The sequence below is a fragment of the Melanotaenia boesemani genome, chromosome 9, assembly GCF_017639745.1.
Source record: "Melanotaenia boesemani isolate fMelBoe1 chromosome 9, fMelBoe1.pri, whole genome shotgun sequence".
NCBI classification, from domain to species: domain Eukaryota; kingdom Metazoa; phylum Chordata; class Actinopteri; order Atheriniformes; family Melanotaeniidae; genus Melanotaenia; species Melanotaenia boesemani.
Window position 1 is genome coordinate 9674103 of NC_055690.1, and position 72089 is coordinate 9746191.

Here is a 72089-nt window from a genome sequence, read left to right on the forward strand (position 1 = left end):
TTTCGTTTAGCTGTAACATCGGCCACCATAACTCAACCCCTCTCATCTGATTTGACCCTTTTCTAACGTGTGTTTTGCCGTTGTGTCTTTATTGTGCGACCTGTGAATTCGTTCTTAGAAACTGTGAAACTGGACCCTGTGGTTGCATCGCAGGGAAATGTCAGGTGTGATTCCACTCTGGAGCAAAGCACAGAGCGAACCTCTCAACCAATCTGAAAATGCTTTATTTCATCATTCAACGTGCCTTTCTGCTTGATGCTCCGCTGAGGCTCAGTCTCCAACACCGCGACAATCAGCCACACACACATCCAGGCAAACACATGCTCTTTTACGTTTATTCGCAGACACTACATTTGAATGTCATTTGAATTTAAATCCAGTGGATTTGAGAAGGTATTCAATGAGTTGGAGAAAAGATATATTTGATTGGGATCACTAAATTTTTAAAAAGTATAAGACGAATCTTCTAAAGTTATCCCTTTTGTTTGTGCGATGATTTTCTTTATAGTTTTAAGAGAAAATGTTGATGTCATTTGAATGACATTCAAATGTTCCAGCTTAAGTTCATCAGACACACACACACACACATACACTCTGGTAATTGGCATGTTCAGTTCTCGGCCAGTGTTGGGAGCTGGTATGGTTTCACTCACCCATGTCACATGTGTTCATAGTTGCTTGATCAACTGTAAATAGTCTTTTGGAAGACAAGTCCTTGTTATCCAGAAGTTTTGATGGACTTTGAAAGTACTTTTCAGTGTGTTTAAGAGATGTTTTTGTATTTCTGAGCAGCCCTCAGCAACAGTAGAGCAAATCTGAATTTAAATCCAGTGGATTTGAGAAGGTATTCCATAAGTTAGAGAAAAGATATATTTAATTTGGATCATTAAATTGTTAAAAAAACAAAAAGTGTTAGAGGAATCTTGTAAAATGGCCCCATTTGTTTGTGTGATGATTTTCTTTGTAGTTTGAAGAGAAAATGTTGATTTGCTCACATTAAGAGTGTAATTTATTTTTGGGAAAGCATAGCCTATCTGTAGCTCCTTGAAGTTTTTTTTTCATTTATTATGTAAATTATTTATTTTTTTCTTACATTCCTAAACAAAACTATGATTTAAGCTGTACTTAAACTGAGTTGTAACTGTTAAAACAGAATTCGGATAAGATGGGAGCTAAAGCTGTTTTTGATTAAATCACTTTTAGATCTGGAAAGTGGCAGATCCGGTCTCACCCACTATAATAAAACTGGCTAAATCATTTATAATGGTACTGTGCTTTAAAGCAGTGGATTTATTGCCATCAAAAGCTTTAATCATATCACACCATCTACCATGTTTGGTGTCAAAGAACCTCTTGACAAACTAAAAGTGATATGTTTGATGCATAATATTAGATAATATGGAAAAGCACCAAAATTCTCTTTTAGGTCCTTTCAAGCACAAAACTCAGAAATCAGTATACTTGAAGTATAACAGCTCAAAATGACTGAACTAAAAACCTTCTGTAATATCAGGTTTTGTTGTACAACTCTCTGGGTTGTGAGACTTGGGATTATGGTGGAGTTGTTGGCGCTGAACATTCATGTACTGTAACATACTTCAGATTCACATATTTCAACATTTATTGCTGGAAATGTGACATCCATCAGGTGTTTGTTTTTTTTGCCATACATGACGCCACTCTCACTGCCTTAGTTACGCTGTTTGTTTTCTGTTTTCAACGTTTTATGTATAAAGTCATGACAATGTTGCAGCCTGTAGATGTTCAGCAGAGATCCAACAGCTAACATGGTACACACCCGTTTACTGCTTGAACTTGAACTGACAATTCTCAAGCAGTTTTGCCCTGTTTGGCATTATTCACTCTGCAGGTTGCTCTTTTCCTGGTTGTTTTCCTTATGAGAGGCACTTCCTGCTTCAGCGCTCGCCTCTTTCCTATCAGCGGAGCTCAGTGTCAGTCACATGCAGTGTGTATTTGCTGTTTCTCAGCTTTTTACTGTTGTAAAATTTCTACATGAATTTTGTATTTTTCTTTTTTATACAATAAAGATAAGAATAAATGTATTTATTTGTTTGGTTTTTCATTTTTAGGGTTCTGTAATGGTAATGGGTCAGATCAGGGTTCTGGGATGGGTCGGATTAGGGCTATGGGGTGGTATGGGGTCGGATCAGGTTTCTAGGATGGGTCGGATCAGGGCTATGGGGTGGTATGGGGTTGGATCAGGGTTCTGGGATGGGTCGGATCAGGGCTATGGGGTGGTATGGGATCGGATCAGGTTTCTGGGATGGGTCGGATCAGGGCTATGGGGTGGTATGGGGTCGCATCAGGGTTCTGGGATGGGTCGGATCAGGGCTATAGGGTGGTATGGGGTCAGATCAGGGTTCTGGGATGGGTCGGATCAGGGCTATGGGGTGGTATGGGGTCGCATCAGGGTTCTGGGATGGGTCGGATCAGGGCTATGGGGTGGTATGGGGTCAGATCAGGGTTCTGGGATGGGTCGGATCAGGGCTATAGGGTGGTATGGGGTCAGATCAGGGTTCTAGGATGGGTCGGATCAGGGCTATGGGGTGGAATGGGGTCGCATCAGGGTTCTGGGATGGGTCGGATCAGGGCTATGGGGTGGAATGGGGTCGCATCAGGGTTCTGGGATGGGTTGGATCAGGGCTATAGGGTGGTATGGGGTCAGATCAGGGTTCTGGGATGGGTCGGATTAGGGCTATGGGGTGGTATGGGGTCGGATCAGGTTTCTAGGATGGGTCGGATCAGGGCTATGGGGTGGTATGGGGTCGGATCAGGGTTCTGGGATGGGTCGGATCAGGGCTATGGGGTGGTATGGGATCGGATCAGGTTTCTGGGATGGGTCGGATCAGGGCTATGGGGTGGTATGGGGTCGCATCAGGGTTCTGGGATGGGTCGGATCAGGGCTATAGGGTGGTATGGGGTCAGATCAGGGTTCTGGGATGGGTCGGATCAGGGCTATGGGGTGGTATGGGGTCGCATCAGGGTTCTGGGATGGGTCGGATCAGGGCTATGGGGTGGAATGGGGTCGCATCAGGGTTCTGGGATGGGTTGGATCAGGGCTATAGGGTGGTATGGGGTCAGATCAGGGTTCTGGGATGGGTCGGATCAGGGCTATGGGGTGGTATGGGGTCGCATCAGGGTTCTGGGATGGGTTGGATCAGGGCTATAGGGTGGTATGGGGTCAGATCAGGGTTCTGGGATGGGTTGGATCAGGGCTATGGGGTGGTATGGGGTTGGATCAGTTTGGTTTCTTTTATGCAGAGTTTCACCTTTGTACCATGTCACATGCCAGCAACTGGATATCAACACACTGGCTGTTATGAATGCAAACTGTAGCTGATTCATCAAAGAAAGGGAAGAGGACATTATCAGAAGAAGAGCGGAAAAGTACAAAAGAAAGGGACGGAGGAAGAGCTAAGATAACTATCACACTGTATGAAGACATACAAACAAAGAAGCCATGATGTGAATATATTTTATTGTATTTTGAACATCATAGGAACACTGTCAAACTGTTGGAAGTGAAAATATGTTACCAATCATCACTGGAACAAGCATCTTTCTGCTCTGAAACAATCTCCTCCAAGTCTGTATCAGCCTCCCCATCATGCATGAAACCTTGTTGCCATGATGTCATTTATAAAAATACCAACTGAGGTTATGAACCCCACATCACTACCACCCATTCAATCAAAATTGATTCAAAATATCCATTTTTTTTACATTCCAGGTGCAGATCTTGTGTTCTCTGACCTCTGGATGGACATCATACATGAGGATAACTGTGTTGTTTTACTATTTCACTGTGTCAAGATTCCCCCATGAACCTTCATAGATCAGCAGGTGTCTGCTTATGTGGTGGGAACAGACAGTTCTGGTGACAGAGTCAGCGTCTCCCTTTTAACTCTGTCACCACAATCCCATAAAAAAGTATAAACAAATTTGTGTTTTTTCACAGGTTAAAGATTCCTTAAAACAGTCTTTTGGCCAAAATCCATCCAAATAGACATGGGTCAAATTTGACCCCTAAGTTTCAGTGTGTAAAAATTTATAGCACCTGAATGAAAGAGTAAATAAAAAAAATGTAATTATTGAGGACTTGGGCTTTTTTTAAGGCATAAAACTTCAAATTAAAACAATGTTGTCTGAGGTAGTTTTACTGCTGTTAAATGTCAAAACTGGTCCAATTTTCCCCTGACACTATGCAATAGTCACACACGCATACCAACACACCACAAGTGCTTATAATGATTATCAACACCGCAATCTGTCAAAATATGAGCTGGAAACTACTCACCTAAATACTTGTTTTGATGTTTTTTAAGAGGCCTTGTATAACTTGTGTGTTTTGGGAGTCGGCTTTCTTGAAGCTTCAGTTTGAGAACAGATTAAGAGCAAGTTTGATACCCATCAGATGTAACGCAGAAAGCCAACAAGGGAGCAGGAGACCTGGAATTCATATTTACTTTATTAACAATAGTTTCTTACCACTTACTGATGTAAGTCATCCTTATCTAACTGTCTCAGATCTGTGACATTAGAACAGTTTTGCTATTTACTTTCCATTTCAGTGGTTTTCTGTTTGGCTGCCATCCTGGACCATTACAGCACTTACACTGGCAGTCTTCTTTGCCATATCTGCTAAATATCATGTGAACCTCCCTTCTTTTTGTCATCTTCATTACTGCATTGTAAAGGAATTACATGTTTTAAATTAAAGCAAAGCAAAGCAGATCTTAAGATGTATGCTCCTGAATACTAAAACTGAAACAAAACCACTTCTACTTTGATCTACAATAATATAAGTTCATTTAAAAAAGCACCTGCTGGTAATTCCACACAGGTTTGTCTGTTACTGAGTCAACAGGCAGCATTGGGACCAGATATCCTCAAGTTAACTGCTCTGCAGAATGAACCAATCATATGTCCCTTAGAGCAAATTCAGGGATCTGATTGGCTGCAACATCAGGCACTTGTTTTTTGCTGCTAAGTGGAGGCAGAGAGAGTGACCACACAGCAGGGGCAGAGGTCTGAGATTAAACTGAAAGCAGGAGAAAGAAACTGAGAACAAGAAATAGCATGAAAGAAAGAGACTAAGAGGAAAAAGAGGGGGACAAAAAAGAGGCTTCAACAGGAAGTTTTGAAGAGTCAGCATGTTGTCATGAGTGTGTGAAGAGTGTGTGCTGACAGATAAGAGGTTAGGTTTAATTAAGGGGGCAGAAAGAGCTTAAAGGGCCACTCTGTAATTAATCTCTTTTCCTAATCCCAGGAAAAGAGCAGTACACCCCAAGCTGCCTAATCGCCCCACTGGTTTCATTTCAACACTGCACTTGTTTTGGTGCTCTGCAGTCCTCAACCAGCTGTAAACATGGCAACACCCAGATTACAGTTATAAGTACCATATTGCACTCTTTTTTGTTATATTATTCTTTCCTTTCTTAATCACTTGAGTGAATTAACCCAGTTACATCTCAAGTCATATTTACATTTCTGTTGCAGCAGCCCATTGTATGCACAATTCAATAATTTAAAGTGTATTTATTGAAGCATTATTTGGTTGCCCACATGTCCAAACAATTAGAAAACTCCGAGCTTTCTGTTTAAGATTTTCTACAATTAAAATATTTTTAGATATATGTGTTGTTTTTATATCCTTAGCTGACACTTAAATGACACTAAACATTATATTATACCATTTTGGTCATAACATCTGGTCATTTCAGTCTGAAAAACAAAAAATTCATGGAAAAGTTCAAATGAATTAGTTTACTTTCAAATTGGAAACAAACTCATGACCAACTCCAATTAACTCTAACTCTGCTGTATTTTAACATGTGCACAATCTACGATTTCAGGTTTGTTTTTCCTTCATTTATGATGAATCCCATTTGCTCTCAGTCTTCTCTGTCAGTCTTTCAGAATGAACAGAAATATCCAAAAATACATTTTTAAAGAAAATCTAAGAGCCGCCGGTCATGAGATGCAGCATAAAGTTCAGTCCAAACTTTGATGTGTGTACCTATAGGTCCACCTGGTGAGCTCTCCCATCAGTTTTGCCGGATGTCGTGGTTAAGAAGCCTCACAAGGTCAATGCTTCTCTGCTAGAAATATCTGTCTGGCCAATATTTTAATGTGTTATCCTCATGTTTATGTTTATGTCTTGCTCACACTGGTCCGTTACCCGTCAGTATTTGATATAAATTTCTGGTAAACAGCAGAATGACTCAGCACCAGCACAGATTTTACGTTAACATCAACATGCAGCTGTCAGCTCATGCTGCGGTTACCCAGCCTTGAAAGATGTAATTTTTTTTTCAAGATATAATAGGAAATACTTTTTGTGGCTAATTTCACAACCATGTCCTGTTTGAGGAGTCACATGCTGTGTGGAAAGAAGTTGTTACCAAATACAAATTCTTTACCTCACGTCATAACAGTCCAATGTTTTTTCTCTTTAGATTCAACATACTGGCATCTGCAATCTTCTTCAGACATTTATCCTTTTAACATACTTTATATGTATTAAAATACTTTAACTTATGTATGCAAGAATTAGTCAAGTTTCATCCAGATTTTTTGAGAAAACCATGCCAAAGCAGCACTACAAGCTAAAGTCCTCTTTTTTAAAGCACCATGTGAATTCATAATGATAATTTTGCTTCATGACTTTAACCATCAGATGGATGATTACTTGGATGAAACTTTCAGGCAGAAAACCAGACACAAAGAAAACTTTAATTGTATTAAACAATGTTTTAATAGCAAATGTAATAATAAAAAAAACATCCAACAATACTTGTGACATGTTTGATGGCATCGGATGACAGCTGAGTTTTATGATCAGTGGAGCAGGTACTGATATAACAAAAACCTAACGAGGCAATCAGACCAAAAGTTTGCTGAACTCGCGTTTGTGTATAAAATCGTCGTGAGCGGAGGCGCCGCCTGACATATGTTCAGTTTGGTCCAAAGTAGTCAACCACGCCGTTGCCTTTACGGCCGTCAAAGAAGAAGAAGTTGCGATGGGGAGCGTCTCTTTGGGAGAGCGCCTGAAAAGAAAGAAAACAGAGGACATAGAGAAAAGGATGATATTTTTAGTAACTTCTTGCTTATTGGCAGCTGTAGGCTTGGATGAATAGATTGTGTTTGGGGTTTTTTTTTTCCAGGGGTTGAGTGCTGTAAACATTAGATTGGAGGATGTTCCAGATGGTTGACATGGAAGGATTGATAAGTCAGAGGAAGGATTTTGTGTAAAAAAAAAAGACTTTTGGAGAACTTTGGAGAGCTTTTGACATACTGGGTTTAAAGGATGATTCAGTGCTGAGATAGAGCTGTGTGTTGTCGGCTTACAAATGAAAATTCAAATTATGCAGGAAAATAACAACTTCAAGTTCAGTCAGCTGAAGAAATTGTTTCATTCACTATTTCTACTAATTATAACTTTGATGAAGCTGGAATGTAACCAGAAAGACACAGAAAAGGGATTTTTAATGTTGTTGTTTTGTTAATTTTTCAGTCCAAAGTCTATTTTTCTGTGTGCAAGGAAAAGAAGTTAGGCTGAGGAAATTGCTGTGAGTTTCATCATCACGGAGTCGGCCCTGTGCAGACATGCTACCGTCTGATTCTCAACCATCAGTCGTCTCCCTCCTGCTGTCTCTCTCTCATGCAGACACACTCACCCCAATGTGAACTCCTCTGATTACCTCAGCCTGGGGTCGTCATACAAGCAGCTAAAAAATATTTCTAATCTCCTCTGTGAAGTTCAGGAAAATTTGTGTTGCTGACAGAAAAGCTTACTCCATGTTGTTAGACTTTGTGTGCAGAACTGAGCTGTCAATGATTTCAACATCAAGTGTGCAAATCATAATAAAACAAAACAAATTAAGCTACACATCAATTTGCATGTAAAAATCTGTGCTGAGTTTCTAAAGATCAGCTCATCTAAAGAACCTGAATGGGGGAAAACTGCGCTGCTTAGCCTGAGTCAGTTCAAAATGGACTGTTTCTCCTCTGACTATGACCTGAGGATTACTGTTACTGTTCAGTCATGTGTTTTCCATTCGATGCCGCCCATTGTGTTGTTTTAACTCGCTACGTTCATAAGTTTGCTATGTAGATCAGCTTGGGCAGCATAAATCATTTCTCCAATTGAGAGGCTGCTGCCAGAGTATCACACAGAGTCTCACTGTGGTCACAGTGAAAATCACTTCCACAGAGCAGAGCCACTGCTGTTTATCTGAATCTGTCCCAGAAACCAGCCGAGCAGCCACATGTCAGCTGATCGACTCCCTCACACAAGACCCACCATCTTCATCTCTCCGAATGCTGCACGATGTGCCAGCGTACAACCTGCATTTTTTCTGAATATTTCCTGAAGCGGTGATGGTGATATGCTCAAAAAAACGTTAATGGCCCCTAATGTTTACCTTAACAACTTCCTGTCCGAGAACTCCTCCCACGACTGCGCACACTGGCGACATCTCTGAGAAACAGTAGCTGAGGAAAAATACAGCAGAAAGGAAGCTGTTATACAATGAAATGAGAAAAGATGAATTTCAGCCATAAAAAAACTATTTGCATTTCCAGCTAACAACCAGCTCCCGATCGAGGCCGCCTCCTTGTTGAACTACTAAATGTTTTGTAAAATATTCAGGTTATTATTAAAGGTCGATGAGAGTAAATTCCTGTTAACGTGTTTTTTGTGATGCAGCTGGACAGAAATCTTGAAATCTACATAACCTTCAACAAGTGTTTGTTTCGTTTCCAATAAACAAGCTCTGAACAAAACTGTCAGAATAAGAAATTACTGAAGTTACAGAGAAGAACTGAGTAATCTACAACAGTGCAAGTTATATCTATCTAGTGATAACATTTTTTAAACTAATAAATTATTTTAACATCATTCTGTGATGTTATTAAATTGCGTTATGAGGCAGTGATGATTTGACAGCTCCTTATTTGTTATCATGTTCATCATATCACTCTTTTAAAGCACAGCAGCCTGTTTTGGTTACTGGGAACCACTTACAGCTCAAAAATATAGATTTTTTTCTAAGCATAAAAAGTCACATTTCAATGAAAGTAAAAAGACAAAAACACTACAAGTTAACATAGTTATATAAATATTTTGTTAAGTTGATCAGGATGAAGTACCATGCTGTAAAATGTTAACTATGGAGAAACAAATTCACAATGTTTGATTTGCTTATTTACTTCCAGTAAGTAGTTTTGACACACTTTCCCATTGGATATAGTAGGAAAGTGTGTCCAAACTTTTGACTGGTACTGTGTGTCATGTGTATTTTCTTTTTCTCCCCACTGGGGCTTCGTGGTCAGGTTATGTTTGCAAATGAGAATAGATTTTGAAACATTTTTATCTGGTAAAATAAAGGCCAAATAGAAAAAAAATAAAAGATGAAACTTAATAAATAAAAGATAGATTAACTGAGGTCCTGTAACAATAACATGTGAGGTCATTGAGAGAATTTCAGCTAAATTGTTGTTTGGTAAAACATACTGTCTACGGATGGAAGCAGCAGAAAATGTCACTTTTCTACACGTTTTAGCTGACTGAGCAGCTGGTGTTAAACTGAATTATATTGAGAAGTTTTCCTGGGAGCAGAGATCTCAAGAACGACAGTGACCTCAGTTTACCCGATGACACCGTCTTCACCATCATCTCTGTGCTGTGTGAGAGGAAAAAGGAGAAGCTGCAACAAAACCCAAAACTCTGAAGAAAACATTGAGTTGTTTTTTTTCCCCTGTTATTCACTCATGTACTGAGAAAACACTCAGACACAAGCAAATGGAAGTTAACACTACAGACAGGAACCATGTCCTTATTCTTTTATTCATTAACGATCAGTTTCATTATTCTTAAAAAGAAGATTATAACCAACATGGAGAGCTGCTGCTACTATGTCGAATGTTTCATGTGACTGCAGGAGTTCAGCTTGTGTTAAAAGTGATTTGTAAGTCACCTGATAAAGTCCTCATGAAGGAGGTCACTGCTCAGAGCCAAGGCTTCGAGAACGTCGTCACGGATCTGCTTTAACAGCAGACTGTCTTCTTCAAAGAACTGCGGGGCCGGGTCACGGCCTTTGTCTGTGCGAAACTTCAACAGAACTGTGGATTTGAAGGAAAGTCAGAGAAACAAAAACAAACAGAAGGAAAGAAATGACAGTTGAGGGGCTGGAAACACATTTAAACGATTTTACTAAAGATTTTCCAAATAATCTATTGCATTACTGCCATTTATAATTTCATCACGCTGTCAAGTGACTTCCACGTGAATTATCATCTCATGGAAAGACAACATCTTGAATGCTGATCCCTTTGAATCAGGATAAAAATCAGCATGTGGTTGCACCATCAACCATTTCATCCGATTAGTCCCACGTTTCGCCACATCAAATTAAGAGTGCGAACACACAGGTTGATGTTTGCAGAGACACACATGCACCTGCACATCTTCAGCAAGGAAATATTATTTTTCTTTTCTAAGAGTGGAAAAAAAAGTCTTTCCTGTGTTGGCTTTAGGACAGATTGAGAGAAAAAAAAATCAAAAGTGTTTACTTTATATGGTCATGAGCAATTTTTCAGAGAAGCTTCGTCAAGTACACCACACAAGCAAAAACATCAACACTTCGCCCCCATATTTCCTGCTGGTCTATTAACTCAAACCACATGAGGAAGTCAGGTCCTCCCACGGCCATTTCCACCAGCGTAGCAACCCCCTCCTCCTCTTTCTTACACACACAATAAATCATTTTCACAGTCTCAGCTCTGCCCTTTATCAGAAACTTTGTTAAAAGACAGTTAAGTCTGGCACAAATGGCATCACATACCTATCGGCGCCTCACAGGAAATCAGACAGAATTTCGTAACTATAATAATGTCATCATGAGTGGAACAATGACTTTATCTCTTAATCCACTCATGTAGTCGTCATCAGAGTGGATGGTTAAAGTTCAAGGTGGCTCCAAAAACCAATACAAGCACTCGAAGGTCAGCAGTGATAAATATTTGTTACATACAAAGTGACAGTTGTGCTTTTTCTGTTTCTTGAAACTTATTTTATTTTTTTTTTAATGTATATAAGTTATGTTTTCCCCTGCTCATCAACACACGAGGATGCAACTTAACTAATAATAAAAAGTAAAAAAAACACATACACACACACACCCTGCCTGCGGTTCATATCACCCGACTGTTCCTAGTGAGACAGGAAGCAGTTATAACAGAGGAAGAGCCACTTCCTCATTGGTTGCCCAAAACAACAACTGCTTGCTCCAATTATAGAAACTGTGAAGGAATAATAACACTGCATCTTGTTTCATTTTCACATAAAAAAACTAACAAAAAAACAAAACAAACAAAAAAACAAATAATGTTTCCACGCAGAAATTACCCCAAAACACAATGATGTGCAGCCAGAGAGGGTTGCAGTGGTAGGTAGACTGAATCCATGCTGGCTGGTAAAAACCTAAAATTAACAAGACAAATGCACCTGCAGAAAATGTGCCGCTAAAATGCATGTTAAGGAAAACAAATACACACCCACTGTCAACTGGCCGCATCTGCCTGGTGCAGATAAATACAACAAACATTTCTATCTGATCTGACAGAAGTTATTTAGTCAAATTTAAAAGAAAAGCAATTATAAGGGGAATTGAATTAGTTACTATAGAGGTGTTATGGTCTTATTTCTGAATGAGCTTACAGATGTGTGAAAGTGACCACAGCAAACGTGATACAGGCACCAAAAGTGTGCAAGTTTCTCCAAAACGCTGCAACTTGCAGGCTGGTTTAAATTTCATGTCTGCTGTTCTTTTATGTAAAACATGTCATGGTGCATTAGCATTTAATGGTAGAAAAATGTTAATCCATCTTGCATTTAATACAGAACCACTTTAGAAACTTAAAATGTTGTTTGTATCGGACTTTATCTACTTTGTATTAATTCTATTTAAACTTGTAACCAATAAATCCGGTAAAATCTAAACTGGATTCTCATTCGCACCACATGTGCACAGAAAAATTGATTTAATTTATAATTTTACGCCTCTAAAATCGTGTTTAGGTTATTTCCTGCTCTTCTGTGCTAGCTGTGATGCAGTGTAGGCGTCGGGCTGCTCTCAGCTCTAGTGCACATGACTGACCATGGACAACCTGTGATGGAAACTAGTAAACCCTGTGTGAGGATGCTGCCACACCAGCTGACAGGAGGGACAAAAACAGCTCGTAGAAGGTGCTCAGCAAAACAGGAAAGAACTTCATAGACTGGAGGCCAAAACTTTTAGACTCATAAATCAGTTCTTAACAACCAACTACAATCAGTGGCACAACAAAAAATATTTTAACCCCACTGACTTTTAAGTCTTTCCACTTCGCAGCAGATTGACATTCAAACTTAATGCGCACAATTTTCCATGCATGTTGACCCATCATCCTCATCCGCTGCAGTGGAGCAATATTTTTGCATGTTGGCAGTTTATGTTTCAGTCTTCCTGCAGGATCCTACACATTTTCTGTTTCCACTCTCTATTTTTTTATTTTTAGACCTTTTCAAGATACTTTGTGATATCTGAACACATCTGTGTGGCAGTCTCGACTCCTCTGCATTTATATCAATGTTGTTTTAGCTCAACAAAACCACTTAAAAGGCTTATAAATAAAACTTTAAATGCATTCCTATTTAATGAGCTCACTACATCTTTACAGATAAATCCTCATGACAACTATTTTAGAAATGGTAAAAGTAGAAAACATAAATTGTTCATACATTATATTTTCCACTTCATAATAATATTTTTTTATTAAATGAATAATTATTCCAATTAAAAAATATAAAAAATACCTCTCAGCACCAGAGCTCAAATCATCTTAAAAGTGAGAACACAGGAGCACAAATTAGCTTTTGAATAACATTAAATTAACTTCATGTACATAAATGCATATAAATAAATATAATCCTACTTATAAAATGTTAAAGTAAATAAAAATAGAATATAATGACACTTTTGTTCAGCTAACATAAAACAAAAAGGCAACAAGTAACATGCTGACATGTAGAAATATTGTTTTATTAATAATAGCAGCTCATTTTCTAAGTTGATTACAGCACCAAGTATCAATATCCAGGGACAGGGGCATGTTTAACAATTTTTCTTCAATCAACTTTATGAAAAAAATAAATAAATATTTTTCTTCATGTTCAGTTTTGCTTCATGCTAAATTTCAGCTGCTCTGAAGACCAGTACTTCCTGTATTATCATTTATTTCTTCACGTTTTGTGTATGAGGGCTCTGAATTGCAGGCAGGTCAGGTTTAACTTAATTTATTGAATAAAGAAAAAAACTATTTCAATATTCACTGACCACATTTTTCAACACCAGAACTGACTGTTTTAATGATTTTAATAGAATAGTGATTATTTCACATCTAAAACCACCCAACATGCAAACAGCATTTTTTAACAATTACAAAAGAAAAGAAATGCTTTTACAAACCATGAAGCAAGAAGTAGTCCACTGGTGTTCGCTTCAGACCAGCTTTGGCCTTTTCAGTGGTCCAGTCAACCTCCAGAGACTCCTTCAGAGTACAGAAACTGGCCGTCTGATTGTACAGAGATATTTTTAAAAAAAATCGTATTTAAATAAATTTTTTCCTTAACTTTCAGGATGAATCATATGGTACATATATGTCGATATAAATCAAGACAATATCTTATTTGGGCATAAATAATAATAACAACAGGCAATTAGGATTAATTCTATACATGTAAACAACAAACTACCTTAGAGCAGGCTGATGTATATATAAAAAAAAAAAGATATTTGTGAGAAACAATGAGGAGTAATATCACAGAAAGCAGCAGCTTTCATTTGCTGGGGAAGAAAATTAGACTTTACCTTAAAAATGAACTCAATTTTAGTTGAGTATCTCCATCTTTTATTTGAAAAAAGTCATTTTCTTCACCACTAACATGCTAGTATGTATAGATGTACAACTGTAACATGCTAGTATGTATAGATGTACAACTGTAACACGCTAGTATGTACAGATGTACAACTGTAACACGCTAGTATGTATAGATGTACAACTGTAACACGCTAGTATGTATAGATGTACAACTGTAACATGCTAGTATGTATAGATGTACAACTGTAACACGCTAGTAGGTATAGATGTACAACTGTAACACGCTAGTATGTATAGATGTACAACTGTAACACGCTAGTATGTATAGATGTACAACTGTAACACGCTAGTATGTATAGATGTACAACTGTAACACGCTAGTATGTATAGACGTATAACTGTACCAGCATAGCTGTGACACATGCTTCATGTCCACCCACCTTTTTCACCATGGTGGTCACGTTAGGATCAACTTTTGCTTTCTTTGCTTCAGGACCATCATTAGAATCACCGGTAGGTTTCACTATTTTAGGTTTCTCCCTGAAAAAGAAGAGACACATGGCATTACATTTGGGAAACGAGTGGTGGATGTGGTGGTGGTGGGTGGGGGTGTTGAGGACTATATTTTCTAAAGTAATAACCATCATAAATGTTTTGTATGATTTCACAAGAAGTAACTCTCCATTCAACTCCCCACACTCACTCTACGTAGTTGTACTCCTGTCCAAGGTTGCAGAACATATATCCATAGTAACCATAGACATCTCCACAGAAGACCTTGATGTTGTGTTTAGAGCAGAGCTGGTCAACCCGTACGATCAGGTCTCTGGAGCAACCTGTCAGACACACCTGAAGGAGAAAAAAACAAAAGAAAAAAGGCAGCGTGTTGATTCAGGAAGTGGCCTGCAAGAGTTAAAATGTTAATTTCTTCAAGTACAGGCAGTTTAAACTCTCCTAAAAAAAATCAGTGGAACCCATTTTTACTGTCAACATACTAACATACACTACCAGTAAAACACACTTTCCCATCCAATCTAATGGAAAAATCAAGAAAAAAGTTGAATAAGTCAGATTAGTGGTTGAAATGACGTAAATGGAATTATTTTCTGAGCTGATCCTGATTTTCTAGTAATCTTGATAATAATTATTATAAAATTACACATTTTCTCTGATCTCTGTCTAATTGCTGGAGTTGTTGATACGCATGTTATTTTTCATTTTATTTTTTAACCTTTAATTAACCAGGTATGGTAGTACCACTGAGTTTTAAAATCTCTTTTACAAGGAAGACCTGGTCAAGATAGCAGCCATATAAAATCAAATATATAAAACACATATGAAACACAAATGATAATAAAACAAAAGATGCTGTATATTTTAAAAGGATTTAACAACATTCCTCCTTCACTGCATTCTTTATGGTACTCTTCAAATTATAAATGAATATGAGCGATTTTAACTTAGGTTTTTTTTAAGATTATTCCATGACCATGGTGGTTGACAAAAAATGTTTTACTAAAATTTGTTATTCATGTTTTCCTCATTTTGTCTTCTTATGTGTGCTCTGGATGGCAGATGCAGTTGGCAGGGCATCCGTCTGGAGACCCACGTTCAAATCCCACAGGGCGGAAATTAACACCTTCCAGTTGGGTTCTTAAGCAAGACCCTTAACTGCCTAACCACCTTCAGATGTAATTCACTTTGGAGAAAATCGTCTGCTAAAATGACTGTAGGTGTAGCAGCTGGGTTTTCTGTTTTGGCTGCCTTTTGTAACAGTCTCACTTTACTTCTAACACGCCCCGGTCCCTTGTTTCACTTCGTCAGTTCCAGCGCTACAGGCGAAATATTGCGCAACACTTAATTTATTTCGGTACTTCAATTAAAAGGGAAAACTAATATATTATATAGACCCAATACATGCAAAGTGAGCTATTTCAAACATTTATTCGTTATAATTTGATAATTATGGCTTACAGCTCATGAAAACCCCAAAATCAAAACCTCTGAAAATTAGATTACATGAAATCAATAAAAAAAAATTATAATAAAAAACACTTGAATACAGAAATGTTGACCACCTGATGGAGGCATGAAGTGCTCTAAAATCTCCTGCTAGATGGCTGCGTTGACTCTGGACTTAATAAAGTGGACCAACACCAGCAGATGACATGGCTCCCAAATCAGCACAGACTGGAAACTTCACGCTGCACTTCAAGTGCATTGGATTGTTGTCTCGCCATTCTGGGACCTTGATTTGAAATAAGATGCAAAATTTGCTCTTGACATTTGAAGTCCAGATTCCGGATCCGTCTGTGTGGTGGCTCTGGAAGCACGAACCCCAGCCACAGTCCATTCCTTGTGAAGCTCCCCCACAATTTTAATGGCTTTTTTCTGACAATCTTCTCCAGGCTGCGGTCACCCCTGCTGGTTGTTCAACTTTTTCTTCCACACTTTTCCCTTAAACACAACTTTTTATTGATGTGCTTTGATGCAGCACTTAAAAAGCATCCAACTTCTTTTGCAATTACTTTTTGAGACATTCCCTCCTTGTGGAGGGTGTCGATGATGGTTTTCTGCACAGCTGTCAGGTCAACAACTTTCCCCATGATTGTGATTCTACTGAAATAGACAGAGACCATTTAAATGCTCAGGAGTCCTTTGCAGGTGTTTTGGAATAATTAACTGATTAGAGTGTGGCACTTAGAGGCTACAACACTGAAATCATCATCAAAATGATAACAAATAAATGCTTGAAATATCTCACTTTGCATGTAATAAGTCCATATATTAGTTTACCTTTTTACGTTGAATTACTGAAATAAATTAAGTTTTGTGAGATATTCTATTCTATATTCTATCATAATATATAATCTTCTATATTCTATTTTTTTTTCACCTGTAAATGTAACTTAGCAATATCCAAAATAAAGAACATTAATAAAGTATCAAAGGGAGCCTTGTCCATTAAGCTTCACATAGCAAATCAAATTTGTTCAGCACACACCATCTTTCTGCTGTCAGGAGGCAGGACAAGACTAATTTCAGCCATATTTGGCATCAGCTGCAAATTCTGAACTTTTCCTTTTGTTGTGTCAGAAGATCATTAACAAAAATGAACTCTTCATTCTTAGTTTTTCCTTCTCAACTCATGGCATTTTCTATTAGAATAACACTTAAACAGCTTGTTTAACAAGTAAACATCAAATAATGAGCTTGTCTTGCTTCAGTCTAAAAAGACCACTCAGCAGGTCTCTGAAATCTGTCTGCAATCTCCTTAAAAATATGAACAAACAAACAAACCAACAACAAGTAACAACAACAAAAACATGACACCCAGTCTGCTTGATGCTTGGAACAGAAATTGAGCAGCTGCTGGTCAGCAGCCAAACTGGCCAGGACACGCCTGCAGCAGCAGCGTATGAGCACACACAGCTTGGCCCATCCCGGTTACACAGTGTACCACAGCACAGGCCGGGTGGGCAGCTGTGTCACTGTAAACAACTGATAAGACTGATGCAGCGTCTGCAGCTGCAGACCAGGGTCAAGGACCAGATTCTCCCTGATAACTCAAATGTTTTAGGTGTCATAAAATAAAACAGTCATGAGTTTTTACCATCAGTGTTTACATGCCTTCACTATCACATGCTGCAGAACACATTTCACCATCTGGAACGTAGCAGATGGTTGACACCTGTCTAAAGTTCTCATTTAATATTTCATATGATGAGCTACTTTAACAAAACTTAACAATAAAGAGGTGATGGGAGAAAAATGGGGAGGCGAAGGATGCCCTTTTTTCTTTTGTTTATTTCTACTGGAGAGATCAATGACAGTACAATGCCTTAAATTTATGCCAATGATATCAATCTAAGCTTAATTAAATAAATTACTCTTCTTTAAAATGACATTCATAAAAAACAAAGTAACCCAATCATTCATTTAACAAGACCTATGGCATCAATAACAACTTAATCCACTATGAAACCATTCACAGTAAAAAAAAAAAAAAAAAAAAAAAAAAAAAAAAAATTGTACCTCTGATCTGATGTTGAAATGTCTGATTATAATCGCTTCCTAGTCAGTGCTTTTATGTTATGTTTGATACTGATCCACATACAGTAACCGCCTGCGATTCATTCCACCACTCAAATTCCCTCCAGCTGTACCAGGATGTGGTTTTTCTTTATGACCTGCAAATGTTTTTTCCATTCATCTTCAGAAATAATCATCATCCCTCTTATTTCTCATCTATTATTAACATTTAAAGTATTTACTTTTAAGAAGTCATTGAAGCTCTAGTACAACTTGGATAAAGTGGATTAAAAATTCAATTCAGTTCTCTATTTCAGACTCACAATATGGTCCATATAAAATTTTATCTATAATCCATAAAAGCACTTTTTCTAGTGCCTCCGGAGTCCAGAGTTATATCGTACAGTGCTCTTCTTAGGCATTGTCAAAACCATAATAATATCATTTTTGAAATCCTCCAATCTCATCAAAAATGTATACACAAAATTTCTAAGAACAGCATGTAAAGTGAGCACAGCATTCTGCACAAACAGCTGGCTGGCACTCGTCCATCAGGATACCTTCAGTAAAATACGAAGAGCATCATTAAATGCAATTTGCAGCTTATTAAATTTAGCTACTATAGCTGCACCACAAGTGGGTAGTGTGCAGAGATGTGCAGTAAGCTTTAAACAATGCAATTTTAACATTAGAAGAGATCATGCTAAATTTACGCATACAATTTATAATACTGTCTCTGAATATCATTGTAATCACGAAGGTCACCCCTGATGACATGACATAGGTATTTCACTTTATCCACAACATTTAATTCAAATACCTCCAGAAAAAAGAGGGGAAAGCTCCCTCCTGTCCTCTTTTGTCCTCCCAATCACAGACTTTTTTCACCAAAATCTGAGCAAATTTTGAGGAGCTACTGCTGGCCAGCAGAATAAGGACACATGACAACTAAGTCATCAGCATACAAAAAAAAACAAAAAACAAAAACAAAAGCACTTATGTCATGTATGGAAGAAACATAATGTGAAATATTAGTCATGTTGACAGAGTAACTGTTCGTTATGTATAATTATTTACAAATGATGCCTATATAAATATAAATATGAGTATATAAATTAAGGCTGTCAAAAATAACACATTAATGGCAGTAACTAATTTAATAGACACTTTTCGTAATTTCCGCATACGTTGCTCTCCCAATTGCCTCTGCCGGTCAGAAAGCTAAGCTATCAATTAAAATATGTAGTGGGTCTGTCTTTACCAAGGAAATTAGAGCGATTAGAGCGACAGTTACTGTGTATACGGCTGTTCATTAAGGCAAGAAGGCACGCAAACAGGAAATGCATTTTTACCGTTTTCCTGTGAAGAAACACTGGTGAACAGCATGGATATGTGTTTCTGGACAAAATTGCCCAGGAACTGGTTATGAAGAGCTGACTTAGTCTACTTAGTATACTTTTTACAGGGATGGACTCACGCATTGCGTGAAAAGGGACAGAATCGATAAATATCGGCAGGGGATACTTCCTGACAGATGTGAAGAATCCGGATCATATCTGGTGCATATCGAGAAGGGTGGCATATCGGGTGATATGCGGATAGAAGAAACTGCATGAGAACATGTATTGTGTCCGGATACTAAATGTGTCTTGTCATATACAAGTTCTGAATATGGCCTAAGGTCAAGTTTGAAAATATCTGAGGTCAATATACTGAAAAGGACCAGAATCCTCCAAAATCTGTAGGGTATATTTCTCCAGGCCTTAGAAGAATCTGGATCATTTCTGATGCATGTCCTGAGTGGTTGATATGTACCTTACTTGGTGATATACTGGCTCAAGATACTTTATGAGAACATATATTATGTCCAGATAACAGACATATCTTTTTATTATCATATTTTAGTTTCAAATATGACTTGTTCAAATTAGTTAGCTAAGCATGTTTGAATATGTGATTGATTTTTTGTTGTTTAAATCCACATGCCAAGAAGAAAAAGCACAAATTGCTGGATGCCCACCATTCTCCTCTTTTGTTTCTGTGTCACTTTCTTCTTAGTTATAATTCAAGTAAGGTTTCATGCCGCTATGATATCATGCCATTATGTGGCTAATGTGCATACCTGGAAAAGCTACATTCAGGTGTGGAAATGTTAGAGACCAGAATTTACTGAACCAAATTGTCACTCACGCGTTGGTGGACACACTGTGCTATCAACTTAAAAAATTGACAAGAATGGGCAGAGGACATAACCCCACAGGTTGATGGGAGACGCGACACTGCAGCAGCAACTCCCCTACGATGCTGAGAATCTGGGAGTGTGGGTGTTTTACCGGTGCCAACTTGGGGTAAAATGATTACATTATACACCAATGCTCATTCTGGAAGTTCAGTGTTCATTGCTGACTTTAAGGCAGTAAAAGTAGCCACTCAAAAGTGGAGTTATTTTACTCCATGCGCACCAATATCATCAACACACAGAATTTAGGAGGGTATTTCATTTTCATTTCATTTCATTTTGGAATTAGCTGCAGTTTAAGATCAGAATCGGAAAGGCTTTTTTGCCAGGAACAGTAAAGATCATTTACAGAACCAGAAATTTGTTAGTGTCAGGTGCAAAAACAGAGCAAAAAATTCAAACAGGCAAAACAAAATCTATTTACAAAAGAACAAATGTTTTAAATATGTACCCAATAAAATAAGATAAATAAAATGAGATTAATGAATTATGAGTTGGGCACTGATAGCTGCAGGAAAAAACAACCTTTTGCCAGAGGGGAGCGACAGAACAAGTCTGCATCCAGGATCAGAGGGATCGGCTGCAATTCTGGCTGCAAGTCTCCGTGTCCTGGAGATGTCCAGTCCTGGGGAGATGGGAGGTTGCAGCCGATCACCTTCTCAGCAGTGACACGCTGCAGCTTGGCCTTGTCCCTGCCGTGGCTGCAGCAAACCAGACTGTTATTGAGGATGCGAGAATGGATTCAATGATGGCCGAGTAGAAGTTCACCATCAGCTTAACTAGGAAGAGAAACTTTCTTAGCTGCCAAAGAAAGTACAGCCACTGTTGAGTCTCTCATTTGAGTGCAGTGGGGTGATTGGGGTGCCAAGGAAGCAGAAGGACTCAACAGATGTCATGTTGCAAATGACAACAGGGGAGAGGGGGCTGGGTCCCTCCTGAAGTCCACTATCATCTCAACTGTTTTGAGAGAGTTGAGGTTGTTGACACTGCACCAGGACACCAGACAGCCCATCTCACTCCTGTAGGCCGACTTGTCCCCATCAGAGATGAGGATGGTGAGGGTGGTGTTACCAGCAAACTTCAGAAGTTTGACAGACCGGGGTCCAGATGTGCAGCTCTTGGTGTACAGGAAGAATAACAGAGGAGAAAGGACACTGCCTTGGGGTATCCAGTACTGATAGACCTGGAGTCAGAGACATGCTGACCAAGCCTCAAACTGCCGTCTGTCTGTCAAGAAGCCTGAAATCCACCTGCTCATGGAGTTCGGCACATTTAGCTGCGACAACTGGTCTTGGGGTGTCATTGTCTACAGATCTGTTAGCTCTGTAGCTGAACTGTAAGGGATTCAGGTCTGTGTTTTGAGGTGGGTGAAGAAAAGATACAATACTGTGTTATAAAAGCAGTGCATTTTGGTGCTAAAGCTGTACACAAGCCAGGACAGGTCTGAAGCAGCACCACAACACAGTTGGTCATCGACGCCATTATTGTTGTTGTGTTTGGTGCGAGTTCATCACACTTACATCACATCCTCTAGTGGTGCGGTTACGCTGTCGTCACAGTACCACAGACGGTAGAGGACTCAAACCTATCAACCCTGGTACCTGGTTTCAGGCTAAAATACTTTTGCAGTTTTACTATAATTCAGCATCGTGGGGACAGCCCCTCAGGTGAAGCAGTGGGGGCGAGGCTGCTGCTTATCTAAGGCTGGAGAATGGTAGAGTGGGTGGTGTCAGGTCTGTCCCATTGTCTTTCAAATCAGCAGTAGAACTCATTCACTGTTGGCCAGGTGCAAGTTGTACCAGAGTGGGGACTTCTCACCATGGGGTGACTTTAAGGCTATGTCCAAATGGCACAGAAGCCGGTTCAGGTGTGAAAACGGCGGCAAAAACTAGGAGAAAGGCTTCAACATCCCCACGACACCGCTGTAGTACATACTACAGGCCGTGGGGGGTGCTAAAGAGTAACACCCCAAAGCTAAAACAAAACAACGCATGTGCAGATAAATGTGCGCGTTGCAGGAAGTTCACAGTGGAAGCAGAGAAGAGAAGATAGTTGAGGATTCCATGCGAGGCAAAAGAGGAACATTTCTTTGGACTAATTAAGAAGTTGAGCTTCTTCAAAAAATGCTAGACTACAAAGCATAAAAAACTCGAGGAAGGGTGGATTGGGAATCGGCGCATGTTCTTCACATTGACGTCATTTCCCCTAGTTGTGCAGCTTCGCTGTCCGCACAGTACTGCAGACAGTAGAAGACTCAAAACTATCCACTTTCGTACCTGGCTTCAGACATGGTCGGTTTCATGGAGGCTAATCCCTGGCTTTGTGGGGATGTAAGGGTGGTTTGCTAAAATACTTTTGCAGTTTTGCTGCAATCCGGCATCATGGGGACAGTCCCTCAAACAGTCTACATCGGTTCAGTGGTGACTCTCATCTCTTTAATCTCCATCTAATTTAGAATTTCTGATCCAGTATTTCATTTCCCATTAAAATATATGTTAAAAAAATATTAATTCATTCATATCTTACACCTGCTCTCTGATATGTAGGTTGGTCTAAAGATCCTCAACATACCAGCAGCTTTTTCCAAAACCTCTGCCAAGACAAGTGAGAGACATCTCACTTCCCCAAGCCATGCTCTCTTTAAATGCTTCAAAACTTTGAAGCACTCCTTTGTGCATGGAGCAGCAGTAAGATATGAGCCTCTTACTCAACCATACATTGACTCTAGTATCCATCTTATCTGGTGTAACATCTCTGTCACATAAAAATTGCATTTTTAAATTACTTTCAGGTCTTTAAAGACACTTTAACCAAGAGCTATTAAAGTCTGCTGGATAATCTATCCAACAGATTTTTTATTACCCATTATGGCTTGTACTTGTGGTCCTCACAATTCCCCAATTTCTCTTTCCTTCTACTTTCCCTTTAACTATAATTTACAGACTGGAGGCACACCTAAATAGTAACAGTCTTTTGTGAATGTCCTTGAAAACAGATATCATTAAAACCCTCTTATAAGTCATGAATTTTTACAAACTAGGATTTAACTATTCAAAGTATCTGGACCTGTTCGGCTTGTCTTCATTCGGCTCGTCTACATCCGGCCGAGCTGTAGCAACGCAGCCTCGGCAAGACAGACAAGTTCATTTTTTAAGTCATATTATCATATTTATGTATTATGTAAATAATCTTACAGAAAATGCAAGTGCTTTGAATGTGTAAGAAATAGAGAGTTCACATTTAGCAAGTCATTGTGCATTGTTAGCAGCACCTTTCTGTCCATTTTTTAAAGAATAAACTAATTTTGAAATTATCATTATTGTTTATTATAAAAACTACCAGTATTAAGTGAACTGCTCACTGAGCACACAGATGGATGCTGTTTTTTTCCTGTTATATTCATCCCTCAGTAATTAGGCCTTTGGATGAGCTGTGTAACCAACTGCTCCACTTTAATCACTCTCCATCTTCCTGCTGAGCTGCACACACAGACAACATGGAAGCAGATAAAAGTGATGGACACTCTACAATAGAGAGACCCCCCTCGGTTTTCCAGGTTTTATTTTCAGCTTTGTATCATTTTCCTACCAACTCTTCTCTGAAACATTGCCCTCTCTCAGTCTGTCCTACATGTCATCCCGTCCCTCACTTTCCCTCATACTGCTCTCCTTCTTCCTGACCTTCCCTTAGCACCACCAGGAGTAATACAGCTGACAAATCAGACACAACAGAAGGGGAAAAAATCTCCAGATACAGCCTTTCCATCAACTGTTGTAAAAGCTGGGATCTACAGCTGTTTATATAGATGGACGAAAGAGAATAATTCATGTATTTTCCAAGAATGGCTTAACATAAACATTATTAAATAAGTGTTTGTTACAGTATGTAAAGCATAGTGGAGGAAGGAATACAAAGCTTCTTCTTTGCCTCACACACCATCAAATATTTAAGTTAAATAATCTTTCTAATGTGTGGGTCAGCATAGTGGCTTCAATATTGAATTGAAATAAGACAACAGTTTATTACTTTAAAAGCATCCACAGTGGATGCTTATAGTGCAGAAATCATCCTTTGATTTTTGAAATTTGTGCAGGGCTGTCTGACAAAAAAAAAAAAAAAAGTTTTACAGAGACTATTCACAGAAAACACTAATTTTATAGTCGCCTTCATATAAATTCAGTCTCACATCCACCATCTTCAAACAGAATTATACCGATGTCTCACCACCAAAAAACCAAGCTCTGCAGTAACTCTAATTAATGATTAAAATGAATTAGTTACTGCAGAGCTGCATTGTGCTAATTTTAAGTTAACATCCAGAGTTGAGGATGTAGTGATGTGTAGCAGCACAAACTTCAAAAATACACCCTGACACCACAGTGAGGGGTACAACAAAAACCACCAAGAGCACAATCGGCAAGCTCCAGGACCAGAGTTGGTTTCCACTACGGATTCCAGCAGGAATGTGGCATTTGGTGGGAGTTTTTCTATTTAAAACTTCTTCTAAGCCAATAACAACACCATGTTTCTTAGTTTTACTATATTTTACACAAATAAAAACAGAAATCATCCTAAATGTCACCAAGTGGCACGTTACCCACATTTGTTTGTGAATGGTTTGTGTGCAAACACAAACATGTTATCTTGGGTGTTGTGGTTCAAATAGTGTGGGAACCACGGCTCTAGAGGCCAAACTGAGCGGCACAACACTGAAAATGATAGAAATAATTCCATTACTTAATTTCTAATCTACATTTGTCTTGATCTGGACTAACCTGCATGTGATCTATATTTGGACCCATAGTTCTCTCCATCCACGTTTAACTGTCTTCTATAAACATCTGCTTCCACTCACCGCATCAAACTGCAAGAAAAAGTCGTCTGGTTTGTCTTCAATTTTGTCTGTGTCAGCGTGCACCTCCACCATTGGGTTCAGGTTCTGTGCCCGCTCCAGCGAGGCCTGGGCCCGATTCTGACCCTGAGCTGTCACTGGGACCAGGAACTGAGCTCGACATGACTCCTCTGACACCTGGTAGAAACACAAAGGGACTTCACAGCAGGATAAGGACTGTGCAGTAGAAGCACACCAAGAATGTTCTACGGTTACGCTTAGTTATTGTTTTGTCGCACTGGACATCTGAGGGAAAATTATGCAACCATTATGCTGTAGTTTTCACATCTTGAGCTACCACCAATTTCTTTAAATTATTCTAAAATTGCATACCCATAATGAAATCTCTGCAACCACAAGGTCTTTTTGAATACTTTCTGAATGACAGTAAAGGGAAATTTGGTAATAAATAATATATGTTTTACTGGTGAGGAATAAATTAAGATGGCACACAGCAAAATTAAAAATATTTCAGGCTCACCTAACAGAAAACAACCACTTTCAGAATTAATATGCATATCTCTTTGGAACAACGCCACAGCTCTAAACCTCACACCTCAAGTCACAGTAAAATATGTAGTCATTATATCTCCAAAAACTAACTCTGATAAAGTGAAGCAGACCAAAATGAGAAAGGTGTTAGCAAAGATAGTTTAGGTGAGGTCTACAAAATGGCAATTTTGGTACAGTCTGTCACCATTTGATTTCAACATCCCCTAGGAATCACCTTATTAGACCGAAAATACCATTAAGTCTACGAAACTGTTATTTTTGGCATTTTTCAAAGATTAAACCAAAGTTATGCGAAAAATGAACTACTCAATTACAAATAACGTAATAATAATAAAAGTAATATTTAAAATGAGATTTCTGCTAAATTGTTCATGTGTAGATACAATTGAGGTCCATCTCCTGAGTTAAGTGCATTTTTTATGCTTGACTGATTATCAAACAGGACTCCAGTCCTTAAGGGGTGCTGTCCTGCAGGTTGACACCCCTGGATTAGCAGGTCAGTTTTAAGCGTTTTTTCTAAACAAACAAAACCAAACAAATCTTCCATGGTCAGGTACAAATACTTGACAAAACATAAGTGAAAATGCGGCCAATGTCCAGATAAAGTATATGCAAGACCTTCATAAAAAATTGAATAATAATTAATCATTAAAGGAATATCATACATCTGGCTCTTTAAACTAAGTTTAAACAATAAAGAGTGGCTGAAGGCTTTTACACTGTAGCATATATCAATAAATCATCTTGATAACAATGACAGAATTTAGCTACTGTTCCGTAAAAATGTTTCCTTTAAAACATGCGCAACGTGGTCGGTAGCCCCTAAATTGCTGTTACTTTGTCAATAGACCCACCTGGTGGACAGATGTAGTATTGCAAATCTGATGCTAGGAAATAAGGCCTTCATTAATCCATTGCTTCATGGTATGACTGTATAAATCAGCTTGTTAACTTACAGCTGCTCTCTAGCTACAGTGTGTGTAATGTATCAGCATTTATGTACCTGTTCATGATCCAGCAAGGTAAGACCTTTTACTCCAGCCAAGATCAAGTTCTTGGCCACTTCAGCTCCAAGACCACCTAAACCTGCGAGGAGCACACGGGACCCTCGCAACCTGTGACACACATAACGTGCAAACATGTTCCGCTGATGAAAAGCATTACATGCCAAGAAATTAAATGCTGTTAATGATTGGTTTAAAACACAGGAGCAAATGCATAATTGGCATGTGCGTTTAATATTTTTTTATTAAGACTGAAATGCCATGTGACCATTCTCTTAAAGTGCTAATTATATTTTAAATAAATCACTGTTATGTTTCATAATGAATATTCTGTAACTTCAACAGTGACTTGTCGATGTGTCAAGTCTTTGTTCATGCCAACATACACAAACGCAGACCTGTGGCAAGTAGCTATCGACTGTCTAAATTAAACCCAACAAATCTGTCTTTGTAATCAATAAATCCCTTGCAAATATTCCCAAATTATGGATTTTATTGCATCTTTTTTTAAAACCGGTACGGAAAGAGTGCAGCCAGTCGAACCTTCCGCGGCGCTTATTAGCCGTGAAAGCTAAATGAGCTAACTCACCTCTTCTGGGCATCAAGCCCCCACAATCGGATCTGTCGATCGTACTGTGCCGCTTCCTCCTCGCTGATGACCGGGTCCTCCTTCTCGATCATATCGACAATTTATATTTACTATTGAGACGTTAGTTAGGGTGTAAATTAGCGTTTTGTGCAGCTACAGATGCAGATGGTTCAAATGCCGCAAGCGTCCCGCTTAATGGGCGCTGAATGATGACGTCAGTGAACATAACAATATCCTGTTGTCTATCATTATAATAATAATAATAATAATTAAAGCCGCAAGCGGCATCCATCGGGTCCGAGTCTCGTGGCCACCGCCAACCGTCTCATACACCTTTTGCTAGCATGTTAGGTAACCTGCTAACATGGTATGTAACATGGTAAAACGTCCAGCTGAGAATCTGAAATGTTGATATACCTAGTTAGCATTTTTTGCTAGCATGCTAATATGCTAGCTTAAATGCTATGTTGCCATGGCAACAGGTGTTCAATTGACTTTTTTGCTCGACTTGGGATGTTACACGTGTGTGCCGAGTTTCGTCTTCCTACGTCAAGGTAGACGTTCGGGACCCCATTCATTCACAACATTTCATGGGTGTTTAGGGGGTTATATTTGGACTCAAAGCGCTTAGAAGAAGAAGAAGAAGAAACATTTCAACAATTCGTATGGCTCGGACCCTAATAATAATAATAATAATAATAATAATTATTATTATTATTATTATTACTAGATTGTACGTAATTACATTTAAAATAGCCTTAGACTTGAGTGTTTTTCTGTGAATAATGTTTCTCAAACTAACACAGATGAGATTGTTCAGCTTGGGTAGCTGTTATCTTGTTGTTCTTGGTTCTTGAGGCTTTAGAAAACAAATTAACTTTGTTTAAAAAGTGCTCTACAACAATGCAAATTTGCTAAAGCCCGTGTTCTGTTTGAATATTTGAAGCAGATTTTTGGCCAGTATATGCGTATGCATGTATCTAGAGACTTCTGCTTCTTCTTAGAGGTTTTTTCTTCATGTTAAAAGGGAGTTTGTTTCGACTGTCGCCCTGTGCATGAATGAATATGCACACACATAGATGCACATAAATGACTGTTGATCTCATATGTTTATGTATGTGTAAAGTATATGCCAAGGTAAAGTGTGTTATATAGTTAAAGTTCACTGTTCAAATTTTATTTCTGTACTTTTGAACTCATTGAACGTTTGATATGATATATGATACGTTTTAATCTTTTTTTAAAATAAGGAGTTAAAAAAACAACTTGTTTCTAAATTAAAAGGTTACACAAGAGAGTAAATGTCGCCCAACGGGCACAGCTTATTTATTATTTATTTATTTATTTAACATTACCTTGGCCCATAATTGTGAGACAACACTGAATTGGGCCAATTATTCCCTCTGCGTAGTCTTGTAACCTGTAAACTGCTATAAAAAATTAAAAAAAAAATCTTGTAATTCACAAGGAACCCTATTATTTCAGTTTACTCTGAAATGTCAATATGTTGACTTTTCTGAATCTTTATAATCATCAGAGATTTTGCCTGATTAACAACTGACATCTAGAGAGGCGCATTTTAAATTAAAATCATGATTAACAAAGAAGTAATTATCAAATGAATCTGTTAGGGTGGGCTACAAACAGATGTGTTACTGAAATAGAAAAGTGTTTTATCCTAAATAGAAATTAAGTTATTTTCCTATGTTATTTACTTAAAAAATGTTCAAAATAAGGAATTTAAAAATATTTAAATAATAAAAATTATAGGAATAAATAAAGAAGAAAAAAAAAGTCTAATAAAAACAGAACAACATCATAGACCAGGAATACACACAATAATAAAATTCAATTCGAAGCACTTTATTTGTCTCTGATGGGCATTAAAAAATCTCAGAGCATCACATTGGACAGAGGTAGAACATTAAAAAATACAACTCTTTCTATCTGCACTTTCATTCCCCTTTTATTATTATTATTATTATTATTATTATTATTATTATTATAATTTTATCAAAATGCATGTTACATGCATTGGAATGTTTTCCAAGGCCTTTTCCAATGACCTTCCACCAAATTCAGTCTCCCTCCACTAAAAATATACCTTCTGCCTGTTAACATATTTTATTTATTTATATATTTATTTGTGTTATGTACTCATTCTTGAATTTGAATCCTAAAATCCTTTTTTTTTTTAAATTATTGCTCTATATCTTCAACAGTTAATGGCTTCCATCACCTCGGTAGAGCAGACAAGTTTAATGACTGGACTTCAATCTCCCAATTACACTAAGCATCTTCTTATTTTAATACATTATTTGAGTAAAGAGGCCGGGACATAATGGTATTCCTTGATGTATGCTATCACAATTTAATTCCTTGTTTTCTCATTGTGCTTAGAAGAGTCCTGTGAAGGCAACTCATAGTTTGATACAGATATTAAAATCTCAACAAATGTAAAAAATTTGGTCCTGTACATTTCTGCTCTAGTCAGCTCACTTTGTAATTCTCAATATCTTTCAACAATTTGGCAAACACTTTAGTTTCAAATTCAGTTACTAAAAAGAAAATAATTAGTCCCTTTGAAGTAGTTTGATTATTAATTCTACCATTTGTGTCAAATGGTAATTGTGTGAGATGTTTAGAAATAAAAATATTGAGAAACTGAAATTTTGTTATTGTGTATTGTATTTTTTTTTATTTTATTTTATTTTTTTTTATTTTAGAAAGAACAATAATCATTCGTTTCAGTAATGAACTTTCTTTTAAGTAACAGGACACTACTACACGAGCCTACAAACACGCCTGCGAGTCAAACTCAGGGCTAATTTTACACAATAAAGATTTTCTCTCGGTAATTTCCGTGAGGTCCATACGTCATGACTTCCCTTTCGGAAACCCCGCCCCTTCTTCCTTTGGAGAAGACGGGCAGCCATTTTAAGTTTGCTAGTCGTCATTTCACATCGCTACAGTAGGACGGAGAACGTCAGGATTCAATTTCAGCATATTTCTCTTACAACTGTAGTGGAGAGTTGCCTTCTATGAACTGAATCTCTTCCTAAACAAAAACAAGTAGATCCTAGTGAAGTGACGCATAAGCCAGTAGATTCCAGTGTCGAGTTGTAATTTTTTGCACCTCAATGTAGCTAGAGGAAATGGCTGTGGAAAGCATGACTGTCCATCCAAACTCCCCAACTACCAACCACGAACACAACAGTCTCCTGACTGACGAAAGGTCGAGTAATTCTACAATCATATTTAAATGAAATTATTTATTTGTCCTGTGCTTTTACACAAAAGCCAGAGGTTTCTTTTTCTTTTTTCTGTCAAAGGGATTAAACTCGCCTTTTCTGGAAAACGAATACAGAGGTAAAGAGAACGGCCATGTTGACACGACAACGCCAACTGGGAGGCCCACTAGCACCTGGAATAACGTTATTCCCTGTATTTTATTACATTATCACAATCAACGATCAATCGACTACAGCGGACTTGTCTGAAGGAAAAAAGACTAGATCCAAACAGCTGATCATTTATAATTTCATCGCCATATACGCCATTTCAACGATCATAAAGCATTGGTTAATTACTTTCCCATCGTTAACAACAAATTAATTAATGCTAGTTAAACAATGTCCGTCTCTGTGCTCGTGATAATTTCTGTAATGTCGCAGGTGAAAAGAATCCAAACGATTGTCTTTTTGTCAGCGGTAAGGCCTGGTCTTAGGCTAACTTTAGCTTTTTAGCTAATGTTGCAAACGACAACGTTTGGTAAGCTAGAGGCTAAGCTAATGGCTAATAATTCTGTTGATAATTTGCGGCTCATTAACGTCTAAAAAAGTTTAGTTATTTATTACACCACTAACAAAATTAGAAAAAGATTAAATTATTACAACCTTTAAATAATCTTTAAAAATAAAAAAACAGTCATCTTTCCGTTTGCCGTGCGAAATGGCTACCGCTAATTGAACTACGCAGTATTCTCGGGTGACTAAACCCACTCTTAAATACAATTCTGAAAACGCAAAATTTGGTTATGTAAATTATTTTAATATTATTCTATACAATTTCTAATTATTTTCTAATATTTCATTTTACGACTCATCGATTGATGGATGTTTGTCTAACATGCCCTTTTTATTCACAGCCGTGCCCACACTGACTCGTCCCAGATATCCACATAAGCCCCCCAGTGTTTAAAAACGTATGCAAAGCATCCCAAAAGTGTTTCAAGTCAAACACAAAGTTCCCTTTTCCAAAGTGCCCAACTAGAAAATTAGCTTTTCCTAGTTGGCCCCACTTTCACGTCCCACAAACCCCAATAGTCCCCTCTGAAAGGTTAGGGAATTTATTTTCTTTATGGTTTTCAGTGCAAAATGTGAAGAAAACCTGTCACAGTAAGTATTCCCCATTTTAATCATGGCCCTTTGCTTATATGGTTAATAGAGTTACAGACTCCATTGAGCTAATAATGTACCATAATGCATGGTAAATCCTTAGTTGAATTCTCTGTTGATCTTCTTCTGCTAGCAGAGTGTTTACATAAATTTTACAGATTGGGTAGTTTTCAAGGATATAAATGGAAATTTTGGCATATTTTATAAAAATTGCAGGCAGTGGACTGACCTAGACTTCTTATAGGATCTCATATTTAAGTAAATAACAGTTTCCTCTCAACAGGTCTATTTAGTAAAAGCTTGTGTACAGATACTAAGTTTTTTGCTGGTTTGATCTATTTGATATTCAAATTGATTTTTGAGATGTATGGCTGGAGTTTGTTTGCATTCCCAGTTTTTCTCTAAATTGGCACATTGTTGGCAGCAGGTGATGTGTGTATAACATTTCAAGAGACCAAAAGAGGCCCCCAGCTTCTGTCTATAAAGAATCCAAGCCACCCCTATTCACAACAAGCTGCCTTTATAATGTTGTCAAATCCCTGTGCAACCGTATGATAGAGAGCCCTCCTGTTACATGAGAGATTTCCTTGTGACTGGCCTGTGTGCCAGCTTTAGAGGAGTAATTTGGTTATGGAGATGAGTTGATGGTTCTTTGGATTCAGATAGTTGTTAAAGAAAGGAAGACAAGAAGTTGGCAATGTTTGAGAAATTAACAAAGATTGTTACTATATTAAGCTTTTGTTTTGAGGGAATATTGTCAGAAAGGACAGGATAATCACAGAAAACATCGATTTGATGAAGAACATGCTAGGTTCAGGCTTTTTTTTTCTGTCGCAGAGAAATGTCATATAGGACCATAGTGTCATATTTAGTTGTTTTCTTCTGAGGTGTCCTCTACAAAAAAAAAAAAAAAAAAACTAAAATGTATTGTGTCCAGTGATAAATTCTGGACCAATCTAATAATTTATTTCCAGAGAAAGTGTCATGGTAGTTTAAGTCTTGGAAACAGCCCTAACCTCTGGCATAACATTAATACAACACTCAGAAACATTAATTGTGTCAAATTATAATTTTATATCAGAAAACAAAGTTGTAGATTTAAATTGAGTTTAAAAATGTTTCAGAAGTTTCTGTAGATGAATGTGCCATAATAAAGAGATTAGACAAATTATTGGGGGTGAGGAAGCTGATATGTTGAGTATGTGGTGCAGTTGAGTATTCACATACAGTACAGCCGACATTTTACCTCAGAACAGACCGACCGTACCCACTCCCTGCTCTGTCTCAGTTCACTGTACTATGCCTACAGTTGGACAAACCTGTCTTTGAGATGTCAAGTCTTGTCAGGCAGTCGTAATCTCACTCAATAAATGGAGTTCTGCACATCATCCTGCCCACAGGCCTCACCCTGAGTCTGCTGCAGACAGTACTTGCCAGCCTACTTTGGGTGTTGGCTTTTGCAGGAGAGCCAGAATATAGTTGGTCAAACAGTGAGTGACAGCATCTTTTTATTACTGCTAAGCCTTGGTCCTTTTGTTTTTGGTATAAATCATGACAAATGCCACTTTTACTATGGCAAGTTTAAGCGTGGTTAGTAGCTGTTTGTGATCTAGTTGTATTAAATTGGTGCTTTTTAGAGTCAGAAGGATTTTAGTGTTGTGTGGATTTTAGTCCAGCAGTGGGCCACAGTAAGACCACATCCATAAATCCTCTGCCAGTCAAAAACTTTGTGACTAAAGGAGCTCCTTCTACCTCAGGTATTTCAGTGGTTTCACCTTGAGTTTGTGTGTGGATGCACACCAAACACCAGCCAGTCAAATGTTTACACAATTTAAAATAAGACAGAATTGTATATATGGTTGATTTGATTGAGTTGAAATGATTGAGGAGGAAAGATTTGATTTGAAGAAAAGTAAAATCAGTATGAGGCCTTTTTTTTTGGGTGAATACTAATTGATAAATGTTAATAATTTATTTTGAAAACTGCAAAAAATGTTAAAACTTTCATTTGTGAGGCTTTAAAATATAAGGAACGAGTATGAGTGATTATATCAGTAATGTTATTATAAGTAGTATGGGGCTATATGAAATTATTACATGAAACCACATTAGTTTGTGGCTGATTTTCAAGACCACGCTATTTGTGAAGTCGTGAAAGTCGTGAAAGTTATCAGCCACAGTTTAAACAGCTGCTTTGTAAATAGACACACTCAAGTCATAGTAAACAATCTTTAATACCTCTCATCGTCGTATTTCCAACCAGAGAGCAGTTTCTAAAATCAGGAAAATATTTGTTCTTTATTAAAAAAATAACAGAAAGGCTGTTAAAGCCGTGAATGACAGAAATATCCAAGATACAAAGTAATTACATTCTAATTTAAAATTGACGTCAGATTTTACTTCACTGATTCCTATTATCTTAGTTTAATGTGAACATTATTCATATAGTTTTTTTTTATAGATATTTTGAACTACTTTTGATTTCTAAATTAATGAAACCCATTTTTTACTTGGACAGTATTAAAATATATAAAGAGCAATGCTTTCAATCATTCTCAGTTAAAACAATTTTTTTTTTTTTTTTTTGGCTTAACCAATCCTCTGTATTCATTTTCCTGTGATATATTTCCATTATGCACAATTTTTTTTTATTTCCTGTTGATTTTTCATCAGTATTTTCTTTGCTTTTATTATTAAATTCATGTCTGGAAACTTTACAGATGTCTGACAGACTGAATCAGAGCCATTTAGAACAATATTTTTGTGATGTCATTTTGTTTTTTTCTTTTTTAATATGCAGGCCAGAAGATGGAGAACTGGAGGAGGGTGAGCTGGAAGATGATGGGGGAGATGTAGAGGAGGAAGAAGTGGTTGGAGCTGTGTCCACAGCAGCGGGGCAAGGTGGAGACGGTTGTGATGAAGCAGGTGGAGGAGGTGAAGCAGGAGGAGAAGGAGCAACGGAAAGGCCCCGGCAAAGCAGGGAGCGCCATGCCAGCAGCGACTCAGATGATGAAAGATCCCACCGTCGCAAGAGGAAACGGAAGAAAGAAAGGGAGCGGGAAAGGGAAAAGAGGAGGTCGAAGAAGAAACGCAGATCAAAACATAAAGTAAGAATATCTGCAGCTGCTGAGCTGAAAGACCGGAGGTCTAATCTTCTTCGTCTTAATCTAACAAAGATATGAGGTTTGTCGTTGTCATCCACGGCGCCACACCGGGGCTAGGGGGTGCTACAGCCCCGTGATAAATCTGTGTAGCCCCATTAAGCCCCCCCAAGAAATTAGATTATAAAAAATATAATTATGAATTTATATATAATATTATAATAAAGGAATGTATTAGTTTAAAAACAGTTTGCGGAGATTCTCCGCTTGCATGTTTCTTCTGTGCACTGATTAAGAGGGGACAGAGGGCGGGCGGAAACTTTTTGTTGAAACTCACGCTAGGCTGAGGTGGTCCGAATCATTAGATACAAATTGTTTGCACTTCTCGTTGCGCCTGCACTGTGTAGTATGTTAAATTTATCTCGCAATCAGTTTAATTTCTTAAGTTATGTTGTGATCCGAGGCAATAAAAGCAATGCATAGTTGATTTCATTAATTATGCATGTAGAATAAATGCGTTTGTTGCATTCTGTATGTGTTGCTTGTTTATCACATGGTCGCTGTCTGGTGCTGAATCTTGCACCTTTCCACGTGAAAACATTTTTGCCGTTGCTTTGTGGCTCGTTGTAGGCCTGGTTATTTTGCTGAATGTTCTTTGGCTAATTCAGTTAAATTGCTGTGTATCTTAGCCACTTTTATTGAAAAAATCGATAACCTATGTATAAAGTTACCTAAGTCATGGAAATCTGTTATTTTCTTAGCACCCCCACGTATTGGTCAAGTCCCTCATTAGCACCAGGAGAAAAAAAATCCTGGCGCCGTGCCTGGTCGTTGTCTAATGTTTTTCTGCCTTTTCCGCAGCGCCATGCATCCTCTGATGATGATCACTCAGACTACAGTGATGAATCTGACTACAGTCCTAGTGAGAAGAGGAAGTATAGAGAATACAGTCCACAGTACCCCCCTTCTGTAAGTCTAGAAACAAAAGAAAAAAAGTCCTGACATTTGTACAAATCTCAGACTTTTTAAAAAGTATTTTATTATCTTGAATATGTCACTGTTCTGTCTCCAGTCTCATGGGGGCTACAGCGGTTCAAAGAAAGGTGGGTACATGAAGATGGATAAACAGGGCTATGGAGGCTACAATGATTATGATGAGGACAACTATGAAGGTGAGGAAGACGAAGACATGGGGGATGACGACTATGACGACTTCACAAAGGAGCTTAACCAGTACCGCAAGGCCAAGGAAGGAGGAGGTGGCCGCGGTGGACGAGGTAGGTTTTCATCCAGTTTTTACTCCAGTCAAACACAGTCAATGAGGTCCCTGTAATAGAAAATGATGGAAGACATTTTTTTAAAATGTGAAATGGTAGTTTGATGACAACAGAATAAGATAATTTGTCAATATTTATTTAAATTACTAAAGAAAGTGGAAAGTTTCACAGTGTTACTAATGGTTTGTCACAGACAGACCAGCATGCATTTACTTTACTTAGGACATAGTTCCATTTGCATTGAATGATAAAAGAGCTTATTCACCAAAAGTCCCCTCATCGATCAAAGTTCCACTGATAAGTTATTGACAGTTAAACTCTTCTGCCTTTGTGGCTGGCTCATGTTTAATTTTTTTGTCTTTGTGTCTCTGCAGGGGGCAGAGGTCGCATGAAGAGCCTGAGAGGCCGTGGAGGAATGAGGGGAGGGAGGAGGGGAAGAGGAGGAGGCAGGGGACGAGGAGGCCGAATTGGAGGGGGAAAGATGGGTGGGGACAACGATGATGGAGATGGCTACGGAGATGACATGGAGGTGATGTTTTTCAACTGCAAATGTTGCTCAGTGTGTATTTGTTTCTAAAATCTAACAGAGGAAATGTTATTTTCTTTGATTTAGTTTGTGTATTTCTCTGTTGTTGAAATATATCATACTTGAAAGCATTCCAGTAAACAAAAATGAGTTGAAACAGTGATTGAACTGATTTCCATTGTTCTATTCTGGTTTGTTCAAACATTGAACTTCAGTAATGGTTGTAGATAATCACCATCTGTTGTTCGGCACTGTAAAACCTGGGGTGTCTTCAAAGAAGAAAATATTATTTTCTGTCAATGGGATAAAATTAAGCATTTTATTTAGCCACAGATGCCCTGTTATAATTTCCAACAGTTAACTAAACTCATGGTAGACATTTAGCCTTTAAAAAACAATTTATTCAGGCAACAGTCTGTATTTCACTGTGTTCAATGCTGCTGCTAAAGTTAAGTTTATACTGGATTAAAGACACTCACTCTCAAACTATCTTTACAGTACGGAGATGATGACTATGACAACATGGGGGATGATGACTACGATGACTACTCAAAAGAACTGAATCAGTACAAAAAGTCCAAAGACAGAGGCAGAGGTTTGTGTGTGTGTTTTTTTCCCCATCTTCATTATCACCAGTTCAGCTGTCTTTCTGGGCAAGTCTAAATGCTTTACAGGCTCAGCTATGTTTTACTCAAAAATTTACTCAAGCTTTGTTTCTCACCAGGGGGTAAAGGAGGCCGGGGGCGAGGCAGAGGCAAAGGAGGACGGGGTATGATCAGAGGAGGAAAAGGTCGAAACAGAGGCAGAGGAAGAGGCGATATGGGGAATGATAACGACAACAACGGAGACATAGACAACGGGGTACAGCTTTTGGAGTTATGAGATCAGACTGATGTGTACTGACACTGAAACAGATGTCAAAGTCAGTCAGAGCTAACATGTTTGTGCTGTTGTGTTTTATTCAGGATGGAGGTGGAGGTGATGGACCTGGAGTAGGGAGGAGGAATCAGAATGAAAAGCACCAGGATAAGAAAGGAAAGGCCATTTGCAAGTACTACATCGAGGGGAGATGCACTTGGGTAGGCTGACACAAATGTTCCCAACGTTTTCATGAAATGTGTGTATTCGCTCATTCACAGTTGGGACCAAATAACAAAGTTTGAGTTTTTTTTTCCCCCATCTCTTAAGCCTATAAGTTTAATGGCTCTTTATTTCTTTTAGCATTGTTTTCCAACTTTCTTATGTTACATACTCACATGACACTTTTCTTAAGTGCCTGTTTTCAATAGAAATTCACAATAAATTTACAAAATGCAGTAAAAAGAAAAACATTTTCAGTTTGATGCGTGTCATTTACATGACACTAGAAAAAAAGGAAAATTTTAAGACGCATGTAAACATGTTGGTCCAAGTGAGTATTATGTAATCAGACTTCTCAAAACAGGCCATGTGTTTTGGAGTTCAATTACTCCTGCATGTACTCACTCAAATAGACACAAAGGTCTAGGAAAACCATACAGCTCAAAATTTCCATATTTTTCTGTAAAAACAGTAAAGAGTATCATTGCACAGAATTCTCAGTAAAGCTGCTCTTAATAACATTTTTTTGTGAGATGGCCAAATGCATCAGAAATTGTGACTGAAGAGTAGCTCATGACTACTGCTGATGTTACAACTACAGCATCATCTGAATAAAATCACCCCTCGCATCATTTAAAGACAATGTCAGGGCGGTGAATTCAGCTATACGAGAACAATGATCTCCCTCAGCGAAAGAAGTGGCAGAATATCTTGATTGTTTTCTCACACAGTCTGCACCCTCTGCTGATGTACTTTGGTTAATAATTTCGTTCACCTCATATGCAAGTATACTGGGACAAAGACAGTTGTGCAATTAAATAGCCAAGTTGAACTCTCAGCTGTAGCTTGACTCAGCTGTATAGGTAACCATAATGACTATCAGTAAACTAAAAAAAAGAAGAAACCCAGCATGTGGTTCAACAGTTTCCAGTATGTTTGGCAGCAGTAAGCTCCAGCAAGTTATATGATTATAACAATTGTTAACATTCAGTTAACAATTTCTATGTTCATTTTCTCAACTAGATGGCAGTAATGCTTACACACTGAACCTTTTAAGATGGCCAAAATCAAACTTAATATTGGTTTGTTAAATCCCCCAAACATATACATTTTACTGAAATGTTTTTCAACACTAGGGGGACCACTGCAACTTTAGCCACGACATCGAGCTACCGAAGAAGAAGGAGCTGTGCAAATTCTACATCACTGGATTCTGTGCCAGGGCTGACCATTGCCCTTACATGCATGATATCCTTTACTGATGCCCACATTGAGGTGATCTTAATTTAAAAGAAAATATGATGGCTTGTATTTATCTCTTTGCATGTGTCACTCCTTGACTCCCATGACACGTGAATTTCCTTGTAAGCTGTTCCACACCACAGGGAATTGTGTAAATGGAGATGAGTGTATGTTCTCTCATGAAGACCTCAATGACGACACTCGGGAGCTGCTCAACAAGGTGGGATCCTCCAAACCAGTTGCTTTCAGTCATTGTGCCAGCAGCTGAATAGGATCATGCTCTTTAGTGATCTGCTATGGTAATTAAAGTAGAACGATATAAATTCAGGTTATTTAAATGTCTGTAGTTGTTTATGGATTTTCATACCTTAGAAAAAAACAAAAAAACAAAAAACACAAAAACAAGTCTCATTCACTTATTGTTGGATTGTTCTGTGACTCTGTTTTTGAAGATGCTTGCAGAGGATGCAGAGGCGGGAGCTGAGGATGAGAAGGAAGTAGAAGAATTGAAGAAGCAGGGGATCAACCCTCTTCCTAAACCCCCACCTGGAGTTGGCCTCCTCCCTACTCCTCCTCGGCCTGTTCCGATGGACACCAACACAGGGCCTGGAGATTTTGGTGGGCCACCAGTTAGTGACTTTGGGGGTCTTCCTGGACCTAATCAGGTTCCTATTGTGGGCAAAGGTCCTTCAGTTCCAGTGCCTGTCCCTGGGCCTAACCTCAATGTGGGTCCACCTCTCCACTGTCCCGATGGAAGTCCCTTCCAAGGAGGGCCACCCCCAAATCCCAGTGGCCCCCCTCCTCACATGGGTCCCCCACCACCAGGTGGTGGAGGTGGAGGCTGCAAGAAGATTCCTTCATTGTTTGAGATTAAAGTCCAGCCAACAGGGCAGCTGGCTCAGAAGCTAGCTGTTAGGTAAGAGATCAGAACACCGAGTTTTAGAATAAAATCTGTTATATTTTAATATTTAAGATGAAAACCATAGGCAACGATCTAATCTAGAATGAGACCAAGTGAACTCTAAGGTAGGGCTGGGTGAAATGGCAAAAAATGATTATAGTCTGATCTCGATTTTTATCTTTTTTTTTTTTTTATGCACCCAGTTTTCAAGCTTCTGTACTGAAAATGAAATAAACTAGAGATTAGATCAACATTCTACCAACATACAAAGTAAATAAGAAAGCAAATTAAATAGATCACTATCAAAATCCTCATAAATACAAAGGATAGTGTTTTTTGTTGGCTCCTGTTCACCGCTGTGAGGAAGCAGATGCATCTCCAAATGAAAGTTTTCTTGCTGAGAAAAGCTCAAACTCTGATATTTCAAATAGCACCAGTAGTAGCTTAACTTCGTTTTTCAACATGAAAATGAATTCAGTTAACCACGATGAAAAGGCACCAAAATCAGCTTGTCTCAGAGATCATACCAAATTCAAATTTTTAAATGGCATCAGTAATAACTTTTCTTCCCTATATGAGATTTTTCTGCTTCTACTTATACTTTTCTGCTACTACTGTGTATACAGTAGTAGAAGAATGTTTTTGACATTTTTGACCGCGCTACTGTGCACTAATATACGAGGGCACATGACTAGTGAAAGCACACTCCTGAAAATAGGCTCCACTGAAGCCCTGGTGTAATTCGAACTGAAGCAAAACTGTTGTTCCTCTGTGAATGCTGGTTGCACAGTGCAATGGCTGCAAACGAGGACGTCATTGTCTGCTGTTTTGGTCATGTGGCTGCACAGCTAGTATCGTTTAAACTGCTAGTAGCGGCTAAACTGCTAGGTCTACATTGTGCCAAACTGGCAGGCTGTGCAGACTGTGCTTGCATTTTCATGCTTTCTGTATAATCACTCGGGTGGTATTCCTTTAAATGGTTAAACAGATTTGTTGTGTTGCTGTGTTTTTGAGGGCATAAATCACTGACATACCTTGCATATTGGCTTAATTTGCTCCACGCCTTTTTGGAGATATCCAACCCACCGTCACCCACCCTCAGATCCACTTTCGGTCATTTCGCTTGCCTAGCTTCAACTTCTCCAGCAACTAATGGAAGTGGAGCAGGAAAAGATCGACTCTCATTGGCTGTTGTTGCGCACATTTCCACCACCTTTGATCAAGTAAATTGGCTCACAGCTGATCACCATGATGGACCAGAAATTATATGGACATGATCATTAAACATGATCATATGATCACCCAGCTCTACTCTAAAGACGCATTCACACCAGGATAGTCTGGGGGACTGTTGGATTGTGTGAGGAATTTTGAAAAAATTTGCTCCTTGGTTGCCTTTGCTTTGCTTTCGCCCTGCAACAAACCACCTGGACAATGTTACGCAGTTGCAAGAACTGCTCACTAGGGTCGATATGCCCCAAAACAACCACTTGCTAAAAAGAAAAAAAGAAGAAAATCCGGTTAATTGATTGGCCAGGACCAAAAATGACTTGTTCATTGCAAGTTAACAATAGAGCAACAATATATTTATGCAGTCTTGGCTTTTCTGTTTTACTTCTTAGTTCAATCCTAATGTGGTTTTCAGAAAAATTTGTCCAGAACAAGTAGCAAGCAGGAGAAGCAACTAAGTATCTGACATGTTGCACTACAACGTGTCCTATGTCCACTTCCTCTATTTGGTGCATTAGATGGTTTGTTTGCATTTACTTTGCAAGCGGACCACATCGGGGTTTACTTTCAAGTGAACTGAAACCTCTGATTTTCAACAGGACCAGAGTTGACTTATTTGGTCCTCACCAGAGTGTGAATGAGTATTCAGACTACTCCAATTGTTCTGTACCTTTTGTGGAAGCGGACCAAATGGCATCAGTGTGGTTGCACCCTAAGTTCTTAGATGTAAATCAGAATGTTCTGTGAAAGTTTAGTTAATTATACCCAAATATCTTGAAAGGTTATTAATAGTGACAGCTACAAAGTGGTTTAGAAACTACAGGGAGTCGATCTTAATCAGTCAAAGATACATTTTTAATGCACCTTCACTTTTAAGTTATCCAACATCTGTACTTTATCCATTCCAGTAAATAGATACATTCCACAGATATCTCTACTCCCACCATTTTGTTTTTGACCCTAGATGCTGTATACATTCTGTAGAAACAGTAAGAAAAACAAGATAACAGCTGTTTTAAAACAATTAAATTATAAATGAAGATCTGCTTGGTGAATTTTGAATAACAGTTTCCCTTTTGCTTCAGAAGCCAGACCCCCAGTGGCAACCAGGCTCAAACTGCAGCTCCTGGACCCCAAGGGCCCCCGGGTGCCATCCCAACCCGCTTTCCTGCCCCTCCAGGCATGATGTCCCCTGATATGCAGAACATGGGCCCCAATCTTGGCATGAACCAGGGACCCCCCAGCATGGGGCCTGGTGGGCCACCCATGATGGGAGGATTTGGGTCAGGTGATGGTCCTCCACATGGAGGTGCAATCCCCCCAGGTCCTTCTCAGGGTGGAGGAAACTTCTTCAACAACTTCTTCGGTCAGCAGGAGGGTATGAAGATGGAGGGAGTGGTGCAAGAAGGTGAGAGTGAATTTCTGATTGAACTAAATACCAAGTTAGAACAGAGGCAGCTAACGGTATGGTACACAGTCATTTTCAGGAAATGCTGGTAAAGTTTTACATTTGAATTACTGAGTGCTTGTTGTTTCCTTTAGGTGACAACTACCAGGGTTTTACTGACATGGATGACAGAGGAGGGACAGGAAAATTTATCAGTCAGTCAAGTAGCCAGGAAGGCTCTGCTAATGGAGCCTCAGCCAATCAGGGCGGGATCTCTGTACCTGATTTTCTGCCTCCAGCACAACGAGTCCTATTTATGAGAATCCAGCAGAAGCAGCAGGAGGAAGAGGAAAGAGCTCGCAGGATGGCAGAGGGAGGAGGCGAGAAGAGTAAAGATGCTGAAGGTAAAGTAGAAATCATTAGTTATTACGTCCTGTTTCATTGTATGTACGTCTAATATATAGTCTAAACCAGCAGTCTTCAAAGTGGGCCCCCAGGGGGTGCTAGGGGGGGCTCAAAAAATTAGAGGGAAGCTAAAAAAAATAAAAAAAATGTTGAGCAAGTTTGGCATACTCAGCTCCTCAAGCTAGCGTGTAGCTTGCTTATGCAAATTGGACAGATTTTTGACAATTAAAAGGAGCAGATCAACAGCCCTGCCATGGAGGACTCTGCTGCTGCAAAAAAAAAAAAACTAAGAACTCACGGACAACTAAAATCCTAAAATATGATGCAGCATACATTAGGTATGGTTTTACAGAAAAATTGCATTTTACTCCCAGACACGCACGCACGCACGCACGCACACACACACACACACACACACACGCGAGAGGGGTTTGATTTATTTTGTTCTGTTCTCATTTGTCAACAATTTGTTTAGAAGTTTTATTATTCAGTGGGAATATACAGTGCTAAAAACATGTTTTTTAAGAAATTTCCTATGCTAAACAAATGTAATATTATTTAATAGTGATTAAAAGTAAGAATATACATTCTAAAAGTTAATGTTTCTTTACATATTTTGTATCATTGTCTGTGGGTTTCGGGGTCCCTGGCCAGAAGCTAATGCTGTTTGGGGGGCCTTGGCATGGAAAGTTTGGGAACCCCTGGTCTAAGCTATAGTGTTGTTCAAAGTTAATACATTTAATATATCAAAGCAATTTTGTACTTAAAAATAGAAATATATATATATTCTTTTGAGGTTAGTCAAATCTTTGGTTTTTAAACTTTAAATAATGCCCACCTTCTTCTAGGTGACTCAGGGAACTGGTACTCCAGCGAGGATGAGGACGGCGGTGGGAGCGTGACTTCCATTTTGAAGACACTCCGTCAACAGACCCAGGCTCCCCAAAAATCTGATGGCCTTCCCAGCGACCCTCGTCTCCAAAAGACTTCTGCCGCCAACCCTTCGGCTCGTCCAGCTGACCCTCGCTTGATCCGTGATCCACGTCTGGCACGTGCCACTGAGTCAGCCCAAATTTCCGACCCCACTCACCCAGCAGCCCCGTCTTCCTCTGGACCACCTGCAGACCCGAGGTTAGCCAGGATAGCTGCTGCTGCTTCTGCAGTATCCACCTCACACTCACCTCCTGCTTCTAAGCAAGAACCTCTTCTGGTTTACAAGCCCCCACCACTGACAGCCCCTGCTGCCGATGAAGAGGAGACAGAGCGAGTTCTGAGGGACAAGCCTGTGCCGATTCCTCTGGACCCGCTCATGGGTATGGCTCTGAGAGACCCCCGCTCCCAGCTACAGCAGTTCAGCCACATCAAGAAGGATATAATTCTTCACATGCCAGCATTTTCAAAAACTGTCACTTGGTCACCTGAAGATCTTCTTCCGCTTCCTGTCCCTAAGCAGGACCTCCTCCCTCTCCCACCGGGCATCCCACCAGTGTCCTCCATAGATCCACGTTTGTCTCGAGCTCAGCAACAGCTCCAGACATCATTGCCTCACTCACAACCTTCTCCCGTACAGCCCCCTCCCTCCATGGACCCGCCTGCTTCCTCCTCATCATCCTCCTCCTCTTCTTCCCTCCCAGACTTTGAGCTGCTGTCACGTATCTTGAAGACTGTTAACTCCAGTCCATCCCAAACTCCATCCCCTCCTCTTGTCACCAACCCCCCTGCCTCTATGCCACTTTTAGGTCAATCTCCCCCCATGTCTTCTGCACCTACAGACAAGCCTGTTGACCCCCGTATAGCTCGTAAAACTCCATCTGACCCCCGTCTCCAACCACAGAAGTCAGCACTGAAGCAGCCATCAGAACCTGTGCCTCCACCTCTTCCCACTACATCTCCACCAACATCATCTTGTTCCTCCCCTCCTACTATTGCCCCTTATGACCCAAGACTGCTCTCCTCAGGTGGGGCAGGGCGCAGTATAGGTGCTGGTGCACCAGGGGGAGCTAGTGTTCTGAGCAACATTAGTCTGTATGACCCTCGGACTAATAAACCTGGTAGCCCTGGTACCAGCAGTGGCTCTAACAACTCCCCAAACTCAGCCAGCACAGAGTCCAAACCTAGTGACCCATCAACGATTAAACCCAAGTCTAAAGAGCCCCTGTTTGTTAGAAAGTCTGCATTGGACCAACCAGAACCAGAGAAAAGTGGAGAGCAAGGGACTGACCGATATAACAGCTACAACCGACCTCGGCCTAAGCCTGCACCTTCACCAAACTCCACTGCCCAGGGGGGCGCTGCTGCAGCTGGGGTAGCTGCAGCTGGAGGGCAGGGTGCTCCAGGAGCTGCTGCAGACCAGGGTCCTGCAGGTGTCCACAACCTGCCAGTGTCTTCTCTGTTTGGTGTCGTTAAGCAGGCTGCTAAGCCTGGTGGGACAAGTAGCCCTTTTGGAGGAAACAGCCCAGCGCAGTCTGACCAAGCAGCCACTGATCTGGATAACGCCTCACTGAAGGACGTTTTCAAAGGTTTTGATCCGACAGCTTCACCCTTCTGTCAGTGACCTACCCTGAACCCGCAAAGTTCCTGATATGGTGGGGTTGTTTTAAGATTTACTGAAAGTATCATTCGAACGGACAGAAGATTGCACTGAGGCAAATGCCTGTAAGACCAGTTACCACAAACCTTTGTGATCCAATAATCATATTTCATGGATACACGCTGTACCACAGTGTTGTGGATTCAGACTGTGTAAGAGACTCTTGGGTAATGGGAAAGGTTTAAATTTAGATCTCTATTTTAAACAAACTTATTGATGTATAAAAAGATGTATTCTCCTGTCTCAGACATCAACAGAAACACATTTATATGGAATGAAAATTTTAGCTTCACATATTTTTGTTCTTCCTTTTAGCTCCACAGCTCATTTTTTGAAAATCTTCTCATCTTTGTTACTGTTGCACTCGTGTAAATGAGGGTGGTGTCTAACATTGGCAGTACTCATGGCAACAAATAATAGGATGTGACTCTTCTTTTTCCTTTTTTTCCCAGTTCTTCACACCAAAATATTGATTATTTGTGATGTTTATGTAAATAAACAAACAGCACTGAGGCAAATGTGATTATCTGCCAGAAAGAAACTGCCTCAATATCATTGCTTTTGCGTTCAGTGTTAAGCTTTCTGAAATAAAAACAAATTTTGTTTCTCTACATGTCATGTTTTGCGGAGAAAGTTGCAAATATCTAAACATAAATCTATATTCTGCTTGATTTATTTTTTTTAGTATTTATTTTTCTACTTCTTTGCACTGTCAGCTCGTATTATTTGAGGCTTGTATTAATATTTTAATGTGTGTAGCTCCCCCAGCTGTTCATATGCAGATTCATTTCAGGTATTTAGCTCTTTCCCAGAACAGGTGAATTTTCTGTGATGAGACCTTTCAGTACTGCCTCTGTAACCACTACACCGCTACTGTTCCTTTGTCACATATTTACACAACGTTTGCCTTGATCACTCTTGTTTCTACATGGAGAGAAGACCTCCAAGTGAACACTTTGTTTTATTGATTTGTGACAATGAAGAGCATCTAGCTCACTGTGATTTCTGTGGTTTTAAGAAAGAACAGTTTGCAGATTTTGCTGCTCAGACTGAAGACAGGCGCATCACATCCCTCGCCGGTGATAGATATTAGTTGGTCATGGTATCAGTAATGTTGCAGAGATGTTTGTTTTTATTTTCTCTGCTGCCTAAAAGTCTGTCCTGTTTTTAGGCAACCTTGGTTGGTTTGCTTATTTGTTCTAAGTTATTTTAACTGTTTTTTTGTTTATACTAGAAAGTGATCCGTCAGAGCTTCACTACAGATATGAGAGCAGGTAAAGGAATAAAAGAATTAGCTGCCTTGTGGTGTGAATTGATTTTTTTAAGGTGCTTTCTGGCCCTGTGACAATCATAAACTGCATTTGGACCTATGTTTTAGTTATTTTTGTTCTTGCACTGATATGTGCAGGTTCCCCCTGAATTGTCAGTCTGCGCTAAGAGCACCACATTGATTAAATTTCAGTATTTGAAAGAAAATCTGAACAGAAACCAAAAGTGGAAATCTGTATCAGACTTGCAGAAGTCCAAACTTGATGATATAAATGTTAATCTTAGTCTCAGTAATTCTCAGGATATCCAGCACCTCCACTCCCAGTTTCTGCCACAGACTGATGACTTCAGGGATAAGTTCAGCGTCTGACTCATTTAAAGAAAAACCATGATTCACATTTTCACAGACAAAGTAGTGGTTTTATTCCCCGGCTTGTTCTAAAATCTGTAAATGTGAGGTCACCGTGGAGGTTAAGGAAGTTTTGGACCTCCGAAAGGTTAAGATTGTACAGCAGCTCTCAGGATCATTGTCCATGTCTTGTGTATAAATGTTGATAATTTTAATTTATTTCTTCTTTTTTTATATATATACTTTCTCACTTATTTTTTTAACTGGTCATGATGTTTGTGAGGAGTTTGTGGTAATTACTCACCTCAGTGGATGCAGGCAGTCTAACATTGTGAGGAGAGATGCTGATTTCTTCATTGGGTTTAATGTATCAAGATTTGGACTAATAATAATAATAAAAATTAACTTTTGGCTATTCTCTGTCCACCCAGTTAAAGGTGCGTCAGGAAGCTGAACTCCAGATCAGGCAAGTGTGAAAGTTGTTGATTTGTACTTTTGTTTATGGCTTTATTGTTTTCTCACTTTGTAAATTTGACCAGTATATTTTCTTTCATGGGGGAGTTTTCTAATTCTACACTGTTGGTGAGGTTGTATGTATTTAAAATAAAGTTGAATACGTGATCAACCAGATAAACGTTGTTTTCTGTTTTTTTATTCAGTTATTTAATGTACTACTGAGTGGTGTGAAACCATTGTGTCATTGATCAGAAAGAATATTTTTCTCTCATTACTACAGCAAAACATGCCTCTGCATACAAAAAAGAGCAAACATCCAACTTTTGGGGCAGCTTTTATTCTGGTATGAATTCTAGTATTAATGTAACAAAGTTCTTAAAGTTGACAAATGTGATGTCATTAGAACCTAAAATTATTTTACTTTATTTTATTGAGTATTTCTGAATGTTTCTGTTGAGAACTGTGTTTGTTCTTCAGGTTGAGTCTTTGGTCACTGAGATTATTTTTGTTTCCGCTGACTACTTAAGTTTCACTTGTTCTGTATCTAAATCATGATTTACTTGAAAATGTACTTGTCATGACCTGAAATGCTGCTCTGAAATTCTTTGATATTCTTCCTTCATATAAGTAAATTTCATTTGATTGAACTATGTGGCTTTTGTCCCGGTCTCTGTGGATTTGGATCAGCACCTCAACAGCATGCAGCCCGTTTCCTGGTCAACTGTGATCCTCTGACGACTGACTTCCTGCTCCCCTCCCATCCTGCAACAGCCTGGCTCCAGGAAGGCAAACTATTTATCCCGTACCTCAAAGGCTTCCTATTACAGACACGAGCATGCATCCACTCAGCTGGCAGTTTGTTGGGCACTGCCCTCTTAACTGTATTCTTTCTTTTGACCTTCAGTGCAACTATTGTTTATCATTGATGTAAAATATTAAAAGGATTAAGCTCAACCTTTGAGAAAAAAAGCTATCATCTTGAAAGTGAAAAACTGCAGACTGTAGAAAACACTACTTTCAACTGAAGATGTATACTGAGATTTGAAGAGACAGACATCAGAGGATATAAAATTTACTGACATGTTCCTGGAAGTACTCTGTAATATATGCTTTATGATGTGAAGCATAATGTCCGTTGTAAAGCATCTGAAGCTGATTTAGATAAACACAGTAACACCAGTGTTTCCTTGAAACAGAGTTGTATTTTCACTGTATCTTTTATTGGTAATCTGCTTAGCTCTGTACAGGGAGGCTACCTGCGGTGGGTGTATATATATACATAGAAGATCTGATCCTCTTAGAGGATGACTTTGGCTGGGATTTGAAGAGTGACAGCCTGTCAGCTGCAGTGCACTTTCTGTACTTGTGGGGGCGAAGTGTGTGTGAATGGCAATGTTGATGGCTGGGCTCAGCCTTCAGTCTCCATCGAGAGGATGTGTTATGTCTCTCCACGCTTGTTTGTTTCTGTCGCTCTTCTTATCCTGGGAATCACTTTTTCATAAATATGACAAAACAATTCCCACAAGCTGCACTCAGTTTTACACAGAGGTCAAGGAGATTTATGTTCTGGTAATTAGTAATAAAGTTCCTCTTTGCTTGGAAACAAGCAGCTGTTGTCGTCATCTAAATCAAAGAGAAAATGAATGCCAAGAAAACATAGCCCACACCCTCCAGCCAGGGAGTTTCTGTCTCTACAAGATGCTTGTTAAAAACTACATCAGATGGGTTTCTTAATGTCAAATATAATAGATCAAAAATCTTGCCCCACATCTTCTGTATGTTGTCTTTTAAATTTTTTCAACAAGATAATTGACATTAACAGATTACCTTTCTAAACCTTGTGAGGGGAACCAGTTGGCAAACTCGTTTGTTAAGATTGACACAATATTTATTTATTTATTTATTTATTTTTGGTTTCTTTTTTATATTATTATTCAGTGGACAAATACATGTAGGAATTGTCTGTGTTTAAGAGAACACCAGCAGATAAGATAACCAGTAAATGTTTGACTTGAGAACTGTCTGTTAAAACATCTCAAGGATAGATAAGGAAATTATAACATTTTTTAAATTGACCATGAAGCGTGAACAAAACTTAATCTCAAGGTGAAACCGAATTTACAGGATTCCCAGAGTGTTTTTCCCAGCAGCAGCTGGTGTGGAATATTGAAATCATATAACTCTACAATAACATGATTTTTTAAATTAATCTGTTTGTCTCGCTGATTAAGTAAATTTTTATTAGTCTGAAGAACGCCAGGTGCTGGCCCCCCAGAGATGGACAGAGTGCAGGCCCCAGGACCCTAAGAGCAACCCACCCCCCCAAGGCAGAGGCCCCCCAATGCCCAGGAGGACCAGGTCCCCTCGGACAGCCACCCAATGTGGGTCAGCACCCACCCTATGCCCAAGTCAGGCACCACGGGGACCAGGGCATTACCCCCCAAAATAACCCCCTACCTCCCATCCCATCCCATCTTGTCCCGCCACCCCCAAATACCCCCTTCTTTCCTCTTATCTCATCCTCCTACCCCCAACCCCTTTGCACACAAGCAGATACCCACATTAACACACGCTAGCACACACCCTGCCACCAACCCCGGCCCGGGCCGGCAGAAGAGCAGCAGGATCCAGTTCTAGTCCCAACAGTCAGGCATGTTTATGAAGAGTGTGTTTTGTTTATTTGCTATTACAATTCAGGGGCCATAACCACTCAGTGCTCGGTGTAAAGCCACCTACCCAATACCGTGTAACACGACCCCCACGAGTTATGTTAGTATGGTGTCAGTGTTTGTGTTTTTTGTTTATTAGTGACTAAGTGTATTTAAAACTGAGGAGCGAGCTGCCACAGGGAGCAGCAAACGAGGCCACTTAGATAGCCCCATCCGCAACATCCCATACGATATGCACGCTCCTCAAAACCCTACTTGTATGGGTGTGTGAAAGAGTTGGGGGGAGAGGGGGTATGAGGATGTAGGCCTGGAGGGTAGGAAACCCACAAGTTAGTTGTAGAAAACTTCCCCCAGAGAGTAAGCCAACCAACCGGTGGCAGTAGGCACCCCCGTTCCCCAGGTTCGCTCACAGGGCAGGAAGAGCTGGGGAAAGGTGCCCTTGTGTGGCCAGTTTGAACCTCTCATCGCATTGAACTTTATCTCTCACAGGAATCCACAGCATCTCAGTCATGAGAATGGGATGGTCCTGCCTATCTGCTCCTTTTTCTGCTGCAGATAGATTTCCTAAAACAGCTGATACTATTTCTTTTGTTGCCTTCATTTACTGTGCAAACTCTACCCTTTTACATCTTCAAACCACTTTAAATAATTTCAGAAAGAAAAAAATAATGTTGAGTTTGACCCAGCTGTGTTTAGTGCGTCTTGTGTGGCCAGTTTGACTGAAGCTCTCATGACGTCAGAAGATCCAGCAAACAAATGAATTCAGAGAAGAAAAGATGCTTCTGTTCACTGTGGCCTTCAGCTGCATCATTTCTGATGAACAGATGAACAAACTGACATCATCACGTTGGTATGTATCTGCTCAACATGTGACAGGGGCCTTTGTTTAAACCACATGCTTATGGCGCCCGTGTATGTGAGTGTACGTATTCCTGTAGATCTCCATCACACAATTCAAGATCTGTTTGACTTCATGTGTGTACAAGTCTTCATCTCATTTACACTGAATATACATCTGAGCTTATTTTGTTTCATGACAGTGCAACACAGCTTAAACTTTATGACTTATTAATGTGGACACTTAGATAAACCAGTGAATTCTCACCCAGGTTTAACTTGTAAAAACATATTTTTTTTAACATCTTCATCTGGCAAAGAGTCTAGTAAAAGTTTTTTTTAATTTACCCTGGTGATAGAGGCAAACTTGTTTTAAAATGTTTCCTTATTCCAACATTTTTATTATAAATTTTGCCTTGTGATTAATATGTTTAAAACTTTTAAATAAAGCCAATTATTTATTCTTAATCTAATTGACCAGTTTAAAGATAAAGCAAACCAGAGCTGTTCTTGTTGAGAGTTTCTTCTTTGCCCATGCTTCACCTCTCAACAAAGTTTCATGGTTTGTTAGGGTAGCTTTGGCTCTTAAAATAGATATTTAACAGAGTAAGGCTCTGTTGCTCTTGTCTTTGTTGTTTTTGTTTTTAACTCCAAAGACCATGCTGGAAACAAGTTTTATACTTTATCATGTTATCCTTTGGAATGCCTTTTTATCCTTTGCTTCCTGAAATAAATAAATCAATCAAGCCGTCTTGTATAATCTGGGTATTTCTGTGAGCCAGGCTTGGAGTCAGGATTAGTATATCACTTGCTTTGTTCTCTCTTATATTTATCAATAAAGGCATGTTGCTAAAATCAAGCATGCTATATCTTTGAAGGGAGGTGTGAGATTGACATGATTGTTTTTCATTTAGTTTTTCACCATGTCTAAATGTCAGTTTTTACACTTCTGCTCTTACATTTAAAACCCTGCATGGTCACTACCCTGCATATAAAAGGCTAAAGCCCTTCTGGAGGATATCCAGTTTCTATGTGTCTTGGGTTCTATGATCGGGGTTTGTTTATTGTTCCTCAGTCTCCACTAAGAATGAAAGAAGACTATGCTTTGGAGATCACGGTTCCTCGACTTCACAGTTTAAGTCCCATTGGACTTAACCATTTAACGATCCTCTACTGTTTGGTAGGGAAAAACTTTCAGTCCCTAAAATGAATCTTCTAATAAATTTGTGAAAGTAAACCTGCCTGAGCCGTCTACCACTTGGTTTAGCTGTTTAATGCCAAAATCAAGTGTTTGTTTACCCATTACTGTTTCAAGGTTTGATCTCTTTACCATTATTACCATATTATTAACGGTTATCTCAACCATTTGTTAAATAACATTCTTACTATTATTGCATTTTTTCTTTAATGTTAAGAAATAATATCACATCCGTCCTGTCTTTTGTTCTTGTTTTGTTGTTGGATGAACATGAATGTTTTACCATGAACTGCTTGATACTGTATAGGTGCAGGTAACATCGATATATTTACATATTGTTGTGGAATATAGTTAATATATTAATTTACAAGTACATTCTTTTAATATAAAAAAATTATAAAGAGCAATAAGGGGTAGATACTTCTGCCTACTTCTTTTTTTGGACCACAAAAAATTGTTTGAAAATTTTAATCATGAGTTTCCCCTTTGTTTTGAATTTGTTTTGTTGTTGTGCTATTAATTGTAAAATGATATTTCTTGATTTTATTTTCTTATTTTTACTTTGTTTTATTTTATTAATTCAATTCAGTTAAATTCACTTAACTTCCTTTATTGTCCCTGGAGGGAAATTGGTTTTGCAGCCAAAACACAGACACACAAAACATACATCTCAATAATGAAAACCAACTCAGAACCAATGGCATATGTCAAACAGTTTTATAAAAAAGAGATTTACAGTCAAATAAAATAAAATAAAATAAAATGAAACAAAATAAAATAAAATAAACTGTAGCTATAAACAAAAGAGAGACCAACTACCTGTAGGTCACCTTAGTGGCTCTTACCATTGAGGAGGTGAACAGCAGTAGGGATGAATCCACCTTAAGTATTTTTGTCCTCCCTGCAGGGACCCTGTAGCGACACCCTGAAGGTAGTAAAACACATTAATTCTGGAGAGGGTGGTTCAGGCAGTTCGATATAGAATGAGCTTTCCTCTCAACATTATTGTTAAAGATGGCCACAGGGCCCTCCTGCTGGAACCCAGACACTTTGCCAGCAGTTTTCACTAAACTACCCAAACGGTTCTTATTGGCCGGTTTTAAGTTCTCGAACCAGCAATAATACAAAAAGATAAAACTCATTCAATTACATTTTTATAAAAAGAGACAACATTTCAGTGCAAACATTAAAAGATCTCATCTTTCTTAAAAAGATTAACCTCTTGGACCATTAACTGTTTGGTAGAGCAAAAGTTTCTGTGACTACAATGAACCTTATAATAAATTTGTGGAAATTTGTGGTCATTTACAACCACTTCCTATTTAAGATAATTTCTGTTTTCTAAGACTTTTTGTCTGATGAAGGTCTAGTACTCACATGTCGTCATTAAATGTTTTGCAACAGTTTATTTTGTTTCATGTCAGCACGATCACATAATTGCGAGATGATTCATAGAAAAATTGCAAATAATTCACACCCAGCCGTCAGCTCTTTAGAGCTTCAATGATTTTCATCTGACTGCTTAGTTAAAAAAGGATTAAGCAACTTTTTTTTAAAGCATTTCTGTGTTTGTTTGTTGGTCTTTAGATGATGCCACAACAAAGAGCTGTTTTAGGAATCTGCTGGATCATAAAGCACCCCCATCAGAGAAATGTTTGGGAGTGATGAGACACATGTGGTCAGTTATGTTCTTGTAAGTGTGTCTGTGTGTGTGATGGGAGGAGGGAATCAGTGGTGTTTATCCATCCACTGTGTTAAATGTTTTGGATTGTCAAGACCGCAGTTCTCAAATGATCAAGGCTCATATGCACAGATGTTTACTCTTCCATCTGTGCAATGAAGCGAACATTAAACAACAGTTTGTCACAAAATAATACTTATTTCATGATTTTAACTTAAATCCCATTCTAATCTGAAGCTAACTCTTAACTCTAAAACAGCTCTGAAAACATCAACAAGTGAAGATCTTGTCCTCACAGAGATAGACAACACAATTACGGTCTGGTTCCTATCACCTTGAGAAGACACCTTCCTTTCCTTTTTTAAACTTACTATCCTTCCAGGTCCCTGGTCAGTTTTTCCTCTGTCTCTGCTTCTGTTCAGCTTAATGTAGTTCATGACTTGATGTTCATTGCAGTCGTCAAAACATTCTATCTGTATCTCCTCCCATTTTCCTCTTTGTGCTTCATATCGAGTCCTCTTCCATGACGGATCACTTCTAAACTAAACAATGCAGTGCTTTTCCTGTCAAGGCAAAGGGAACATTATATTTTCTTTCAGGACAGAGCCTATTTTCCTTCTTCCTCTTTAATTTTAAAGTGGATATCATTGTTCAAGTGTAAATTTTTTTTAGAAATATTGGTTTTATATGCTTTTGAAGCCAGTTATTTCAAAATTTGAGTGTAATTTCAGGAAGTTTGATCAGGATGTGACTCTGGTGGTTGTGATGGTTTGGTTTCTTCGTGTTTATTTGGACAGGGATATTCAACAGAGCGTGCTCAGTGCAGCTGTGACATCTTGAGAATGAGGGGAAGGAAGTTTTTGGAGAATTACGCAATCCGTTTTTTTTTTAACCTGAAATGCTATAAATGGTTTTTAAAAAACACAAATCATTGAATGTAACCTTGTGACACCCCGATCGCTGTGTTTGAGTCTGTTTGCTTTTTTACATTTATGACAAATGTAAAAGTTTCTCTGATTAAAGATGGTGAAAGTAATTTTTTGACATCACAATACTCTTTGTCAAATGAAAAACCTTTAACAAAATCCTACCAAAGAACAAAATGTGTACCTTAAACATAAATATGTTTTTGTATTGTTGGTACTGTTATTAGTTGCACTTCTTACAGTAGGATTAAGGTTTTTGGTTCATGTACACCTTATAATAAGACGAAGAACTGTAGAATTTCTGTACTTTTTTAGCATTTGAGGATACGAGCAAGCTCATAATAAAGTGATAACTTATATGAAATGGTGACAGGAAGACACAGCAGGACACTGACTGAATAGAAAATCATCACAGCATAGGATCTGACATTCAGACAGACACTCTTATACACTCTTAGTTTTAATAATTAAAAAATTGTAAACATCTAAGATGTAGTTTGTCTCCTCAGTGTAGCAAATAACCACATACTGAGAATTACGCACAATATATATTTCATTGCCTCCATGTTGTTTTTGTGCTGTCAAGATGATGTTTCACCTTTTTGCAGCTGGCGTTAGCATGATGGTCCGTAAAATATCCCACCTACACTGAGGAACAACCTGTAGTGGAATAAGAAATTCCTCATTCCCATGTCAAACTGGTGTGAGATTGATTTCCAGCTGCCTTCACAGATAACAAAGATTGCGGCAAGAAACCAAGTAAAAACCATAAAACTATTGATGATCAAGTTACAGCAGCAGCCTTGATCAGCAGCAAGAAGGAAGGAAAATTGTTGTTTTCCCAAACACTAAACTTGCTTGCCTCAAAGCGAGCAGCAGTTCACCCACTGAAAATGTTTCTTTTTTCCATATTTTTTTTTTTTTATTAAACTCAAGGGAACAGTTTGAAATGACGTCGGTGCAGCTTGTAGTGGTGTGTCAGGCCTCGTCATTTCCATCCCAGAGCCTCCAACATCAACATCTTAACTTCCTGCTGTGGAAAGGACTGAGCCAGTCCTCAGAACAAATTTAAAACTGGTGTGGCTGGAATGTTCCCAATCACATGCTCTCTTAAACAGAAATACACTTTTACAAACATGCACTTTTCAGCAGAGCAGTAAACACTGACACCGGATTTTTGAGTCGCCTCTCTAGGGTGTTGCTAAAGAATGGAGATATAGGCATTTTTTTCTTCACGATATACACACAAACAAACACGTTTTCCTGTGTCAAACATTAGTGAGAGTATTAATTCTTCCATCTGTGAGGTTTCCTTTTTGTGGACTGTAAAATTAACACACATACTCACACACAAACACACCTTAGTCCATCTGGAAGTTTTCCAGAATCAACACATCATGAGCTGGATGTTTATTTGTCTTGTATTTCAACCATTAAAGTTCCCAGGATTTTTCTCTCTGCCCATTTCATACGTGTAAACACATATGTTTACATTGTAAACTATACATTTCGTAAAGCCTCCAGCTTTAAATTAACATAAAACTAGCTGACCTTATCTCCTGAACCATGTCTGAAAGGAAGTTGTTGACATTTTTGTAAATACACCTATTTTCTTTCTTGCAGAGTGTTAGATGAGAACACAGATACCACTCCTAGTGCAAGTCTGTGCAGAAAGTACAGCACTTTTCACATTGCCTGTTCACTTTTGCTGTGCCTCTGTGTTCTGTTTATGAATGGATGTCGTAGCTCAGTTGACATCTTTGCATAAAGCAAGCTAACACTGGAGAGCACGCAGACCTAGACATCAACACTGTCGTCACTACTACTACTACTACTGTGATTTAACAAGCTCACACCAACAGGGTGCACAAAGGCTTCATTTTGGTCTGTCAATAAGCAAAGGTAAGCAACAGTTGCACAAGGAGGACCTCTGTTTTTCAGCATTATAGCATGACGTCTGTATAAAAAAATGCCAAAAAACCATGGACCTCACCAATCAACACCAATGTTATGGTCTTTGGCTTTTCTACCCAGGGCAATTAGACCGTTTAACGTCACATTGAGGAGGGGTGGTGGAGGGAGGGGGGCACCACAACACCACAGGTAGTGCTTGGACAGGATATAAGACTATGTATCTATCTATCTATCTATCTACCTATCTATCTATCTATCTATCTATCTATCTATCTATCTATCTATCTATCTATCTATCTATCTATCTATCTATCTATCTATCTATCTATCTAGTTGCCCATTTTGTTTGATGGACCTATTCGATGTGGGTCTAGAAGACCATTTTCTATTCTTCACGTTATTTAAATATAAAAACCAGAAAACAATTAGATCTGTCTTTGTACACATATTTCTCCATCTGTGTCCACGTGATCACATCAATCTCTGCTGTAAATAAGGTATTGTTATGGCCCCAGGCCTAGGCATGTTTGTTTTTCGTATTAGTTTTTTTAGTTGCTTTGGTGCATTTCTCACATCCAAATAACATTCTCATAACTATTAGTTTAAACTCCACAACAATTAGTCATTTATGCACATCAGAGTAGCATTTCTTATAGCATTGATCAAATGGCAAAGGCTTTTGAACATGTAGCATTTGTTTTCATGCAATTCTCTGCTATTTCATGACATTATCATTTGTTTTGGGCATATCCGTCAAAATGAACTATTCTTACAGCTGCAAAATCCCCATAAAACTAATAGTCCACATGTCAATTAGTCATTACATACAAAAGTGTTAAACTAGTTATCAAAATCTGTCAAGCAGATTTTAAACATTTCTTTATAAACTTTTTCCTGGAATGTCTCCTAAATTGAAGAACTGCTCTCTGCTGACCCTCAGCTTTTAGTGATTATGAAGTGTGTAAAGCATTAGCTGTAAACAATGATGAGCCATTTGTCCACAGTAATGTGTATGTACTGTTACAGTACATTGTAGTACATTATTTACAGTTGTCCACAACTCTACCTGAAGGCTGACATTGACTTTAAGTTTGTTGTATATAAGTAACTGAAATGTATGGTTTTTTTTTGTTTGTTTGTTTGTTTTTTTCTTGCATAATGCTGTAAACAAATTACTGTAAGATGGCAAAGAGCGAATGAGTGAAAATGTGAAGCAAAAGAATTCTGTGTCATGTACTGAGTAACCCTATTATCTTTACTCTAGTTTTCAAATGGCTGTACATTTGGTGTGTAGTGCTGTCATGGGCATTTTCTGGTAGTTTCCCTGAGATTTGACTCTTTTGTATTCAAAACATTTACACTGTCTTTATGAAAACAGGACTAAGCCATTTGAGTACCTTGTTCATACTCAGTGGTGACAGGACCTTCTATTTGATGGCTCTGACAGTTTCATTGACATAAATACTTGCTTTTGAAGAATGAACTATGTATTTTTAGCAAGTGACACGTTTTTGTGAAGAATTGTCCGTTGTCATCTGTTATTAACAGGTATTTATTAGTGTATATTTGTTTTTGTATTGTAGTGATTGAAAATTAGAGGTCATGCTAGTGGTCCCAGTACTAGCTGCCATAATACTCTATAGTTTGTTTCTCTAAAATGATCAGCAAAAATAGCAGCATTTGTTATTTTAAACTCAGAACTCTCTGATCACGTGACTAAAAGGGTGCACAAGTAAGATCATCAAGATCAGGTCATGTCTTTTTGCTGCTGATCATGAAAAAAATAATCCATGCTTTTTTTCTTCCAGAGTTGATTATTGTGTTACAACTATGCAAAACATCTGAGGAATGCAGCTGATAGACGCTGTGATTTTATTTTTTTACATTTTTTAATAGATTTGATAAAGCATTTAGTTCTGTGGCTCCTGTCCATATCTGAAATCTCATCCTCATGAACCTGATGGCTGCTTGACCCACTGTAGTCGTCTTGTAGACATATAATGTAAATCCCCTTCTCACTGTTAACCAGAACTCAGTACATCATAAAAGATGACTTTTTTGTTTTCATTATTAATGGTCTTTCTTAAAGCTTAAAAGATCTGTGTGGAAAACTGTCCTCATGCTCATAGTTTAAAATCAGTTAAGACACATTATGCACACTATGTCCTCGCTTCATTCAGGCTCAGCGATAAGTAGAAAAGCAACCATCCGGCCAATTCCCTTCCTCTCTTTCAGTGTTGCTGTCTATTTCTGTGTGTTTGTTTCAGGCGGTGAGGCTCTCACCCTCTGGACGACCTCCAAGCCTTGACATACAGGAGGAGGAGAGGAAAGAGAGCAAGGAGAGAGGGAGTAACGCAGGGGGCTGGAGGAGGAGAAGATTGTGGGAACGGAAGGAGACTGGAGGACAGAGAGACAGATAGAAGTTTAATCTTTAAGGAGCTGGTGGAGAAAGTGGTGGCCAAACTTTGAGTGATAATTTACTGCTCTTTGATGTAACAGAACGCTGCCATGCTGGAATTTACATTGTGTTTGCTGAATTCTTTTTTTATTATTATTGTTTAATTTTTTTAGGCTGAAACGACACATTTACTGTGTCCTGTGTTATTTTTTCCTCATTCTTCTTAAAAAAGCACTACTGGACAAAATGCAGAACATTTACCGTCTCAGTCTGCAGGGGCACCCTGTGACACCTGACTCTTTAACTTTCACTCATGGGTCCTATGACTGTGAAAGCTGATTTTATCTGGCTAATTTTATCCATGTCAACAAGTTCTTTTAAATAGTGGTCTTTTGTTTAAGTGACATGAGATAGATGCTTGAATGAGGGGTGATATAATCATTTGAAAGTCCTCTATTTACAGCTTTTATCAATCTGCATTCATTTGTTTATCAGTTTAAAGTAATTTCTTTGTGTAATAACATTGAGTAGATGGGAATAATTCACTAATGGGCTCCAACCAACCACCTCTGTTCCAAAACTTAAGGTATCACATCAACTGGTGGCCCTGTGATAATTATGTGATTGCTTAACTGTGAACAAACAATATGGCCTGCTTGAAAAATGGAATTTATTTTATTTTCTCTCCTCTTCTCTTGCAAGCCTATTTTCAGTTTGTCATTAGAAAATGCAGGACCAGTTGACACAAACTGACTCAAGATCAGGAGACTCAGGAGGCTGATGGTCAGTTAGAAAGATGACTTCAGTATGCCGGTCTTTTGGACTTTGCAAACTGATAATGTTTTAAAAAAAAAAATAACGAAGAAACAAAATGCACTAACCTCTAAATTCATTGATTAAAAAAAAACACCCTAAAATTTAAAGCAGCACTATGTAAATTTCTGCCATAAAAAAAAAGCAAATCCAGTTTATTGTGTCACACGCAATAAACTGGATATCAACACAAGGAACGTTTTGACTCGCACCATGGCTGATTCATTAAAGAAACCCGAGAACATATAGTGAGTGGGGAAAAAAAGAGAGAAAGTGACGGATCAGCATCGGACTGACTTTTACTGGCTGGAGAAGAGACAGGATGCAAGATGGATGCCAAATTAGCAGTCATTAGGGGATGCCTGCTAAAGTTCAGTATGTAGCTTTGAAAGACATATTCAGAAGTCGTCACCAAATGCATGTAGGGACAAAATTTGCTCTTCTTATAGGGCAGTTGTTCCCAGCCTATTTTCTCTGAGGACCCTCTTCATGCATCAACCAAGAAGCTGTGTGACCTCCACCCACCTGTCCTGTGCTGAAACCATGTTTGGTTTTCTGCTTTCAGTAGCTAGCTTCTCATAATGATAAATTCTGGCTGAGTCCTGGCTTGTCCTTTGATAAAACCAAAGTTATCTATCAACACAGGCTTAATTTTTTCAACAGAGACGAATCATCTGCACTGTGGTTTCTCAGACATGTTTCATTAAAGAAATGGTGCATGCAAAATCAAGGTTACTAGGATACACATGACCTACTCCACTAGCATAGCTACCACTCCACTAGCATTAACTTATTTTAATTTATACACCCATCACCTTCAAATATTACACACACAATGAATGAATAAATAAGTAAATAAATAAATAAGTCACATGTTTCTTAAAGAGCTCAAGTCGAGTCGTGACAAATATGTGCCTCACTTCAACCTGCGGTCAGTAAAGCTTAATTAGCATCTAGATCTTCATTTAAATACATACCGATTTGACATAAATGTTCTTTTGATGCCATAAATCAGATGTTTTGCATGGTATACAGATATAATAAACACACTGGCATTTATTCTTTATCACTGCACAAATATTGAATCTGATGTTTACATTTTATATAGTTTTTGTTTTTTTTTTTTTTTTGCACATGTGATGTCTCTGAGTTTGTCTATACAACTGTGTTGTTTGGTTGATTTTTCTCCATCATGCAGGGCAAGATTCTTACCATGGTCACCATCTTGGTTTATAATATATTTTCACACTAATATTTCCTATGATACAATGCATGGGTGATACTAACTGGCTCAAGAAATGCCCATTTAAAGTTTTGATCTGATTATGAAACAATATGATTGGCTCATCAGAACTATTATATTTCACTGATGGAGAACAATTGCAAGGAAAAGCACCTTTAGACAAAAATTACACATTGGTTTGCACACAAGAGTGCAAAACTAAAGGACCTGAGCAATTTACACCTGAGAATTCAACAAATGAACTCTTCAGTGGGGTCAAGCCAGCGCTGATGCTTGATGCAGTTTCTTGAGAGCGACATTGTTATTTAATGAGTGAAAACTCTGGTCCACTCATGGAAATAGTAGGAGAAATGACCAAAGTCAGTGTGATTCATTGTCCAGCGTTACCAGGGTGTAAAGCTTAAAATATGTCCACTTCTCAGAGTTGGTTGGTTGAAAGTTGACCCCTTTATTTCATGTTAAACAGCATCTGAAGATGATGAACATCAGTAACAAGGCACTCCTCCGAAATTTACCAACTGGTACTCTGTTCATGGAAGAATTAGCTACCAGCTTCGGGATCAAATGACTGTTGATGTTTCTTTATTAAAAATTAATACTACTACAGACAGAACTCCTGGAGAGCCTAGAAGGGATAGTGAAGGGGGTGCTTCATGTCTGTACCACTAGTCCAGTTTCCCTTCATCCTGTTTATAACCCTGCTGAAACAGCTAAAACTCCCTCTTTGAATTACAGCATTTACTTTAGAGCTTTTATTTTCAAACAACCACTATTACAACAAAATAAAAGAAACCTTTTCCTTTTAAATCCGTAACCATGTCATCTTTCCTTTTTCTATCCCCTCCTTCCGCCCATCACCCCTGCGGCTTACCAGTTTGCCTCAATCACAGAAAACTAAATGGAAACACATGGAGGCTCGTTTACTCACAGATTCCCAGAATTCCTGCCTATGAGGTCACTCTGTGCCCCAGTTGTGTGTCGTTCATGACTTTCACTACTTGGAAATGGAAATACAACCTCATGCTTACCAGCAACCGCCAGGGCTGTGTCAGGACGACTGAGGCCAGTGCGTTTTAAGGGCTTCAAAGTTAGATGATTGATGAGGATTTATCTAGAAAGCTTTTGAAAACCACAGACAAAGGAAGATAAATTGTCTCAAGGGGTAAATATTCCCAGAAAAACAATCTAAAAAAAATGTCACTACATAATACATTTATTGCTTTATCATCATTCTTTCCAGTTTAGTACAAGTCCTGAATCAGTATTAAATTATTTAAAGCAAACTCAATCAAGATAAATTATTTAAGTTAGATAGGTAACTTTCTAGGAGAGAGATTGGAGTTGATTCAACAGTCTTTATCTTAATATTGACTTGTTTTCTTGAAAAATTAATCTCATGGGGACAAATTAATTCCACCTGGCTGCGAGAGCTTGTTGCATAACAATGTACAGTGAGAGAGGACAAACTGGCTCTGGCTGCTATCATTGCACCAACATGGTTCCATGTTTCAAAGAGAAGGAAAATATGATTTTTTTTTCCATCTTCCTGCAATTCATTTCCTTCTTTTCCTCTCCTCTCTTGACAATCTGTGGAGAAAAACAAAAAACTAAAAAAAAAAACATGTAATTCTTCTATATGCAGTTTAATTGTGTTCTTGTTTTGATTCTTACACAACTCGTCTGTTTATAGAGCTCATGCTGGTTCTGAACACTTGCTTATGATGAAACTTTCTTGTACACAGATACAAACACCCCGCACTGTGTGTCCCAGAGCTAGAGAAACACAAGCCTCTCCGGGGGTCTTAGCATGAGGCAACACCTGGGGGGCCGGAGGCTCGCTGTGGGGCCTGGTGGGCCATGTGTTTGTCAGGCAGAGTTATATGATAGTGGTCTCCTAGATTCCAATGTGGACCCACCCCATACTGCGCTGATCACATCTTGATTTACTTAGGTGAGGTCATATCTTTGTGTGTTCGAGACAATTCCAGCTGTGTGATATAACCACATCTTTCAGAGACTTTGTGTAATTCTCTGCTTATCTAGTTTACACATTCCACTGTGCTTGCAGAGAGTTAGAGTGATGCACTAAATGACCAAGATAAAGTCAGCTTTAATTTAGTGTAGTGTGAAGAAAATTCCTCTGGAATCTTTGACATTTGACGTTCACATGCTGAAGAAACACCAGAAATCTAAACTTATGCAGGAATGTGATGAACCCTGGTGAAGGCCACAGACAATAAACCTGATAGTTATACAGCAAGAACTGGGGAAGTTTTGACTTGCTGAGGCTGGTTTTGCTTCTTTGTGAACTTGAAAAAACTTTTAACGTTTTAACTGTTACAAGAAAAACCTGCTCTGAAAGCTTAATCTGAAAACAACATCTCTGGTTGTTTGTAGGCTGTTTTGTGTGTATGCTCATTGCTATTGTATGATGTTGCTTCAGTGGAAAACACACCCTACATGCTCAAACAACACTCTAGTGGATGAGTAAAAAGGGAATGGGTTTAATTTGCCTTGCAGGCGTCCTTGAGGGGCTGTAAACAAGTTGTATCTGCAATCTGACCTGCAAACAGCAAACGCCTGCATTCTCCATTTGTTAAGTCCTCATTACCTCATATTAATTATGCTCAGCACCGACCCTGATGAGGCCACCAGAGTGTGATTCCAAGCTCCAGCAAACTGCAACTGAGTTGGCAATAAACATTTGAGGGGAAATTTAAATGCACAATTATTCCCTTTAATGCACAGACTTTCTGACTCTGTGGGAAAAATAAATCAAATGTTGTGTAAAACTGACCCAGATACTGCTGCTCTAAACAGGCGCAGATATTTAGAAGTTGTGATTTCAGCATTTGTTTTTGTCTGGAAAATGCACGATACAATCCTGAATCAACTTAGATTTATCCCTAGCATCAAACATGCTTAAATCTGCAGATTGCAAAGACTTTTCTAAAGTAGCCCGACACTTATTCCCCTCACAAGTCATTTCTGAGAGAATCTGGTGAGGCATCTGTGCCTGTTCCTAGTTTCTGAGTCTAGACTGTAGTCTAGTCTCTACCAGTCTTTACTAGTTTGACCACTGCAGCAGGTCTGTGGTCCATTCCTGCAGCTAATCATACTGAACAACAGAGCTTTCCACACCTGCAAGACGTCAGTCGCAGCAAGACATCGCCACCAAGATGGGTGTGTAACTGCTTGAGAGACTTGAACTGGTAGTCTGAAAGATTGATGGAGCAGTTTTACATGTAGCCAACTGACAAAGCTGCCCAAAGGGCAGCAGTGAGTAAAAATTAACTATAATAGTGAAAAGCCATCACATGATACATTTCAACTAGAGGTCAAACTTTTTCTCATTGGCTGGTTACTGTTATGTTTGTTGCCTCGTGACTTTTAACTGCTTCACACCTGGTGATCAAAGAGACTGCCAGAGGCGCTGTATTAGAAGAGGCAGTTTCATTTGTCTTTCATGGAGAGTTCCATGAATAATTTGTAATTTCTTCATAATCTGAGCCTTTCTGACCCTTTGTATCTAAATAAATTAATTGGAAAAAAAATACAAAAAAAAAAAAAAAAACACACAAAAAATACAAAAAACCTAATTGATCCTAGAGCGAAAATAAAAAGTTTGATTGTCAGAGATAATTTAAAGACACTCTCTACAGGTTATCTATGGCGAGGTCTGCTATGTCTGTGATTGTAAATCGGAGTCAACAGGGAATAAAGACATTCATCCTTCAGAATTAAACCTAAAATATCTCGTCTGTGAAGCAACTGTACGGCTAGATAAAAAGAAAACATTAAATTAAATGTATTGTGTAACAAAAAGTTAAACGAATTAAAATCATTTAGATTGTATTAGAAAGGTTACATAGCAACGGGCAAAAAAAAAAACTTGGCAAACTGGGGTTGAACATTTTATTTTGAAGCTCATAACCGGAAGTTGTTTGTAGTTTTTGTCTCTTGGCTTTGACAGTTTCTCATTCGGGTGAGAAGCTGATCCCCCTTAACTTTCTCCGTCCACAGCGCTCCAGAGACAGAAATAAGAACCAGCCTGTAAGAGGTTTAGCTACTGTCCCTGAATCTCAGCTCTGTGTCGGTGGACTGTACGACTGAAACTACAAAGATTTTATCTCCAGGAGAATAACCGAACGACTCTTCATTCCGTAGGTACATATCTTCTGCACATTGATTTATTTGGGGGTGCTTTTTAAATTTTGACACGTTAAAATGTGGTGAGTTATTGTTGGTGGCTGCTGCTTACCTGCTGAATAGGCTCATTGTTTTCCATTATGTAGACAACAAAAAGAGCTAAACTGACTACTGTAACGCTTTATTTGTCAACATAAAGCTTTGGCCATGCATTGTGTGTGCGTGTGTGTGTGTGTGTGCGTGTGTGTGTGTGTGTGAGGGTGTGTGTGTGTGTGTGTGAGACACTCCCTTTGCTTTCAACGTGCGCAACGTGCGCAGTTTGTTGTGTTGAATTAGAGTAGAAAAAAAGAAACAATACACCTTTTTCACATTTTTCACTTTTAGATTCAGCTGTGCTCACAGTATCAGTCTTGTACACATTATTGATGGTTTTTGTAGCTATTTAAATAACTTTCTTGGTGTCGCCCTTTAAAACACACACAAACATATTTAAGTGGTACATTTCTGTAGGACAGTGTCTCGTAGGACAGTGACAGTCTAGACTATAATAGACGATCTCAGCCCATCTGGACTGAGATGATCTAATTTTTAAGCAGATTAAGTGTTGTAAAATCTGGTTGACACGGATGTTAAAGGCTCTGAATGATGGTGACTGTGAAATATTACACAATGTTAAATTTACGCTGGTGAGTCAGATCCATCCAGAGCAGCCGCATATCTTGTTCTGTAAATGTGACAGCATGGATTTAACTGAAAGAGGGAGGTTGTTCCCTGACTTCAAACAGCTGAAGTCTTCTGGAGGGCTTGCGTTGATCTTCAGTTACGTAAGAAACATCCTGGACAGTGAGCGAGTTAATCAGCTACTTTGTTTCTTCAACTCACCTCTTTTGTCCAGATTTTCTTATTCAACAACCTGTATTAAGGTAATGAAGCTTAGAGAGCGTAAAGGAAACACAAAACCTGTTCTCAGTCCAGTAAAACCCAGTTTGCAACAACCGAGAAATGAGTCACATCTTCAACTGGCCGTGAGAAGGAACATTAGGCCTGAATCTATATGAGTTAAACGTCTTTAAGGGCAGTAGGGGGTTGAACCAAAAGATCAAGATTAATGCACTTTTCAACATTTGTCATCAGTAAGTTGCATAAACAAGGCATGGGGGAAACCTCGGGGCGGAAAACATCTATTTAACATCGAAATCAGCTTTACTTTAAGGGTAAAAACAGGGGGATTAGCAGACTGGCTGGATGCTTTTGGTCAACACTCGACTGCTGTGCGCAATTACGCGGGAGCCTGCCGGGGAAAACAACAATGAAAGCAACACCGCGTTCAGGCGTGTTCGCTGTAAGTGTTTGTCACATAAGATGACAGGGCTCGCGGGTGGCTCGCTGGCGCGTTTAGTGGAGCCAGGAAACAAATGGAGCCTGAGAGCAGAAACAGATGTCAGATCAGACTCCTCTGTGGTCGGTTGCATCATCAGCAGTGTCCCAAATTCCAGCTTCCAGGAAGGTGAAGCACAAAGCAATGAAACTCCCACTTTCAGTCTGAAATATTTCCTCCCTCTATAAGTATGAGGTAATCTAAAACTTTCTTTTTCTTTTTGGTCTCTTCTTCAGAGGCCTGCTGGACAGTTAAGACTTGACCTCAGGGTGGTGGGCAATCGAGCTTTGGTTTATGTTACAGGTCCAAGAAAGTAAAACTGAATGGCTGAACTCTAAGAAGGACATAAGTCATGCCTCTTTGAATCTTTACAATCCCCAGTGTGTTTGTATCTGTGTATGTGAGGTATTATAACTCTAAGCATTTCTGACAGTAAAATGTTTGCTTTGGCCAATAAAGGTAACAGTTACAATCTGAAGGCTGATCTTTTGGAAACTTTGGAATTGCTTATATTATATGTAGTTTACTGTGTACTAATTATATTTTAACCTGATTCACTCCTGAACACGAGTGTGTTCACAAATCCCCAGTGATTAAATTTCCTCCCTGATAAAAGGAAAGATCCTCTTCATCCTCTTCTCAGTTTAAAAGTCAATTACAGATTATAACTTAAACATCTCGATTAACCTCCTGTGCAAAATTTTAGCAATACTTTAGAATATGGACAGCAGCTTTCCCTTTATTAACATTACTTACGCTTTTAATAGACGATCAAGATTTTTTAAAACGTGACATAAACATTGTGATTGCGGAGCAATGATTCAGTTTGGCTGAGCAACAGTAGAGCGGTTTGAAGTTTGTCTTTATTTATATCAACTGAGTGGATGAGTCTTCTGTTTTATTATTGTTATCTGATATTTTGACTATAAGGGAATCAGTATAAATACATTTTCAATCTTTTTTAGAAAGTAGGACCAAACTGAATCACAAACACTGGAAAAACTGCAGTTTCAGTATTTAATTAGTGGTGTTGCTGCGCCACTCTGAACCAGATCTGGCTGGTCCAGTTCTCCACTGGTATTACCATTACTGTTGTATTTGCATTGTTGTGGTTTTAGAACTGTTACTTGTAAGTCTGGCTGTGTTTTGTGGACTTTATGAGTCCAACAGTGCACATCCGCCCCCTCTTTAAAGGATAGTTTGTTAATACACCTGCATGATTCATTTATTCCGTCACTTTGTTTGAACATGTTGTGGATCACTATAATTGCTTTTTGTGTTGAAATGAGGGCTGACCAGTGAATGTCTTATTCTTTATCAAATTAAAGCAGCTTACAGTAGACTGCGCTGCTGTTTAAGATGTCACTTTTAATAAATGTGCAGCTCAGATGTTCTTCAGATGGAGAGATTTGCTGCTTTGGTTTGTTTCTTGTTCATGATTGATGGATGTCTGCAGTGTTGGAGGGTCAGAGTGACCTTAAAGATAACCATATTTAAGATATCTGACTGTGGAAAAATCAGCCCTGTTGCATAGATTCATGCAGACAGTCAGCAGTGTTCTGTGATAACATGTGTTGTAAAGTATGTTCCAGAAACCTCAGAATAACTCAGAAGACCATCAATTCCTCACTGTACTGTCAGTTTATTCTCATCAATTTTGTTTCTAAACAAATCCCCTGTTATCTTAACTAAAGCTTTAATGATTCGCTGTTTATCTAAAGCAATATCAAAGTTTTTCTCCTCTACATTTAATAGTTAAAGGTACCTTGAAGGATAAGTTCTGAACATCTAAGTAGAGTATAAACTATGTTATGTTTTTACAGATTAATTCTCATCATCATTCCAAATATCAGGTCAAACTATTTAGTCTTTTCTGCTCAAACCTGTTTAAGTATTATTTTAATCAAGTCTCATAACAAAAGTGTCAAAGCTTCATTGGTCCACAGCAGAAAGCTCATTCATTTTACAATAATGGCTGTAAGGTTAAAACTGAGCAGCTTAAATTCCTCATTTATGTTTTATATTGTCCTTCATTCAAATCCCCAAAATGTGTTGACTTTGCTTTCCAGACACTTAAAGCTTTTATTTGTAACAGAGCAGTTTGGTCCACATGCTGAACCTGGGTTGATCTTTTAGACAGTAATAAATGAAGCATGCAGCCAGCGTCATTCATCCATTCGATGATTTTTGTTTAAAACGCATGAATGAAGTGCCAATGTTGTTTTTAGATAACTAAGAGCCATGGGATGTGTGCTCATTAATTTGGTTGAGGCTTGTTAATCATGACACATCTCCATCCTACAACATACCCTGCTGTAGCTTCTGTTTGATTCTTCACAAATAAGACTGTAAACTAACCATTAAGACCATTAACTTCTTTATATTGACTAATAGAAGTAATTTTCATTAGTCTTGTAGTCTATTGTCGCCCCCTGCTGGTAATTAGATAGAACGCACTCTGAAATTGCCCTTGTTAAACTCTTCTCCTAGTTTTTACAAACAGTTCTGTACAGTGATAGAATAGTAAGACAACTTTATTAGGACCTTTTTTTTTAAAGTTATTCCTACAACCCTTTGAGGTTGCTCAGAGCTGAATGCTCCTGTACATTTTGTACAGTATGAACATCTTGATCTTTAGCAGTGCAATTTTGATTATTAGTTATCATTCCAGTATAGGCTATTTTTAAATTCTAAATGGATCAAAGGAGCACTTTGAATGTCTGCTCAATAAACATTTAGACTTTTTGAATAGACACAAACTGACACTATCGGAGAGACACGATGCGAGCGTGGCAGAAAATACAAAGTGCGCGGCCTGTTGTCACTTTGTCAGCTGCAACATTTTGTCTGAAGCCGTCTGGTCTGGATATCTCCCCATTTAGGACAGACAGACATATACAGCCACTTGAGACGTGTGATTATCAAGTCACAGCCGAGTCAGAGCAGAGCTGATTACCGCAGACGTACTGTAAACGTCTGACTGATCGATCTGATGCTGCAATCCCTCAGCTGGAGCCGCGTCTGCCCTGCGCTGCCAGGACGGTTACTCAGCTCTTTAATGCAGAGGAGGCACGAGGTCATCCAGTCTGCGCTTATCCATGTCTCATGCTGATTATTTAACGGGGCGATAATGATAAAACAGCAAGTATTATCACACAGAAGTCACTCCGCTTATGAAGCTGATACTTTGCAGATGTTCCTGCTCATTTCTGTTTCCTATTCCTGTGTAATAATTGGTGCACCAATGAATTTCTTTGACTGAGAGAGACATTAATCTGGTTATACTGAGGAGTTGTTTGAATAAACTTTAAATAAGATCTGAGGATGCAAAAGGTCCAAAACACACAAAAAAAAAGGGACTGAAAAAACAGTCTAATACTTTAAAATAACTTATATATGTTATTATAATAAATAAAAACACATTCAAAAAAGTGATGGAAGTCAAATTTCCTACATTTTGAACAGAAATGAGAATTTACTGGAAGCTGTAGAGGTTAACTACGATTAAACTTATTAAAGCAATAATATGAGCTTTAAAGTATTAAACTATTAGGTCTACATTCCCACAAGACTGTAAATATCTAAAATCGCAGCACTTCCTGTCTTTTTGTAATTTTCTTTAGAATTGCTTAAAGGCTTCGTGACGAGTCATGGCATGTATTGCCGTTCTTTCACAAGCATTTTTATAACATTATTCATATTCTTTCAGGGTGTGTCCACTTAGCAATATTTAAAATCCCGAGAGCTGCAAGTTGTCTTACAAGTGATGATCTGGTGAGCAAAGCAGGTTGCAAAAAGATTCAAGCAAACATACAAATACTGCAGTTTGTCTCGAAGTTAGTGAAGAGCTGGTGAAGGAGGATTTTCAAAGAAATGAGACCAAAGAGAAGAAAATCTGCGATTTACTGAATTCAAATACTTCTTTGACTTTAATCTTTACAAATATTTCAACCTTCAGCATCATCCTTTCTAATTTATCCCCAAAATATTAGATTCAAACAGAAGAAAAAAGCAGTTTTGTACGTCTTTGCTCACATTTGTCTCTGTGATGCTTTCACCAGTGCAATGTAACCTGAACATACCTCTGTGTGAATATTCACAGCAGCATTTCAGATGCCACTGTCATGTGATGGAGGCCAGAATATGATGTAGCTGTGCATGAAAACTCATTCTAGGACTTTAAAACATTTTAGTCTGCACAGAAATTTTGAATTGTAAATCAGTGAGCTGTGAAATCCTTTAGAAAAGAACTGCAAGTAATAAATCTGAAACTTTAAAGACAGTTGATGAAGGATTTAACCCAAAACAACCATTTGGCCCTTTTTTGCCCAAAAACCTGCGAAAACTGTTTTATGGAACTAATCAGTGAAAAATTTTCTAATGTTGCCTTTGTCTTTTCTTTTTAAGTTTTAATGAAAAGTCAGAAAATCGACTTCCCTTCTGAGATAAACCTCAGCATGAAACCTTCACTTTTAAAGAGTTATACAACAACAGGGACGTTTGGATGATCCATCACAAAATCTGTTCTGCCTCAGGCGTCACCCATGAGTTTGTCTCGGGAAGTACAGTTTAAAATTTGTCACTGATAACAGGATGTCCACAAATGAAGCCAAAAGCTTTTAAAGCAACAGTTGGTGAAGCTGAGGGTCTTTGGGACTGACTTTCACTTACTCACACATTTTCAGAGAGTTTGGGGCAGGCAGACCCTGCTGAGCAAACACTAGGGAGGATTCTTGGAGTGTTTTCGATCATATGTCCTCCAGCTCTGAAGGGAAGGTTGTAAATCTCCCCCTGCTTTCATTCCTCTCCCCCAGCTCCTGCTCCCACCCTTCTCCTCTGCCCCATCTATCTCCTTGTGGTTTTCCTTCTCTCTTCATCCTTTTAAGCTTCCATTTGACTCCCTTTCTCTCGTTTCCCTTCACAGATCTCCAGTGTTTTGATGTCACATTCCTGAAGTTTCTACAGAACTCAGAGGACCGGCCCGGCCCGACAGCAGACGGCAGGGCTGCCAGAGATCACATTCTTCTTCCCTTCAGCTTGAGCAGGAATAAAAGCAAGGACACAGTGTTTGCTTGGATATGGCTTTTCTGTGTATGAAAGAAAGACAGAGGGAGCTGATCTGAGGTCAAGGCCTTCTTCTTCCTCTGAGTCACATGTCAGCGTGAAGCTCAACCCCCAGGGTTGCTATTGCTACACTGAGTGACCTAAATACGTGCATGCGCACTTGGAGAAGCAACCCAGACTGAATTGCTGTGGAAAAAGCTGAGTTTCTCCTGCTGCTTTTAGTCACGACTGAGGAGCTTCCCAGACCCGCCGAGTGGACCAGACCTCTGCTCTGACCCAAAGATTGAAATCGCCTCACATCAACTTTTCAGAAGCAAGATGCCGGCAAAAACACCCATGTACCTAAAAACTACAACTCCCAAAAAGGGAAAGAAGCTGAAGCTTCGGGATGTCCTCT

At 38.7% G+C, this 72089-nt stretch overlaps 4 protein-coding genes across 7 annotated transcripts in view; 3 read left to right on the top strand and 1 right to left on the bottom strand.

Annotated features, from left to right (window-relative positions):
- LOC121646426 overlaps positions 1 to 2063 on the top strand; it is an 8764-nt gene extending 6701 nt beyond the window's left edge. Inside the window, exon 4 of the mRNA XM_041995377.1 lies at positions 1 to 2063. This exon is cut by the window's left edge and continues 501 nt beyond it. The gene's annotated coding sequence lies outside the window, so the exon portion shown is untranslated.
- A 4691-nt stretch (positions 2064 to 6754) lies between these two features.
- Positions 6755 to 27437, bottom strand: sae1 (SUMO1 activating enzyme subunit 1). Its single transcript, XM_041995736.1, has 9 exons — positions 27213 to 27437; positions 26623 to 26734; positions 25071 to 25244; positions 14648 to 14793; positions 14385 to 14484; positions 13533 to 13638; positions 10002 to 10146; positions 8448 to 8517; positions 6755 to 7070 (listed from the first exon to the last, which is right to left on the bottom strand). The coding sequence occupies exons 1-9, from the start codon at positions 27302 to 27304 to the stop codon at positions 6978 to 6980; spliced, it is 1038 nt and encodes a 345-aa protein (XP_041851670.1). The 5' UTR covers positions 27305 to 27437; the 3' UTR covers positions 6755 to 6977.
- A 2712-nt stretch (positions 27438 to 30149) lies between these two features.
- On the top strand, positions 30150 to 47620 carry zc3h4 (zinc finger CCCH-type containing 4). 3 transcript variants are annotated; one of them, XM_041994581.1, is made up of 14 exons: positions 30150 to 30447; positions 34410 to 34716; positions 35572 to 35679; positions 35783 to 35987; positions 36362 to 36516; positions 37012 to 37108; positions 37238 to 37374; positions 37479 to 37592; positions 38730 to 38841; positions 38946 to 39055; positions 39288 to 39751; positions 42052 to 42374; positions 42509 to 42757; positions 43607 to 47620. In XM_041994581.1, the coding sequence occupies exons 1-14, from the start codon at positions 30368 to 30370 to the stop codon at positions 45310 to 45312; spliced, it is 4167 nt and encodes a 1388-aa protein (XP_041850515.1). In that variant the 5' UTR covers positions 30150 to 30367; the 3' UTR covers positions 45313 to 47620. The 3 variants fall into 3 exon arrangements, with proteins under 3 accessions (XP_041850515.1, XP_041850516.1, XP_041850517.1); XM_041994582.1 differs by having other exon boundaries at positions 42055 to 42374; XM_041994583.1 differs by lacking the exon at positions 30150 to 30447 and adding an exon at positions 31093 to 31609.
- Positions 47621 to 65092: 17472 nt separating this feature from the next.
- Positions 65093 to 72089, top strand: part of zgc:154093 (uncharacterized protein LOC777623 homolog) — a 9593-nt gene continuing 2596 nt past the window's right edge. The window contains exons 1-2 of one of the 2 annotated variants that reach the window (XM_041994576.1): positions 65093 to 65268; positions 71553 to 72089. The exon at positions 71553 to 72089 is cut by the window's right edge and continues 2596 nt beyond it. In XM_041994576.1, the coding sequence (XP_041850510.1) occupies positions 72011 to 72089 (79 nt within the window). In that variant the 5' untranslated portion in view covers positions 65093 to 65268; positions 71553 to 72010. The remainder of the gene's footprint in view (positions 65269 to 71552) is intronic. The other variant, XM_041994577.1, reaches the window with a different exon arrangement.

Coding starts and splice junctions, on each gene's coding strand:
- sae1 (XM_041995736.1), bottom strand. CDS start 27,304: ATGATCGAGAAGGAGGACCCGGTCATCAGCGAGGAGGAAGCGGCACAG. Junction 13,639..14,384: donor TGACCACCATGGTGAAAAAG/GTGGGTGGACAT, acceptor CTGTACAATCAG/ACGGCCAGTTTCTGTACTCT. Junction 10,147..13,532: donor GGACTACTTCTTGCTTCATG/GTTTGTAAAAGC, acceptor TCAAATCCACAG/TTCTGTTGAAGTTTCGCACA.
- zc3h4 (XM_041994581.1), top strand. CDS start 30,368: ATGGCTGTGGAAAGCATGACTGTCCATCCAAACTCCCCAACTACCAAC. Junction 35,988..36,361: donor AGGTGGCCGCGGTGGACGAG/GTAGGTTTTCAT, acceptor GTGTCTCTGCAG/GGGGCAGAGGTCGCATGAAG. Junction 38,842..38,945: donor CCATTGCCCTTACATGCATG/ATATCCTTTACT, acceptor CTCCCATGACAC/GTGAATTTCCTTGTAAGCTG.